The sequence below is a fragment of the Trachypithecus francoisi genome, unplaced genomic scaffold, assembly GCF_009764315.1.
Source record: "Trachypithecus francoisi isolate TF-2019V2 unplaced genomic scaffold, Tfra_2.0 Lachesis_group0, whole genome shotgun sequence".
NCBI lineage: Eukaryota > Metazoa > Chordata > Mammalia > Primates > Cercopithecidae > Trachypithecus > Trachypithecus francoisi.
The window spans coordinates 87,479,616-87,542,433 of NW_022681453.1; the positions used below are offsets into that span (position 1 = coordinate 87,479,616).

Consider the following 62,818-nt stretch of genomic DNA (forward strand, 5'->3'; position numbering starts at 1 on the left):
GTAGACATGAGTTCATACTGATATCTCCAACTGCAATCCAGCACCACAGGGTTCATTCCTGCATTTCTCCTTTGCATATTTGTAATTTCTTTTTCTAACAGTGAGATACCTGGCCATCATTATCTATATTTACTTATTTGTTCAAGCCTAGTATAGATGCAGTTACAGAATAGACAACCTGTACCCCTGTAAGAAACATTTACCAACCAGAGTACAGTGTTCCTATATAGTTCTTTTTGTCTCTAGCTCAGTGAGGTTATGTCATAAATCTGTAATACAGTTGGTGTCATTTGTCATAGTCCACATTCCATTCTGAGATCCCCTTGACATCCTCGGTAGAGATTTATTTTTTGGAAAAACTTGAAAAAAGTTCAGACTTTGTAACGTATTGTTCTATGGATTTTTGACAAGTCTGTAGACATACGTATCCATCATCACAGTACCATACAAAAAAGTTTCACCCTAAAAATTCCCACATGCAAGCCCTTTATAGTCAATCTCTTCCTCAATCTCTAACAACCACTTATCTATTTTCTCTCCCTATAGTGTTGCTTTTTCCAGAATTTCATATAAATAGGATCATACAATATGTACTCCCCAGATTATGACTACCAGAAAGTTTGGGAACCAATACTCTTGCTAATTCAGATACTATCTGATGAAGTACCAACATCCACTTCATCACTAAACTGGGAATCAGCTTCAATTGTTTGAGGGGCAAAGAGGTTTTTTTTCCTTCAAAGATAGATGAAACAATACAAGAAAAGCTTTGCTGTCCTACTCCCTCTCCAGAATATGGACTTCCACTTCCACCAATTTGAGTTGTATTTGTTTGTAAACCAGTTTATTCCAGTTATAATGTGATTATAATCATATAATCTAAGTACTTATTATGTGAACCTTTGAAATCTAGTGTAAAAAGAAAAAATATTCAAGGAAAACAAAGTTGAGTGTTTCGGAAAGACTCAAAAGTGAATTGCTTTAAAAGGTAAAAAAACTGCAATTGAGTTAGGTACGGGCAAGAAATGTGTCAAAAATCAGATGGAGAAATTATAAAAACCTAGAAATATTCTGCATTCCGATGGCTTTATACATGTTTTTAAATTCTTACTCTATTTTAAAGAAACTAAAAATGGAAATTGTGCATTATAGGTAAAAGTTAGACACAGAACTACAGAGCATCTATACTCAAAGAAAACAACAGTAGAAAAAAAAAAGGACTCAAACACTACCTGATTTCAAGACTTAGTATAAAGCTATAGTAATGAAGACAATGTAGTATTGAAATATAAACAAATAAATCACTGGAACAGAAGACAATCCAGGAATGGATTCATACATATATGACCAGTTGATTTTTTGCAAAGGTGACAAGGCAGTTAAATGGGGGAAAGGACAATCTTTTTCAACAAATGGTGCTGGATACCTGGATAATAATATGTAAAAAATAAAGAAACCATAAACTTTATCTCGTGCTGTATAAAAATTTAACATGAAACAGATCATAGGTTTCAATGTAAGAGCTAGAACTACAAAACCTCTAGAAAAAAACTTAGAATATATTTTTGGCCTTGGGTATGGCAAAGATTTCTCTTTTTTTCTTTTTTTTTTTTTTCTTTTTTGAGGCGGAGTCTCGCTCTGTCGCCCAGACTGGAGTGCAGTGGCCGGATCTCAGCTCACTGCAAGCTCCGCCTCCCGGGTTTACGCCATTCCCCTGCCCCAGCCTCCCAAGTAGCTGGGACTACAGGCGCCCGCCACTGCGCCCGGCTAGTTTTTTGTATTTTTTAGTAGAGACGGGGTTTCACCATGTTAGCCAGGATGGTCTCGATCTCCTGACCTCGTGATCCGCCCGTCTCGGCTTTCCAAAGTGCTGGGATTACAGGCTTGAGCCATCGCGCCCGGCCCAAAGATTTCTTAAACACAACACCAAAAGCACAAACTATCTTTAAAAATCAACATATTAGACTTCATCAAAATCTTCACCCTTTCCTCTTCAAAAACCATGACCATGAACATGAAAAGGCAACCCACAGACTGAGACAAAATGTTTTATATTTGTTCAAGGACTTGTGCCTAGACTATATAAAAATTTTTTTTTCATGAGACCAAGTCTCACTCTGTCCTCTGTCGCCCAGGCTGGAATGCAATGGCGTGATCTTGGCTCATTGCAACCTCCACCTTCTGGGTTCAAGCAATTCTCCTGCCTCAGCCTCCCAAGTAGCTGGGACTACAGGCACATGACACCACACCCAGCTCATTTTTTTGTATTTTTAGTAGAGACGGAGTTTCACAGTGTTAAGCAAGGATGGTCTCGATCTCCTGACCTCGTGATCTGCCCACCTTGGCCTCCCAAAGTGCTGGGATTATAAGCATGAGCCACCGTGCCCGGCCTAAATAATTCTTACAACTCAAAATAAGGAGACAGACAACCCAATTTATCTTTTTTTATATTTTTTTTATTTTTATTTATTTTTTATTTATTTATTTTTTTTAGATGGAGTCTCACTCTGTTGCCCAGGCTGGAGTACAGTGCTGTGATCTCGGCTCCTTGTAACCTCCACCTCGCAGGTTCAGATGATTCTCCTGTCTCTGCCTCTAGAGTAGCTGGGATTACAGGTGTGCACCACCACACCCAGCTAATTTTTGTATTTTTAGGAAAGACGGGGTTTCACCATGTTGGCCAAGGTAATCTCAAACTCCTGACCTCAAGTGATCCGCCTGCCTCAGCCTCCCAAAGTGCTGGGATTACAGGTGTGACCCACTGCGCCTGGCCCCCATTTTTTAAAAATGGGTGAATTTTTTGAATACTTCAAATTTAGGGACACTTAACCAAAGATATACACACAGCAAATAAATTAAAAGATGCTGCACATCATTAGTCATTACGGAAATGTAAATTAAGCCACACTGAAATACTACATGTGTCCACTAGAATGGACAAAATTAAAAAGAGTGACCATACCAAATGTTAGTGAGGATGTAGAAAAACTGGAACCATCCTATACTGCTAGTGGGAATGCAAAATGCTACAACCACTTTGGAAAACAAAACTGGTTTGGCAGTTTCTTCAAAAGTTAAGACATATACCTACTGTAAGATCCAATCATTCCACTCTTAGGTATTTACCCAAGATAAATGAAAACACATGTTCATACAACGACTTAGTCACAAATGCTCATACCAGCTTCAGTTCGAATAACCAAAATGTACAAATAACCCAAATGTCCATCAGCAGATTAATGGATAAACAAATTTTGGCAAATACATACAATGAAATACTACTCAGAAAGCAATCAGATGAATCTCAAATAATCATGCTGAGTAAAAGAAACCGGGTAAAATAGGACATGTCATGAAGGGGATGAGGAATCTCTTGGAGATAATAGATATGTTTGTCATATTGATCGTTGTGATGGTATTATGGGCACAATGTGTCAAAATTTATCAAACTGTCCACTTTATTTTTTTTTTTTTTGAGATGGAGTCTCTTTCTGTCACCCAGGCTGGAGTGCAGTGGTGCAATCTTGGTTCACTGCAACCTCTGCCTCCTGGGTTCAAGCGATTCTCCCACCTCAGCCTCCCAAGTAGCTGGGATTACAGGCACCCACCACCAATGCCTGGCTGATTTTTCTGTATTTTTAGTGAAGATGGGGTTTCACCATGTTGGCAAGGCTGGTCTTGAACTCTTGACCTCAAGTAATCCACCCGCTTCAGCTTCCCAAAGTGCTGGGATTACAGGCATGAGCCACCAAGCCCAGCCAAATTGTCTACTTTAAATATGCAACTTTAAATATGCCTTAAGAATTTGAAAAAGGAAATAAAAATTAAAAATCATTATGTCTTTAAATGTCCACTTTAAATATGCCAATTATATTTCAATAAAAATATTTTAAAGTTTATGGTGTATAGATACATACATATCATATAATCTTTTATGATTCCCTGCTGTAATTTTTTTATTCACCAACCAACTACAGGTTCCAATAGTGTCAAATGAGAGGGCTTCTACTCAACTTAGCCCCCAACACTCACTATCTTCACTAGCCCCGGAAAATGTCATCTATGCTCGTTGAAGGATGTCTGCTCTTCTCTGTCTAGAGAATTCTAGTGAGTATCTAGAGGTAATGAAATCTATACTGAATAAAACTAAATTAGCATTCCTTCCACTTCATATCCATTTTCATAAGGCAAGAGCTGTTTTATTGTAAATTCACTTGTATAATGAGAATCCTCTGGACATTGCTTAGTTGGGTTCTATTTGCAATTTATTCTGAACTTTATCCATTAATTACAAGCACAATGCATAACAATCATTACTACTAATCATCAAAATAAACAGATGAAGCACTCAAATGTATAAACGTTTTATTTAAAATTAGAGACTCAAATACAAATTAAGTACAATATAAAATAGTAAGTCTTCATAAAACAGATCATAACCACTTTAAATCATTTACTATTTCTACAACAAAATTAAAGAGAAATCTAAATACAGTCCAAAATCAAATTATTTTTAAACTCTTATTGTCAACATTAAAATTATTACAAAACATTCAAAGAGATTTAATTAGAAGATGAACAAGGCCAGGTGCAGTGGCTCACGCCTGTAATCCCAGCACTTTGGGAGGCCAAGGTGGGTGGATCACGAGGTCAAGAGATTGAGACCATCTTGGCCAACATGCTGAAACCCCAACTCTACTAAAATTATAAAAATTAGCTGGGCATGGTGGTGTGTGCCTGCAGTCTTAGCTACTCGGGAGGATGAGGCAGGAGAATCACTTGAACCAGGAGGTGGAGGTTGCAGTGAGCCGAGATCACGCCACTGCACTCCAGCCTGGCGCTAGAGTAAGACTCTGTCTCAAAAAAAAAAAAAAAGAAAAGAAAAAGAAAAAGAATAAAACTACAACAGAGTGATTCCTGCTATCCACTAAAATAAATAAGAATTAAAATTCAATGTGATTTCCATTCATCCACAGATAAAAACACCTCATTTTAAGAAGACAATTATCTATTTCTTTCCAAGGTTGTGAGGACTGCTTTGTTTATTTGACTTTTAATTTTAATATGGCACAACAAGCTTGATCAGTAAAAGCAATATCATTAACAATGTTTAGAATGTTCCTTACAGACCCTTTCTGCTTCACTTCATGAATGAGGGTATCATATATGTAACATTTCAAACATTATGACACAATAAATACCTTTTAAAGGTATGTGGCAAAATAAAAATATACTCTGGTTCAAACTGGTGTTTGGAAAAAATAAAAATATACATCAAAAAAATGAAGCCTTGGCCAGGCACAGTGGCTCACACCTGTCATCTCAGCACTTTGGGAGGCCGAAGCAGGCGGATCATTTGACATCAGGAGTTCAACACCAGCTTGGCCAACATGGTGAAACCCCATCTCTACTAAAAATACCAAAAAGTTAGCCGAGCCTTGTGGTTGCACACCTGTAATCCCAGCTATGCAGGAAGCTCAGGCAGGAGAATCGCTTGTACCCAGGAAGTGGAGGTTGCAGTAAGCTGAGACCAGCCTGGGTGACAAGAGTGAAACTGCCTCAAAAACAAACAAACAAACAACAACAACAACAAAAAACCAATGAAGTCTCTTCTTTCCTTTATGATGGGGAAATGATCTTATTCATTCTATTTTTTCTTTTACTGTCTTAATTCTTGAGAAAAAATGTTTTATATTTTTATTATCAATGTTATAAATCCAATTCTAAGACTTTGCACACACAAAAAAATACCAAGGGAGATAGTACAATATCTTAAGCTTGTATTTTCCTGAAATTATTGGTAAAAAGCAGAACTAGACTTAAGTAGATCACAGGAAAATACAGTATTATGGTGTTTGTATACAAAAAATAATCCAAATAAAAACACATGCTCAAGATGGCACCCACATTATTCCAGAATAAAGTTATTTACATATATACAATTATATGACTAAATAAATGAACATTTTCCTAAAACATGCATATTGTGAAGCCTTTTATAATTAAACTTTTAAAATCAAACTAAATTTCATATTATCAACTATCATGATTAGAGCTTTCTGCACACCAGGAGAGTCGAAATTTTAACATCTGTTCTACAAAACTGAAGATAAAATGTCATCAAACTCAGCATTTCTCTAGAAAATTTTATATACCTCAGCAACCTGTCATACTGCCTGTCATCAAATAAATGGACTCTAAAATGTAGTTATTCTTTTCAGAAATTTTTTTTTTTTGTAGAGAGGTGGGTCTTGCTATGTTGTCCAGGCTGGTCTTGAACTCCTGGTCTCAAGTGATCCTTCGGCCTCGGCCTCCCAAAGCGCTGGGATTACAGTCGTCAACCACCACACCTGGTCTCTTTTCTAAAACTTTAATTTCCACTATTGCTCTTTTGAAACCATTTTAATCAAGTCACATTTCTTGGAGAAAATTCACTCAAGGTTCTGAAGGAATTAGTTATTTTCTACAAGCAACTCTGTCATGAGTGATAGAGTTGTAGCTCTCTTAGAAGTTTTTTTCCCTCTTTCAAAGAGAACGAGAAATATGCAGAGATTTCCGTACTGACTCACTAAATGTAAAGATTAAGAGGCTGTGCTTTAGTTTCATCTTTGAAACAAAGAGATTCGAACAGAAATTCTTAAGCTTCCTTCCAACTCTTACATAGTATGATTCTGTGCTTCTGCAGGAATTCTTAATTGATAAACTGAGTCTTCCATAAATCAAGAGAACTGATGTGTACTAAAATAGCACAGCTGAACTAAACCTCTCCTTGTTAGGAAAAAAACACAAAGACCATGTTCAAAGCTCAACTTTCCAAACCTTACTAGACCCAGTCCCTCTTCAGCCAGACCAAAGAATAGCCCATAGGGTTAAAACCAAATATCTTAATTATATAAATTACTTTTAAAGTATAACGTAAACCCATTAAAATATATTAAGTCTATGCCAGTTTTCCTACATTCTAATTTACAATATTTTCATTTTATCTACATTCAAGATAATATCTACAGTGAAGGAAGGGGGGCTATTTAATATTCTTGCACTTCTAAACACTAGTAAAAGTTAAATAAAACACGGATGAAGAATAGAATATTAATAATGATCATATTCTGCCAAATTGTTAATGAAAGTACGCTGAGTACTATGTATGGGCTAGAGAAACAACGCAGAGGTAAAACCGGAAATCCTGCTAACAAGTGCTGATGATCAAACGAATTTAGTTATGTTACGCCATTACTTAAAAAAGGAGGGAGAGGATTTTAGCAGAAACCTATTTAGGAATACTGAATCATGACATTCCAGCAGCTTTTATGAAAAACTAATGTATAAAGTAGTATTTTGGTACTAGTGCAGTGCAGATTGGTTTTTCTTTGTCTAACTATGGACAGCAAGTGAGGCACTTAACTGTAAAATAGAAAAATAGAGTATATTTTAAAAGACATTCAAAATCATTCAGAAAAGATAATTAGCACTGTTGAAAAAAAGTTAGAAATTCCATTTTTATTTAACATGCATTCAATGTTACACGTTTCACTAAGGAAAATCCTTCTGAAAGTAAGATTATTGTTTTATTTATAAGAAACAGAAAATATTTCCTTTTCAAGGGATTCTGGATTTCTAAGAATAAAATCCAAGTCGTCTCAACCTGAGTGCTACATATTTATAAACTGAGAAAAATACATCTTACCACACAGGAAAAATGTTATGACTATCAACAAATACCATGAGCTGGGAGCAGCGGCTCCTGCTTATAATCCCAGATACTCAGGAGGCTGAAGTGGGAGGATCACTTGAGCCAGGAGTTCGAGGTTATAGTGAACTATGATCACGGCACTGCACCAACAGAGCCAGACTCCATCTCTTTAAAAAACAACAACAAATGCCACGTACCATGTGATCCTCAACTTTATCCTTGAAGGATCAGATGCTTTTATTTTATATAACTTCAAAGAAGGGCACCTAACGACTACAACAGAATAATTAATAGATATTTAGCACCTAAATTTAGAGAACACTTAAGTATTGCCATAGTTTTAAATAGCTGTATATCTGTACGTTGAGGGAAACCAAATACATATTGTTCAATGATATTATCCTTAATTACAAATGCATCTACCTACAATATTCAAACACAATCTTATTGCTCCCTTAAGTTGCAGACATATATATCCCTTTTAACAAGTAAAGGGAGGTTTATTATTTCTTCACCATCATTAAATTGTCTTCCAAATGTGGCACTTTTTCAGGTTAGACAAAAAGCAGTTCCTAAAAAGTCATTCATATTCGACCATTAGTATTACTTTAAATGTTCTTCTCTATGGGACAGAAGTCAAAATTGAAGGGAATGGCTGTAGACCTTCTGTTGAAATACATAATATAAGCAGGAACAGAGGAGATGAACATACATTAATTTCTGACAACATACTGGCACATAAATGCTTATCTATAGGGTGAAAAAGCACTTAACGAAAGGATAAAGATTTGCCATGACAGTATTTCAAGTGAATGGAGACTAGTGTTTCCTTTCTTCATATCTAAGTGAAATATTCTTGTGTTGCGTAAGTAAACTTGACTTTAATTCTGGATAGAACACTTTACTTCATATGTTAAAACTGATGCATGACATTAACTGAAGTTTTCCACCAGGCAATTTAATCATTCCCATTGAGAAATCTTATAATCCTACCTTTTCTTAATTTACTTATAGAAAGGCTTTCCTTGACTCTGAAAGGAGGGAAAAGGGCTTTAAAAAAACATTTTACACCAGGGAGACTGGCAAATTTCAATAGTTCACAATCCTCATATTTCTCATTTATATTTGCTTTATCAAATTTCATTCCTTACTATATAATTAATTTTCTCAGACACAGAAGAGCCAAAATTCTCTTATTTATATATTTAAGGTATTTTTTTTATTTTCTTTAATATATGCTAGCTTATTTATGAAAGTAAATGAGTACATGAAAGGAACAGGAACATTGTTGATGCAATTCAGTTAAGAAATAAAGTGCATATAGCTGTCAATATAAATAGTTTGGTACCTTACAGCTAAGTAAAAAGCTAACAAAATCAAAATGAAAACTCAGCTCAATATCTAGAATCTGAAAAATATGAGACATGAATACAAATTCTATATAAATAGTAACAAAATTAGGGGTACGGAGTACTCCCCTCCAAAAAAAAAAAAGGCAACTGAAAGTATTTTTAAGAAAAGTGGGTATCTGCTTCCCAAAAGACCAGAACATGCTACACAGTAACACCAACATGCAATAGCTGAAACGCAGAATCACATTCTGGCTGCTGCCCTTGAACTTCTGCATTTAATTTAGAATTCTCTTGTGTCTGGCTAATTTCACCTTGCAAAGGAGGAGATATGCCATGACTCTCATCTACAGAAGCACCGTCAGACAAGGTATCTAACTGTACTGGGAAACAAGCAATGTGAACTTTACTATCTCTTGTCTCTCTATCAAAACTGGTCCTCTCATCAGCATCTTCCAGCTGTTGAACTGAAGTTAAATACTGTTCAAGCAGACTATTGTCCTGCTCATTATTTGAGCTTTCCTTATTCCACTCACCATGTTCCTCACTAACATCCCCTAAATCTGATTCTTTGCCATATCTCACTGTGTCAATGGAATTCCCCATTATGGAGCTTTCACTGCCTTCTGTGGAACTTTTCTCAAAATCCAACGAATCCCGCAAAGAATGAACTTGTTCTGTTAGAGAGGAATGAAAACCAGAGTCTGGAAATTCTGGTAATGATTTATCTTGAGGAGCTACATCAGAAGCAATGAACCAATCAGCATTTTGATCAGAAGAGGACTCCTGGCTTTGGGTAAATAATGGAGGTTTCGATGGCACAAGAGTACTTGATATAGGAAGAACATCAGTATGCCAGGAACTTAGACGCTGGTCCACTGTCTGTTGCCAAACCTGTAGAGACCTTACCTATAAACCAGAGAATACAGTTGTATTATAACATAAAAAGTGTCTTTTTTGTTTGTTTTTGAGACAGAGTCTCGCTCTGTCACCCAGGCTGGAGTGCAGTGGCACAATCACAGCTCACTGCAGCATCAACCTCCTGGGCTCAAGTGATCCTCCCACCCCACCTCTGCCTCCTAAGCAGCTAGGACTCCAGGTGTCCACCACCATGTCTGGCTCTTTTTTTTCCTTTCTTTTTTGAGATGGAGTTTCGCTCTTGTCACCCAGGCTGGAGTGCAATGGCGCAATATCGGCTCACTGCAACCTCCGCCTCTCAGGTTCGAGCAATTCTCCTGCCTCAGCTTCCCAAGTAGCTGGGATGACAGGCGCCCACCACCACACGTGGCTAATTTTCTATTTTTAGTAGAGACAGGGTTTCCCCATGTTGGTCAGGCTGGTCTCAAACTCCTGACCTCAGGTGGTCCGCCCACCTTGGCCTCCCAAAGTGCTGGGATTACAGGCAGGAGCCACTGTGTCCATTCATCTGGCTAATTTTAAAAAATTTTTTGTAGAGATGGGGTCTCACTTTGTTGCCCAGGATAGTCTTGAACTCCTGGGCTCAAGCAATCCTCCTGCCTTGGCCTCCCAAGTGCTGGGATTACGGGCACAAGCCACTGCACCCCACCTGTCTATTTTACAATTTTCCTTTGAGCTCTTTTCTCCAGCAGTCATGAAGCTGGCAAATGGTAGAATTGGAGCTAGAAACTGCTGACTCCCTTTATCTTTTCCACAGCATCCCAAGCCTAAAACCAGACTGGCACAAATGGTACATGTCCCTGGTAACAAAAGGCCTTCACCAGGAGTGGGGATGGGCCAAAGCAATTCCCTTGCTTCTATTAGAAAAACAGCCAGAAGCACAACAGTATATGTCTAGCTGACTAAGGGGTCAATAATGTATTCAAGATATAATGAGATCTAGTCAATAAGACAGGTTAGAGCCCTTGATATAAGAAGATCCCTATAAAATAAGCCTCATTTTAGATACCCAGGTAGAGATTGGAATTTTTAAGTATTATCTAACAATACAGTATATGCAACTTTCTAAAATACCTAAAAATATACCAAATTCTTGATAATATGACCTCTACATTTCTAAAGTATAACAAAAATTCCAAAATTTTACTGCAAATACTGCAAACAAGAACGCAATATGTACAGTTTTTAGTTTTCCTTTGATCCCCCTCCAAGGTAATTACTGACAGCAACTTGATGCATATCCTTCCATACTTTTTTCTAGGTAGTATTTTCAAATACACAGGGAAGCTGAGCACACTGGTCTGTGCCTGTAGTCCCAGCTGCTTGGGAGGCTGCAGCAGAAGGATCACTTGGGGAGTTCAAGGCTGTAATGCGCTAATGCTGTTTTTTTTACTAAACAGTATTATTTTGGAGATCTTTCCATGTCGGTCAATACTATTACCTTATTCTTTTTAACTGTTCCATGGTATTCCACAGTATTATTGCTCTATAATTTAACCATTCCTCTATTGTTGGTAACTACAAAACCTTACAAATCAATAATTATTTTTTCATTTTATAGGTCAAATCTTATTATAACAAATTTGGCCAGGTGATGTGGCTCACTTTAGGAGGCTGAGGAGGAACATTGCTTGAGCCCAGAAGTCTGAGACCAGCCTGGGCAATATAGCAAGACCCGATTTCTATAAAAGAGAAGAAATGAAAATTGTATTAAAATATTTTCAAGAAATTACCATCAAGAAGTATTTGATGTGATACAATGCTAGTAAAACCAACTGCCTAAATTATCCCTAAAATATGCTATTACAGGATTCAAATACTCTCCTATACAGTTATGAATACTTTTTAGGATGTGCATATTGTAGCCATATACTATCTTAATCACCATTCATTCAAATATTCCCAAAAGACAGATCAACAGCTACATGAAACTTCAAATTGGGGATGTTGTATCTATTGGAAAGCTCTAACAACCTTCAATTAAGCCACTTTCCTCCTGCTTTATACTATTTTGTTTTTCTTGTCAAAATTGTCAGAGTATTTTTCTTCAGATTAAATAAAATGCAATAAAGTTCACTGTCTTAGTTCAGAGTTAGTGGCAAAGAACACAAGCCATACCCTTAACCTTGAACAAGAGTGCTTTAATACACCTGAGTACTCTACGATTATCTCAATGAATATACAAGTTTTATTTGATCACATACGAGGTAAGTCAGAAGGAGGGAGTTTACCTGGTTCCAAAGGAATCTGAAAGCTTCTTCTTGTACAAATTTTTTAATACGTTCTTCATCTCTTTCTTTTCGTAATCTACAATAATTCAAAACACATTATTGACATAAGGAAGGGTGCTTCGACTCATACTTCCTGTTACAACTAATAAACACACGCATTGCAAAGAGATTAATAATCTAATAGTTGTCTTTCCCACTTTCAGAATATCTAAATTAAAAACTTTATTTTATTTTTATTTATTTAAACTCAGAATCAAAATGGAACAGTTTTATAAGTGACATCATAAACCTTAATTTTGAACTGTGACTCAAAGTAGAAGCCAAATGAGATAGACTGAAATACAGGTATTAGTTCTACAAACTATTTCCAATAATAAAATGTTAAATGGCTCTTTGTCTGGCTTCAGTTTCTCAGCCAAACAAACCGAAGCAACAGAAAGTGCAAAAAAGGAGTGGCTATCCAAAGCCTCCAAAACAATTAAGGGTCACACTTAAGTATTCATGATCGCAGCTTGAAACACCCTCTCCTAAAGACTAATCCCATCAAACTTCACTATTCTGTTTGCCCAGGTCTCTGACCTACTCCCTGCTAATAAGAGACCTCCCATCCATTATTACTCATTCATTAAAGTCTTAGCTCTGGGCTCACTGCTGTTGTCTCCATACTTAGGCCTATCACAAACCTAAGGCTCCTCTTTAGTGATCCATTATCACCCAAACTGTCAACACCATTTTGTTCCACACCTGACCCAATTCTCTGCTTTCTCTAGCCCCCCAAGCCTTTCTCCTGTGCCATCTAGAACTTCTGAATTATAATCAGCAAAATCCCTTATATACTCCATGTCTCTCTGAACTTTTCCTTGTCCAAAGCAGACCCACTTCTGAGAGCACGATAGCCCTCTGAAGTAGAAGCTATTTTTCCCTCTCACACATCAGGGTTGAAAGATTGCTTCTCACTGTTGTTTTCAAATGATTCTTCATCTCCCTCCTTTAACTCCTGCCATCCTGCTAAATTTCCCTCTTTGTCAAGTACTGACCTTCTACCATCTGCTCCTGTTCACTGAAGTCTCAGCACCAGGCTTTCTCTTTGCCCCATACCTGTCATAATTTTTGGAGAACTCAACATTCACATGGATGCTCTAACAATAATCCACCCCATGTCAGTCACCCATTCTCATAGGTGACCCTAGACCAAATCATTTTGACTACACCACTTTCAGAAATGGTTCTAAGCACCCAACACCAACCACTACTTCCTATCCTCCCAGTTCACTTGCTATTGTACCCTACTGCAACAATCCAGACCTCCAGTCCAATGATCCTTCCCTCCTGCCTTCAGTTCCCTTTGACTTCATTTAAAATTCCAGCCAGGTTGGGCACAGTGGATCATGCCTGTAATCCCAGCACTTTGGGAGGCCAAGGCACACAGATCACCTGAGGTCAGGAATTTGAGACCAGGCTGGCCTACATAGTGAAACCCTGTCTGCACTAAAAATGAAAAAAAACAAATTAGCTGGGCATGTGGCGGGTTCCTGTAATCCCAGCTACTCGGGAGGCTGAGGCAGGAGGATTACTTGAACCTGGGAGGCAGAGGTTGCAATGAGCCGATATCGCGCCACTGCACTCCAGCCTAGGTGACAAGAGCAAGACTCCATCTAAAAAAAAATTTTTTTAATAAAAATAAAATTCCAGCCAGCAAGGTGACTCACACCTGTAATCCCAGAACTTTAGGAGGCTGAGGCAGGAGGATTGCTTGAGGCCGGGAGTTCAAGACCAGCCTGGGCAACACAGACTTCATTTCTTTAAAAAAATATATATTTTTAATTAGCTGGGCATGGTGGTGCACGCCTATAGTCCCAGCTACTTGGGAGCCTGAAGTGGGAGAATCCCTTGAACCCAGGAGTTCAAGGTTATAGTGAGCTATGATCATGCCTCTACACTCCAGCCTCAGCGACAGGGCAAGACCCTGTCTCAAAAAAATATAAAATCTAAGATCTACCATTTTTACTCCCTCTCAAATATCTTCAGCTCTCTTGCCCTTCCCCCGCTCTCTCTACAATATCACCTAGGAAAAAAATCATTCCTGGCTGAACAAAATTAACCACGCCTGAATCAGAACAGAATAGCTAAGAATTGCCGATGAAAATCATACAACCTGACCTATTATTTTACACTTTTAAGTATTTTCTCACATCGTCCAGCAACCCTCCTCCATTTTCCTCATAAGGTCATCCTTAAGATGACTACGTCACACCTCATACTTCTTTCCTTACACTTCCTTCACCCCCTCCTCATTTTCAGGCGCTGACCACATCTTATACATTAATGAAAAAGCAGCAGCATCAGACAAGACTTTTTCCCATCTCCCACCATCAAACCTACCACCTTACCTGCTCCTGCTCCCATCTGAGGCCACTTCCTCTACTTCAACACTGCATTTCTTCCTCTCTTACCTTCTTAAGAACTGCAATCCTGGCCGGGTGCAATGGCTCATGCCTGTAATCCCAGCAGTTTGGGAGGCTGAGGTTGGCGGATCACAAGGTCAGGAGATCAAAACCACCCTGGCTAACACGGTGAAACCCCGTCTCTACTAAAAATACAAAAAATTAGCTGGGCGTGGTAGCAGGCGCCTGTAGTCCCAGCTACTCTGAAGGCTGAGGCAGGAGAATGGCCTGAACCTGGGAGGTGGCGCTTGCAGTGAGCCGAAATGGCGCCACTGCACTCCAGCCTGGGCAACAGGGCAGACTCCCTTTCAAAAAAAAAAAAAAAGAACTACAATCCTGCTCTTACTTTTTTTTTTTTCTGCACCATCAGTTTTTCCCTCCTTATTTATTCATTCCATCAACACATGAACACACTCTGTATCTCTCATCTCCAAAAGAGAATGTTCCTTTAGTCTAGATTTCTCCTCCAGAGATACCACTTAACTCTCTTTTTTCATGTTTTCCTTAACTCTTTCTGAGAATTGGCTACACTCATCCTTCAAACTTTTTACCTCTTATTCACTATTCAACCCATTCCAAAATGGCCTTCATCCCCCTACACCACTGAAGCTGCTCTTGGGAAGGTCATTGTGCAGTAAAGAGTTAACTCAGCAGGACTCGGATGTTCAAACACTGTACATTGCAAAGATAAGATGACTGGTCCTTGACTGACTCCAGGGAGATAATCTCCAAGCCCTTGGAATATCCTGACTGAAATAGAATATCTTTATACACCTGGGGTCTTGGTCCACATTAGGTAGTTTAGGCAATCAATGATTTCTAGTCAACATCTGTTGTGTTCACCTGGGGTCCTGAGCCATGGAGTATCAGTGTGACCTCTATGTGGCCTGAGGTCTAAATAGTTAAGATCAGTTACATGGGTACTCAATACCTATGTGACTGGCCCACAATAAAAACCCTGGACACCAAAGATGAGGTAACTTTTGCCAGTTGGCAATACTTTATATGTGTTATCATACATCATTGCTGAGAGAATTAAGCCCTGCCTGTACAACACTGGGAGAGAACAACTGGAAGCTTGCACCTCATCTCTCCTGGACTCTGCCCTAGGCACCTTTTTTCTTTACTGATTCTAATCTGTATCCTTTTGCTGTAATGAACCATAATGACAAACAGAATAATATTTTCCCAAGTTCTGTGAGTCCTTTTAGCAAATCACCCAACCTGAGGATAGTCTGGAGAATCACCAACACAGTCACCAATAGTCTCCAACTGCCAAGTCTAATGCCTGTGTCCTCTCTATGGCACCTCCAATCTCCTGAAAGTTTCTCCTGTTGAAGGTGGAACTCTCCTAGTTTTCCTACCACTCTGGCTGCCCTTTCTCAGTATCCTTTGCTGCCTCTTCCTCTTCTACCTGATAATACCAATAAATATTACTAGTCACAATATTAATGAAATCCTAACTTTCCTGGGTTAGCAGTCAGTAAAACATATGAGCCATGGGATTAAGGAATAATCCTATTGTAATCCTATAGAATTTTAGCCCCTTCTGAATCCCTGCTATTAATTCTTATGTCATGTACCGAATTCCATGTAGACTTCATCATCTTCTCATTTTTATACTTAGCTTTTCAATGTTTTCTATATCTTTCTATGTTTAGAATTACAGATCCCTATAAAGCTCACGTTCATTGAACATTTATCACTATACTGCATCTATGTATCAAGTCCTTTGCTGGGGATGGAGATGCAGCAGACAGAACAGATGGTCTCTGCTCTCCAGATGCTTTCAGTACACTGTAGGAGACAACCAAACCAACAGTGGCTACATGGTATGAAAAGTGTTATAATCACAGATGCACAGTGTTCTGAATCAACTGTAAGACTCTAACACCCTCAAACCAACAAAACAGTGCATCAAAAGGACTTCTGACCCACCTCCTTATTTCATCAGTTAAGCAGACAATGTGCTCTTGCATTCTGCGTAGCCGGATTTCGTAACGCACATCTTTGGCTTGAGGGTTGTAGTTCCTGGCATAAAATCCCCGCCAACAGGCCTGAAGCTTGGTGGCTGCATCATTTAATTTCTGAAGGGCAACTTTGTCTTGTCCCAAAACAACAGATCTCTGGGTTAAAATCATGGGAAGTTTCTCTGAAGTTGCTTGAGATATGGTTTCTTTATTTTCTGGTTGTGTATTTTCTGGTTTCTTTATCTCTGGTTGTTTCTGTCCAGCTGACTCAGGAAAAAATGTAAGACTGTGGTTATCATCCTTCAAGATAGCGCTGATTATTGTTGGCTCAGGACAAGGTAATAGTCCAGCGTTCTCATTTACCTCTGTATTGATTTCACTTCTCATCATTTGAACAGAATTCTCATTTGCAGCCCATAAAGGCTTTTCCTCTTCCTTATCCAACACCTGGCTTTCCAGCCCTTTCACAGATTCATCTGCAACACCATCATCTTCTAGGCCCAAGTTAATGCCCTGCAGTCTCAGCTCAACTGTAGGTGATAGTGGCGATAGTCCTGATGCAACTGGCATAAAAGTAGACTCTGAAGAGAGAAGACTACAGTTTAACTTGTCCTCATCTGTCTGTATGTCTTCCAGGTGCAGATCATTTCGAGAATATCTTGTAGTATGTACAGAGGCTGGAAAATTATTCTTAACCGCAAATAACTGATCATCATTACTGCTTATCCCAACCCAAGAATTGACTTGAATGACGGGTTCTAGAAGAATCAACAGAGTATCATTTAAACCACTAAATATTTACATTTTAGTTATGTTCCTTTAATGAAATCTATTCCTTGAAATAGAGTAAAATGCGAAAAAATCCCCTCAGTGATTTCTTGCAACATGCCTAAAACATCAAACCAAACATTTTTAAGAAAATGAATTCTTGTGATAATTAAAATATTCATCAAAGCATCAGGTCTATACAAAAGGTAGCAGTCCTTGAAATGTTTCTTAAAATTAGAAATATAGGAGTTATAATATACATACATATATAGGTATGTATATACATAGATATGTATAAGATCTAAATGATTACTGAAGTTAGCAAACTAACAAAAAATTATGAAAATATGCACCTTTTTCTGCTTTATGATGCCAGGAAAATTAAACAACTTGGAGAAAAAGGATCAGAGATAAATTAATTTCTTACCACTTTCCTGGGATATCTGGCAATCTTGAACAGGGCTTGAATGCTCAGGAATAAGGGATGCTCTTGTTTCAACAGGAACAAGAGGAGACAATTCTTCATTTTGGCTTTGGTTCATCAACTGCCTCTGGTGAAACCTAAAAATCAATAACATCTGGTCTGATTTAACACAAACCAAAAAAAGAAAGATTTTCTGCTTCCTAGGTAACAATGTCAAAAAGGTAGAAGTTTACAAGTTCTCAAAGTAGGTACTTTTAATTACTGCCAAATTATAAATCCTCATTTGAAAGCACTGCATAGAGAAGGTTAACAAACTTATTTTGTAATTGCAAAGACAGACACCCTCCTATGCACACATATACACATACAAAAACATTTAAAGGCAGGATCTCTGATAAAGAAAGTAAATATTAAATGCTTCTGGCAATACTTTTTCTCTTTTTTTCACTGTACGCTTTGAAGGCAGATACACCTCTTAAGTATCCAAAAACCTACAAGAAACACCTACATTAAGGAACAAATAGGTCGGGCATGGTGGTGTGCACCTGTAATCCCAGCACTTTGGGAGGCCCAGGCAGGTGAATCACTGGAGCTCAGGAGTTCAAGATCAGCCTGGCCAACATGATGAAACCCCATCTCTACAAAAAATATAAAAAATGAGCCAGGGCATGGTGGTTCATGCCTGTAGTCCCAGCTACTTGGGGGTCTGAAGAGGGAGGCTCATTTGAGCCCAGGAGACTGAAGATGCAGGGAGCTGAGACTGAGGTTGCAGGAAGCTGAGACCACCACTGCACTCCAACCTGGGTGACAAAGTGAGCCCCTGCCTCAAAAAAAAAAAAGCGGGGGGGCAGGGGCGGGCCGAGGGCAGACATAGTAGCTCATGACTGTAATCCCAGCACTTTGGGAGGCCAAGGCGGGCAGATCACCTGAGACTAGGAGTTCAAGACCAGCCTGGCTAACATGGCAAAAACCCATCTCTACTAAAAATAAAAAATTAGCTAGATGTGGTGGCACATGCCTGTAATCCCAGCTATTCAGAAGGCTGAGACACAAGAATCGTTTGAACGGGGAGGTGGAGGTTGCAGTGAGCCAAGATCACACCACAGCACTCCAGCCTGGGCAACAGAGCGACACTATGTCTTAAGAAAAAAAAAAAGGCCAGGCGCGGTGGCTCAAGCCTGTAATCCCAGCACTTTGGGAGGCCAAGACGGGCGGATCACGAGGTCAGGAGTTCGAGACCATCCTGGCTAACATGGTGAAACCCCGTCTCTACTAAAAATACAAAAAATTAGCCGGGCGAGGTGGCGGGCGCCTGTGGTCCCAGCTACTGGGGAGGCTGAGGCAGGAGAATGGCGTGAACCCGGGAGGCGGAGCTTGCAGTGAGCTGAGATCCGGCCACTGCACTCCAGCCCGGGCGACAGAGCGAGACTCCGTCTCAAAAAAAAATATATATATATATATATATATATATTTTTTTTTTTTTTTGAAAAATTCCATCCTGTTTCCTGGTATAGTAGCTCATACCTGTAATCCTAGCACTTTAGGAAGCTGAAGCAGGAGAACTGCTTGAAGCCAAGAGTTTAAAATCAGCCTGAGGAACAAAGTGAGACCTCATCTCTACAAAAAATTAGCCAAGCACAGTTGCATGTATGTGTAGTTGCAGCTGCAGTGACCTATCATTGCGCTGCTTTACTCACAGACCAAGAGACCAAGACCCTGTCTTTAAAACAAAAAACAAACATAAAAACCCTATATTCCTCCATGCCAAATTGTTTGGCTGTTTGCAGTGCACGATTCAGCTTCCCTGAAGAAATCGCTGCAGTGACAAGGGGACTGAGTGTCCAGAAATGTGGGCCACAGCACTTGCCTCAGGCTTACTATCACCATAGCAAAGACTCAGAGGTATTTTAACTTGTGAATTCATCAGTTGTTAGAAATAAACGTGTTCACCTCTGTTTGCTCAGAATCTTCTCTAGTTTGGCATCCTCTGCAGTTTGAAGACCTAGTGTAGAAGTGAGGGGGCAGACTGTAGCCAGATATTGGACAAGCTGGATGTGCTGGCCAGGCCGATATGCTCTCCCTTTGCCTTGACTATAGAGCCATTCAGCTTTCAAGCTGGAATTGAGGAACATAAAGAAGAGGAGATGGCATGACAATTGTCAATACACATTGTCAGGCAACAATGATCTTCCTTCTTAACTTACCTTTATAACACCAGTGGATGTTTTTCATAAATAAAATTCACTCGATTTTTTTTAAATCTACCATTCTGACTCATATTCCTCATTCTAGCAATGTTTTAAACCCTTTTTCTTGCTTAGGGGCACTTCCATTGAGCTTGGACTAATGATGTCAAATATTTTTAAATCATTTTCAAGGAAGCAATGAGTATTCTCTCCATTCACTCTGTCACACTGAAATGCCTAAATAGATGAACTGCATTTAAATCCATTAGTTCATAATGAGAGTTAAAAGAAAAAAACAACTAGCCGGGCATGGTGGCATGTATAATCTCAGCTACTCAGGAGGTTGGGGTGGGAGGATCACCTAAGGTCAGGTGTCTGAGGCTATAGTGCTCTATAATCATACCTGTCAACAGTCACTGCACTCTAGCCTGGGCAACATAGCAAGACCCTCATCTCTAAAAAAAAACAAAAAGACAGAAAACAAACAAAAGTGAACTGGTCACAGTTAGAGGATACTAGTGAACCACCAACTCCTTATTAATTCTATCTTTCCTATACAAACTATGCCAATGCATAACCAGATAGTTACTTCATAGTATTCCAACTAATAAAAAAAAGAATGATAGAATTTCACCATTTTGCAACCCTTAATGAATTAGCAGATTTAGGCATTGATCATTAATAGCTACTAATAACACAAGAGAAAACTAGACCCTGTATGCCTCCCAACAGAACCCATTAAGTAAAAACTCCAATTACTTTTGCACCAACCTTATAGTCCTCCCCTCAAAAAAAAAAAAAAAAAAAAATCAAACCTGAATCTGAGCAAACATCCATATCCAATTTACAGAAAATACAGAAGAGAGAGGAACATGTCAACGGACACAGGGATATAGCTGGTAAAATGAGTAGATAATGGGAAACTTTATAGGACAAATACTCCGACTTCTTCAACTACAACCAAAAGAAAAAAAGAAAAGGAAGAGCGAGAGAAAAGAAAGCAGGGAAAATAAAAGAGAAGAGAGACAGATAGATTGAGAGATTCAAGAGAGTCATCTTGGACATCTAGCCAAGTTAAGCCTTCAGATGACTCTAGCCCCATCTGTGATCTGAGTGCAAGCCCAGGAGGCCCCAAGTAAGAACCACTCAGTCAGCACAGCCAACCTACAGAGCATGCCATAATAATATACTGCTGCTTTAAGATGCTAAACAGAGTAAGAAAGAAACTTAAGAAATATATCAACCAATTGCGACATAAGGGTCTTATTTGAATTGTTTCTAAACTACAAAATTCATTTATAAGGACTGAAAATGTAAGCACTGAATATCTGATATTAGGGCACTTTGTTAAATTTTTTTTGATGTGATAATAGCATTGTGGTTGTTTCCTTAAGAGTTCTTCTCTTTTAGAGACATGTACTGAAATACTAACAGGTGAAATGATATCTAATCTGAGATTGGCTTCAAAATAGTATAGAAGGGAGAGTGAGTGAAGGTATAAGATGAAGCAAGGGCCGGGTGTGGTGGCTTAGCTTGTAATCCCAGCACTTTGTAGGGCCGGTGGAGGACTGCTTGAGCCCAGGAGTTTAAAGGCAGCCTGGACAACAAAGCAAGACTCTGTTTCTGAAAGGAAAAGGAAAAGGGAAGGGGAGGGGAGGGGAGTTTATTTAATAAAAATAATTATAAGTATTCCTTCCATGGGCCGGGCGCGGTGGCTCACACCTATAATCCCAGCACTTCGGGAGGCCGAGGTGGATGGATCACAAGGTCAAGAGATTGAGACCATCCTAACTAACACGGTGAAACCCGTCTCTACTAAAAATACAAAAAAAATTAGCTGGGCGTGGTTGCAGGCACCTGTAGTCCCAGTTACTCGGGAGGCTGAGGCAGGAGAATGGCGTGAACCCGGGAGGCGGAGCTTGCAGTGAGCCGAGATCGCGCCACTGCACTCCAGCCTGGGTGACAGAGCAAGACTCCATCTCAAAAAAAAAAAAAAAAAAAGAAGCATTCCTTTCATGGAAACATCCCTGTGGACTAAATCAAAATCATTTAGAATCTTCGTGAAATCCGCTCTAAGTTTCCATACATTCTCCTGCCAAACAAATGGCTTGTTGAAAGGTTGTACAAAAATAGGTCCAGAGTAGAAGACAATCACCAACTTTTAGTATTTCCCAGCAAGCAATATTTCTAAATTATAGATGATCTGTACCGTGGGAAGACAGAAAAGCGAAACTAAGAGGCTAGAGGAAAGGGCTCAAGCTTGAATATTCCAGTTTAAGTTTTTGTGGAAAAAAAAAACACAAACTGTAGATCGTCAACTGCTATAAGATGTTTTTCCACTTTGCTTCACATGAATTCATCAATAAAGATATCCCTACACAAATTATATTAAATCCTAGGGAAAAAAACAAAATTAAAAAAAAAACCTCCCTGTCAATTAAAATACCATTTTCAATTAAAAAACAAAAAACAAAATTAAGACTCATTCAGCTCTAATATATTAATCTTTTTTTTTTTTAATACTCAAGAAGTATTTTAACTTGTGAATTCATCAGTTGTTAGAAATAAACGTGTTCACCTCTGTTTGCTCAGAATCTTCTCTAGTTTGGCATCCTCTGCAGTTTGAAGACCTAGTGTAGAAGTGAGGGGGCAGACTGTAGCCAGATATTGGACAAGCTGGATGTGCTGGCCAGACCTTGAGACAAGGTCTCTCTGCCACCCAGGCTGGAATGCAATGGCACTATCATGGCCCACTGCAGCCTCAAACTGTTGGGCTCACTCAATCCTCCCACCTCAGCCTCCCAAGTAGCTGAAACTACAGGTATGCACCACCATACCCAGCTAATTTTCTCATGTTTTATTTTTAGAGATGGGACCTCACTATGTTGCCCAGTCTGGTCTTGAACTGCTGACTTCAAGTGATCCTCCGGCATTGACCTTCCCAGGCACTAAGATTACAGGCATAAGCCACCATGCCTGGTCTCTAATATATTAATTTCAAGTCATTGGATTATGATTCCACTCTTGAAAGTGAAGGAACTGTTTACTTAAAATAAGAAGTAACAACTATTAAGGGAACTTAAAACAACCTGCTCTGCCTCTTTTAAAAAAAAATGTAATCCTAGCTACTAGGGAGGCAGAGGCAGGAAAATTGCTTGAAGCAAGGAGGCAGAGGTTGAGTGAGCCGAGACAGCACCACTGCACTGCAGCCTGGGCAACAAGAGCAAAACTCTGCCTCCAAAAAAAAAAGGAGTACTGAATAAAAGGATATCTGATATTTGCTTTAAAAATACTCCAACAAAAAACGTGGAATGAAACAAGACCGGTAAAATATTGACAATTGTTGAAGCTGCACGGTGGGTACACTGATGTTCATTATGTTATTCTAACTTCCTATGTATTTGAAATATCCCTTTTAAAAAAGGATATTGGCTAGGTGTAGTGGTTTGTATCTGTAATCCCTGCACTTTGGGAGGCTGAGGCGGGAGGATCCAATGAGCCCAGGAGTTCCAGACCTGACTGGGCAACATAGCAAGAACCCACCTCTACAAAAAAGTTTAAAAAATTAGGCTAATGTTTTTTTGATGGCAGCATCTGTATTCCCAGCTACTTGGGAGGCTGAAGCAGAAGAATCGTTTGAGCCTGGGAGGTTGAGGCTGCAGTAAGCTGTGATCTTGTCGCTGCATTCCAGCCTAGACAACAATGCAAGACCCCATCTCTAAAAATTACGAAGAAAAATACCTAGCACTAGGAATTTCAACTTAAATAATTTTAAAAAGGAATATTAGCTTTCTCCAAGGTTTTGCTCCCATAAGATCTCCAACTAAGCAATAGAGTTATAGCTTTGTGCAAGGTCCTGTCAATAGTAAAACAGATCTAAACACATTCGGAAAGAACTCCAAACACTGAGGTGCCACACGAAGATGCTCGTCTCTCCACAGGTGTGCTTAACTCTGAGAAACGGCTCAGCCAAAGCACCACAAGGTTTGGTTACTGCTCAAATTACTCTTTTGGGTGACACATACACTCAAATCAAGATCCAGCTACAGGACGTTATCAAAGAATCTAGGATACATTTCAAAACAGAGAACTTTAACCTGGGGGTTCTTAGCAAATAACATCCAAGATGGGCAGACTTTAAGAACTGAAAACTCCGGCCGGGCATGGTGGCTCATGCCTATAATCCCAGCACTTTTGAGGTCGAGGCGGGTGGATCACCTGAGGTTGGGAGTTCCAGACCAGCCTGACCAACATGGAGAAACCACGTCTCTACTAAAAATACAAAATTAGCCAGGCATGGTGGCACATGCCTGTAATCCCAGCTACTAGGGAGGCTGAGGCAGGAGAATCGCTTGAACCTGGGAGGCAGAGGTTGCGATGAGCCAAGATCGTGCCACTGCACTCCAGCCCGGGCAACAAGAGCAAAACTCCGTCTCAAAAAAAAAAAAAAAAAAACCTGAAAATTCCTTCCTATCCTTCAGGGCAATTCTCAATGTTGACCAGGAAAATATTTTGAACAATGCTCAGGCCAAACACTGATTTTTAAGGCAATAGCCCTCCCTTGGAATAATGTCTCCTTCCCGAACACAGTACTTCCAGAGTTGTTTCAAAACATGGGAGCACTGTTGACAGACTACAACTGCAACAGCATTTTGTCTCTAGTACGGCATCAACCATCTAGCTTCCTGGTTTGAGAGTAACTCTGTCCTTTTTTTTTTTTTTTTTTTTGAGACAGAGTTTTGCTCTTGTTGCCAGGCTGGAGTGCAATGGTGCAATCTCAGCTCACTGCAACCTCCGCCTCCTGGGTTCAAGTGATTCTCCTACCTCAGCCTCCCAAGTAAGCTGGAATTACAGGCATGCACTACCACACCTAGCCAATTTTGTATTTTTAGTAGAGATGGGGTTTCACCATGTTAGTCAGCCTGGTTTTTAGCTCCTGACCTCAGGTGATCCACCCACCTTGGCCTCCCAAAGTGCTAGGATTACAGGCATGAACCAATGTGCCTGGCCCTTTTTTTTTTTTTTCCTTTTTTTGAGAACTCTATCCATTCCTGTATAGTCTGGAGTGCTATTATGAATAGGGCTGCTGTGAACGTGCATGTACATGTCTTTTGGTAGACCTAAATAACTATTTCTATACAGTATACACGTGAAGTAAAATTGCTGGGTAACAGAGTATGTATGTACATTTAGCTTCAGTAGATACTTCTAGTTTTTCAAAGTAGTTGTACCATTTATAGTTCCCTAGAGTGGTTTATGAGCATTCCAAATGCACCAAATCCTTAGTATTATCAGTCTTTTTTTTTTTTTTTTTGAGATGGAGTTTCACTCGTTGCCCAGGCTAGAGTGCAATGGCGTGATCTCAGCTCACTGCAACCTCTGCCTCCCAGGTTCAAGCGATTCTCCTGCCTCAGCCTCCCGGGTTCAAGTGATTCTCCTGTCTCAGCCTCCCAAGTACCTGGGATTACAGGCATGTGCCACCACACCCAGCTAAATCTTTTTGTATTTTTAATAGAGATGGGGTTTCTCTGTGTTGGTCAGGCTGGTCTCGAACTCCTGAGCTCAAGTGATTCGCCCATCTCGGCCTCCCAAAGTGCTAGGATTACAGGCATGAGCCACTGCACCTGGCCATCAGTCATTTTAATTCTGGTTATTCTAGCTGGGTGCAGTGGCTCAAATGTATAATCCCAGCATTTTGGGAGGCTGAGGTGGGAGGACTGCTCAAGCCCAGGAATTCAAGACCAGCTGGGGCAACATAGCAAAATCTTATCTGAACTAAACATTTAAAAATGAGCTGGGCACAGTGGTGTGTGCCTATAGTTCCAGCTACTTGGAAGGCTGAGACAGGATGGTCCCTTCAGCATAGGAGGCGGAGGTTGCAATGAGCTATGATCTTGCCACTGCACTCTAGCCTGGGAAACAGAGGGACACTCTGTCTTCAAAAAAAAAAAAAATTATTCTAGTGGAAGCTGGTTGAAGATGCCATAATAACCAGGAAAAAAAAAATTATTCTGAATTATTAAAAAGTTACCATAATAGTTAATTCTAGGTAGAAGAGGAGTTACGACCAGAGGGGAACAAAGGGGATCTCTGGATGTTGGTTGTATTTTTTTTTTCCACTTTGTTGCCTAGGCTGGAATGCAGTGGTATAATTTCTTCTCACTGCAACATCCACCTCCCTGGCTCTAGCAATCCTCCCACCTCAGCCTTCTGAGTAGCTGGGACTACAGGCACACAGCACCACGCCCAACAAATTTTTTGTATTTTTTTGTAGAAACAGAGTTTCACCATATTGCCCAGACTGGTCTCAAACTCCTGGGCTCAAGCAATCCACCTACCTTGGCCTCCCAAGTAATGGGACTACAAGTGTGAGCCACCACGTGCGGCCATGCTCTATTCCTATTCTCTGAAGTGATTATAAGGATATTTTTAAATATTATTTTAAATCTATATCTTAATTATATCATATTTTTACAATTCTTAAAAATGTGTCTGAAAAAAAAGTTGCTATTGAGTTACCCTCCCATCTGTTCCTTCTCTTCCGTCTTCCTACACTTTTTTTTTTTTTTTTTAATACTTTAAGTTCTGGGATACATGTGCAGAATATGCAGGTTTGTTACATAGGTATACACATGCCATGGTGGTTTGCTGCACCCATCAACTCATCATCTACATTAGGTATTTCTCCTAATGCTATCACTCCCCTAGCCCCACACCCAACAGGCCCCAGTGTGTGATGTTCCCCTCCCTGTGTCTATGTGTTCTCACTGTCCAACTCCCACTTACGAGTGAGAATGTGCAGTGTTTGGTTTTCTGTTCCTGTGTTAGTTTGCTGAGAATGATGGTTTCCAGCTTCATCCATGTTCCTGCAAAGGACATGAACTGATCCATTTTTATGGCTCCATAGTGTTCCATGGTGTATATGTGCCACATTTTCTTTATCCAGTCTATCATTGATGGGCATTTGGGTTGGTTCCAAGTCTTTGCTATTGTGAAAAGTGCTGTAATAAACATACGTGTACATGTGTCTTTATAGTAGAATGATTTATAATCCTTTGGGTATATACTCAGTAATGAGATTGCTGGGTCAAATGATATTTCTGGTTCTAGATCCTTGAGGAATTGCCACACTGTCTTCCACAATAACTGAACTAATTCACATGCCCACCAACAGTGTAAAAGTGTTCCTATTTCTTAACATCTTCTGTAGAATCTGCTGTTGCCTTTTTTTTTTTTTTTGAGACAGAGTCTTGCTCTGTCACCCAGGCTGGAGTGCAATAGGACAATCTTGGCTCACTGCAATCTCCACCTCCCGGGCTCAAGCGACTCTCCTGCCTCAACGCCCTGAGTAGCTGGGATTACAGGTGTGTGCCACCACGCCCCGCTAATTTTTTTGTACTTTTAAAGAGACGGGGTTTCACCATGTTGGTCAACCTGGTCTCGAACTTCTGACCTCATGATCCGCCTGCCTTGGACTCCCAAAGAGCTGGGATTACAGGTGTGAGCCACCACGCCCAGCCTGTTTCCTGATTTTTTAATGATCACCATTCTAACTGGTGTGAGATGGTATCTCATTGTGGTTTTGATTTGCATTTCTCTAATAACCAGTGATGATGAGCTTTTTTTATATGAGTGTTGGCCGCATAAATGTCTTCTTTTGAGAAATATCTGTTCATATCCTTTGCTCACTTTTTGATGGGGTTGTTTTTTTCCTATAAATCTGTTTAAGTTCTTTGTAGATTCTGGATACTGGCCCTTTGACAGACAGATAGATTGCAAACATTTTCTCCCATTCTGTAGGGTGCCTGTTCACTTTGATGATAGTTTCTTTTGCTGTGCAGAACCTCTTTAGTTTAATTAGATCCCATTTGTCAATTTTGGCTTTTGTTGCCATTGCTTTTGATGTTTTAGTCATGAAGTCTTTGCCCATGCCTATGTCCTGAATGGATTTGTCTTGGTTTTCTTTTAGGGTTTTTAGAGTTTTAGGTCTTACATTTAAGTCTTTAATCCATCTTGAGTTAATTTTTGTATAAGGTATAAGGAAGGGATCCAATTTCAGTTTTATGCATATGGCTAGCCAGTTTTCCCAATATCATTTATTAAAAAATGAATCCTTTCCTCATTGCTTATTTTTGTCAGGTTTGTCAAAGATCAGAGGGTTGTAGATGTGTGGTGTTATTTCTGAGGCCTCTGAATATAGTTATATAGACCTCTGTTCCATTGGTCTATATAACTGTTTTGGTACCAGTATCAAGCTATTTTGGTTACTGTAGCCTTGTAATGTAGTTTGAAGTCAGGTGGCGTGATACCTCCAGCTTCGTTCTTCATTGTCTTGGCTATACAGTCTCTTTCTCGGTTCCATATGCAATTTCAAGTAGTTTTTCCTAATTCTGTGAAGAAAGTCAATGGGACCAGGTGGGGTGGCTCACGCCTGTAATCCTGAGGTAGGGAGTTCGAGACCAGCCTGACCAACATGGAGAAACCCCATCTCTACTAAAAACACAAAATTAGCCAGGCGTGGTGGTGCATGCCTGTAATCCTAGCTACTAGGGAGGCTGAGGCAGGAGAATCGCTTGAACCCAGGAGGTGGAGGTTGTAGTGAGCCAAGATTGTGCTGTTGCACTCCAGCCTGGGCAATAAGAGTGAAACTCCATCTCAAAAAAATAAAGTCAATGGTAGCTTCATGGGGATAGCACTGAATCTATATATTACTTTGGGCAGTATGGCCATTTTCACAATATTGATTCTTCCTATCCATGAGCATGGAATGTTTTTCCATTTGTTTGTGCCCGCTCTTATTTCCTTGAGTGCTGGTTTGTAGTTCTCCTTGAAGAAGTCCTTCACATTCCTTGTAAGTTGTATTCCTAGGTATTTTAGTCTCTTTGTAGCAATTGTGAATGGAAGTTCACTCATGATTTGGCTCTTTGTCTATTATTGGTGTATAGGAATGCTTGTGATATTTGCACACTGATTTTGTATCCTGAGACTTTGCTGAAGTTGCTTATCAGCTCAAGGAGATTTTGGGCTGGAACGACGGGGTTTTCCAAATATACAATCATGTCATCTGCAAACACAGACCATTTGACTTCCTCTCTTCCTATCTGAATACCCTTTATTTGTTTCTCTTGCCTGATTGCCTCGGCCAAAACTTCCAATACTATGTTGAATAGGAGTGGTAAGAGGGCATCCTTGTCTTGTGACAGTTTTATTTATTTCTGCCTTAATTTCATTATGTACCCAGTAGTTATTCAGGAGCAGGTTGTTCAGTTTCCATGTAGTTGTGTGGTTTCGAGTGAGTTTCTTAATCTTGAGTTCTAATTTGATTGCACTGTGGTCTGAGAGACTGTTAACGATTTCTGTTCTTTTGCATCTGCTGAGGAGTGTTTTATTTCCAATTATGCAGTCAATTTTAGAGTAAGTGTGACGTGGTGTTGAGAAGAATGTATATTCTGTTGATTTGGTGTGGAGAGTTCTGTAGATATCTATTAGGTCTGCTTGGTCTAGAGCTGAGTTCAAGTCCTAAATATCTTTGTTAATTTTCTGTCTTATTGCTCTAATTTTGGCAGTGGGGTGTTAAAGTCTCCCACTATTATTGTGTGGGAGTCTAAGTCTCTTTGTAGGTATCCAAGAACTTGCTTTATGAATCTGGGTGCTCCTGTATTGGGTGCAGACAAATTTAGGATAGTTAACTCTTCTTGTTCCATTGATCCCTTTACCATTATATAATGCCGTTGTCTTTTTGATACTTGTTGGTTTAAAGTTGGTTTTATCAGAGACTAGGATTGTAACCCGTTTTTTTTTTTTTTTTTTTTTTTTGCTTTCCATTTGTTTGGTAAATATTTCTCCATCTCGTTGAATCTATGTGTGTCTTTACACGTGAGATGCGTCTCCTGAGTGCAGCACACCAATGATTCTTGACTCTTTATCCAATTTGCCAGTTTGTGTCTTTTAATTGGGGCTAACAGCCCATTTACATTTAAGATTAATATTGTTGTGTGTGAATTTGATTCTGTCATTATGATATTCGCTGGTTATTTTGCCCGTTCGTTGATGCAGTTTCTTCGTAGTGTTCATGGTCTTTACAATTTGGTATGTTTTTGCAGTGGCTGGTACCGGTTTTCCCTTTCCATGTTTAGTGCTTCCTTCAGGGGCTCTTGTAAGGCAGGCCTGGTGGTAACAAAATCTCTCAGTATTTGCTTGCTATAAAGGATTTTATTTCTCCTTCACTTATGAAGCTTAGTTTGGCTGGATATGAAATTCTGGGTTGAAAATTCTTCTAAGAATGTTGAATATTGGCCCCCACTCTCTTCTGGCTTGTGGGGTTTCTGCAGAGAGATATGCTGTTAAGTCTGATGGGCTTCCCTTTATAACCCGACTTTACTCACTGGTTGCTCTTAACATTTTTTCCTTCATTTCAACCTTGGCAAATCTGACGATTATGTGTCTTGGTGTTGCTCTTCTCAAGGAGTATCTTTGTGGTGTTCTCTGTATTTCCTGAATGTGAATGTTGACCTGTCTTGCTAGGTTGGGGACGTTCTCCTGGATAATATCCTGAAGAGTGTTTTCTAACTTGGCTCCATTCTCCCTGTCACTTTCAGATACACCAATCAAATATAAGTTTGGTCTTTTCATATAATCCCATATTTCTTGGAGGCTTTGTTCATTCCTTTTCATTGTTTTTTCTCTCATCTTGTCTTCACGCTTTATTTCATTAAGTTGATCTTCAATCTCTGATATCCTTTCTTCCTCTTGACCAATTCGACTAATGATACTTGTATATGCTTCACAAAGTTCTCGTGCTGTGTTTTGCAGCTCCATCAGGTCATTTATGTTCTTCTCTAAACTGGTTATTCTAGTTAGCAATTGCTCTAACCTTTTTTCAAGGTTCTTAGCTTCCTTGCATTGGGTTAGAACATGCTCCTTTAGCTTGGCGGAGTTTGTTATTACCCACCTTCTGAAGCCTACTTCTGTCAATTCGTGAAACTCATTCTCCATCCAGCTTTGTTCTTTTGCTGGCAAGGAGTTGTGATCCTTTGGGGGAGAAGCACCATTCTGGTTTTTGGAATTTTCAGCCTTTTTGCGCTGGTTTTTCCTCATCTTCGTGGATTTATCTACCACTGGTCTTTGATGTTGGTGACCTTCGGATGGGGTTTTTGTGGGGACTTCCTTTTTGTTGATGCTGATGCTATTCCTTTCTGTTTGTTAGTTTTCCTTCTAATAGTCACGCCCCTCTGCTGCAGGTCTACTGGAGTTTGCTGGACATCCACTACAGACCCTGTTTTCCTGGCTCTCACCAGTGGAGCCTGCAGAACAGCAAAGACTGCTGCCTGTTCCTTCCTCTGGAAGCTTCATCCTAGAGGGGCACCCACCAAATGCCAGCCAGAGCTCTCCTATATGAGGTGTCTGTCAACCCTTGCTGGGAGATGTCTCCCAGTCAGGAGGCACGGGGATCAGGGACCCACTTGAGGAGGCAGTCTGTCCCTTAGCAGAGCTGAAGTGCTGTGCTGGGAGATCCACTGCTCTCTTCGGAGCCAGGAGGCAGGAACGTTTAAGCCTGCTGAAGCTGCGCCCACAGCTGCCCCTTCCCCCAGGTGCTCTGTCCCTGGGAGATGGGGAGTTTTCTCTCTAAGCCCCTGACTGGGCCTACTGCCTTTCTTTCAGAGATGTTCTGCTCAGAGAGGAGGAATCTAAAGAGGCAGTCCAGCTACAGCAGCTTTGCTGAGCTGTGGTGGGCTCTGCCCAGTTTGAACTTGCAGGAGGTTTTGTTTACACTGTGAGGGGAAAACCACCTATTCAAGCCTCAGTAAAGACAGATGCCCCTTGCCCGGCAAGATCGAGCATCCCAGGCCGACTTCAGACTGCTATACTGGCAGCAAGAATTTCATCCCTGTGTATCTTAGCTTGCTGGGCTCTGTGGGGGTGGGATCCGCTGCACTAGACCACTTGGCTCCCTAGCTTCAGCCCCCTTTCCAGAGGAGTGAATGGTTCTTTCTCACTGGTGTTCCAGGCGCCACTGGGGTATGAAAAAAAAACTCGTACAGCTAGCTCGGTCTCTGCCCAACAGCCGCCCACTTTTGTGCTTGAAACCCAGGGCCCCAGCGGCACAGGCACCTGGTGTGCGGGGTTGCAAAGACCATGGGAAAAGTGTAGTATCTGGGCCAGAGTACACTGTTCCTCCCAGCACAGTCCCTCACAGATTCCCCTGGCTAGGGGCAGGAGTTCCCTGACCCCTTGTGCTTCCCAGGTGAGGAAACGCCACACCCTGCTTCTGCTCACCCTCCGTGGGCTGCACCGTCTAGCCAGTCCCAATGAGATGAGCCGGTACCTCAGTTGGAAATGTATAAATCACCTGCCTTCTGCGCTGATCTTGCTGGGAGTTGCAGACTGGAGCTGTTGCTATTCAGCCATCTTGCCAGCCAGCCCCTAACACTTCTTTAGTGCTGGACGACCACCAGAGAGAGAGGCTACCCCAGGTGGGAGCCCACTCTTCCCTATCTCCTGAAGTCTCTGAAATTAAATGTTTGCAAAGCATTATGGAGAAAGCTCAAAAAATATTCAAATTCACTTTATTTTATTTTTTTTTTTCAGACGGAGTCTCACTCTGTCACCCAGGTTGGAGTGCAGTGGCGGGAACTCAGCTCACTGCAAGCTCCGCCTCCCGGGTTTAAGCCATTCTCCAGCCTCCCGAGTAGCTGGGACTACAGGTGTCCGCCACCTCACCTGGCTAGTTTTTTTGTATTTTTTAGTAGAGATGGGGTTTCACTGTGTTAGCCAGGATGGTCTCGATCTCCTGACCTCATGATCCGCCCGTCTTGGCCTCCCAAAGTGCTGGGATTACAGGCTTGAGCCACTGCGCCCGGCCGATTCAAATTCACTTTAAAGTCACTTGGAATAAAACCATTTCCACAGTATAGAAACACAGACTTTTTTTATCATTATTTATCCAATCAATAAATATTTTCTGCCTCCTTTAACACTCTCTTTAGTTTCAACAAACTCTTCAACCTTTAGTCTCTATCCTTATAAAATACTACCATTTATTAAGCACCTACTGTATGACCAGTCCTATGTTCTATACATCATCCTTAATCCTAACATCCATGAAAGCTAGGTAGTACTGCTGTTCACATTCTACAGATGAGGAAACTTAGGCTCAGAAAAGCCCTAAGGAACTTGACAAGGCCACACAGCTAATAGATAGCAGAGAAAAAAGTGAAGCTTTCCCCTGTCTCTCGCAACCAGGTCTCACCTCTTTGTGGGTCTCTCTTTACACCAAACCTTTATCTCTGCCCACATCACCATGCTGCCTCTCAGACATGAAAGTGTTGCCAGTATTACTCCCATAGAAAAGGTCAACAACTGTAGAGAGGATTATCCAAGTAAACCCATACTCCAGATCTAGAACTAGTCACAGTTTGAAACAAAATAAGGTTTATTCTCAGAGCAACATTAACAGCAGGAAAAAAAAAAAGCCACCCTTTCCAGTAGGCAAACTAGACCTGACATATGTCCCTCACCCTACACCAGCACCACCACTATCTAGCTCTTGGCTGCCATTCCTCACGGCCCCCTGCTTTACTCAGAAACTATGCAAAACAGCAGACAGACAGAGAAGGGAGACACACTCTGTAATCTACCACCCATCCTCCCATCAGGAAACTCCTGAAATAACTACTGTCTGTAGTAGAGAAGAACAAAAAAAGGTGATGGAGAATGTATGTGTTGAGTCCATAATGCATGTGTATATGTACTGAGAGGAAAAAGTGAAATGAAGCATAGTAGAGAGAATAAAGTCATCTCAACTCTCACTGTCCCAATTCCACTCCTTCCTTCCCATATCCTAGTTCCTTACCTCCCCTAAAGCTCTCATTCCACCGATCATGTACCAGGGTCCAGAAGACTCCATTCTGCAGGGATCCCAGCTCCAAGCCACAGAAACTATTAATGATCTACAGATGGGGGAAATCTTGCTTCTGCTGCCTCACAGCTATAAGAAGGGGAGGACCTGGCCAGGCGCGGTGGCTCACACCTGTAATCCCAACACTTCAGGAGGCTGAGGTGGGTGGATCACCTGAGGTCAGGAGTTCGAGACCAGCTTAAACAACATGGAGAAACCCTGTCTCTACTAAAAATACAAAAGTAGCTGGGCGTGGTGACACATGCCTGTAATTCCAGCTTCTTAGGAGGCTGAGGCAGAAGAATCGCTTGAACCCAGGAGGTGGAGGTTGCAATGAGCGGAGATCGTGCCATTGCACTCCAGCCTGGGCAACAAGAGTGAAACTCTGTCTCAAAAAAGAGAAAAAAGGAGAAGAGGACCAATCACCATGTCTGCTACTAGTTCCAAATTAAAACTCTGCATTTTCCCAGAGTTATCATTATAATGGGTATTTGGAGAATTCTACGATGTTACTAATACTGCCCTTACATGACATTTGGGGCTGGAAGATAAATAGAAAATAAAATGAAAAAAAAATACGGCCCCTATATATGTGAAAGATTCATATATTACAAGCTTTTGCGAGACGGATCTGAGACCCTACACAGGATCTATAACATGATGGTTTTAAGCAAAAGTGCTCCAAGCTCCAAACAACTGATTAACAAAAGAATTTTTAGAAATCAAATTGTTGTATGTAGGGCACTAAGACTACTAGCTCCAACCTCTGGGGCCGAGATTTCTTTTTTTTTTTTCAGAGACAGGGTCTCACTCTGTCACCCAAGGTAGAGTGCAATGATACAACCATAGCTAACCGTTAACATTAAATTCCTGGGCTCAAGCAACCCTCCCACCTCAGCTTCCTAAGCAGCTAGGACTATAGGTGTGGACCACCATGCCCAGCTAATTTTTTTTTTTTTTAGAGCTGTGTTCTCCCTATGTTGCCCAGGCTGGTCTCAAACTCCTGGGCTCAAGCGATCCTCCTGCCTTGGCTTTCCAAAGTGTAAGGATTACTGGCATTAGCCACTGCACCAGGCCAATATTTATCTCTTACCCTTTTTTGGAAATGACAAAAAATCCTAAATGACCAGCAGATAGTCTGTTATATGACTGCACTAATACTCCTGATTTCTAAATGCACATTTTAAGAAATACTCTATTAATCTGTAGTAAACTAGAAATGATCTTTCAGTAACATTTGTGATGTTAAAGAGGGCATGTTCACCTTTCCTTCTGAGAAATCACATATCCATCTAGGACTCTGAGGTTTAAGCACCAGCTGACGATGTACGGCCGATAGTCAAATCCTGGGATGGATGGTGTTGCCATCACACAAGGATTGTTCATAATCGACAACTGTTCCAATTCAGTTAAGGATGCCAAAAAAGAGATCTGGAACAAAAAATATTTTTGTTGAACAAAAGGACTATTCAGTGTCAAGCACAAGGTTTCCACTGATTACACATCTTTGGCAGCATTTGAGAATGTGATAATTTCCCTCTTGTTCTGAAAAGTGACAAGTGTCCATTGACTTCCAAAGTTTCAACAATATAGCCATCTGTCCCTGCTGCACAAAATCCCTTGGCAAGTATCAGCACTGTTTCCTAGCAGAAATAACCGTATTTTAAAAACATCACAGCAGCCAGGAAATGCGGACAGGGAGTCTTATAAACCCTTATAACGTAGATGTCCCTCTACCATCAGTTGCCTCCCAGTGGAATGATAATTACAGCTTTACAAAGGAAATTAGACCTTAATGACCCACTGACACTAAGGAAAAGTGGAAAGAAAAATAACGATCATCTAGAGTCAAGCATTTCATCTGAATGGCAGTTTCTTCCAAGATGCTCACAGTCTAAAAGTAAGCTCACAACTCTTTCCTATGTCTTTCCTAGGCTTTCCAACTTCATGAATCTCACAAAATACCCTCAAATTTTACCTCATTTAAGTCTCGGATTTCATTTTCTGCCAAAGAAAGTATAGCAAGACTTCTGGGTAGGTAAGCAGGTGCCATTCTAAGAGAGGTGATGATGTTTCCATGTAAAAGCAGGGTCTTGAAAGTAAAAACAGTATGAATTACAAATGAAAAGACTACAAATAAATTGGCCTATTGTGACAACACCAAAGTGGTACATATAAGAATAAAGGAATCTACTTTATTTTATTTCTCATCACACACAAATCAAAGACTGTTAATGCTACAAGGGTCCTTGATGATCTTCTGGTCCAACTCTGCTTTCATATCAACATCCTAATGATATTTTAAAGACTTGTCTAAAAACACATGCTTGGCATAGCAACTAGGCATGCTGTGAGATTTAAGTTATGAGCAATTTCTAACACATTTGTTCATTTTCTTTTAAAATATCAAAATAGAGGCCACAAGTGGTGGCTTATGCCACCACTTGCATTGTAATCCCAGCATTTTGCGAGACCAAGGAAGGAGGACTGCTTGAGCCCAGGAGTTTGAGACTGGTCTGGACAACATAGTGAGACCTGGTCTCTACTAAAAATCAAAAAATTAGCCAGGCATGATGGGGTACACCTGTAGTTCCAGCTACTGGGGGTGCTGAGGTAGGAGGATCACTTGAGCCCGAGAGGTCGAGGCTACAGTAAGCCATGACTGCACCATTGCACTTCAGCCTGGGTGACAGCAAGACTCTGGTGTCTCAAATTAAAAAAAAAAAAGTCATTAAAACCACATATAAAGCAAATTTTCCAAAAAAGAGAGTGATAACCTACAACCATAATTGCAACTGTATTCTCTAGGTAACTAAAAACGAGGGGAAGGTAGAATGTGTTACTTGCAGACAAAGCTGACTCATATTAAGTCAGCAACAACCGGCCGGGCACGGTGGCTCAAGCCTGTAATCCCAGCACTTTGGAAGGCCAAGACGGGCGGATCACGAGGTCAGGAGATCGAGACCATCCTGGCTAACACGGTGAAACCCCGTCTCTACTAAAAATACAAAAACTAGCCGGGTGAGGTGGCGGGTGCCTGTAGTCCCAGCTACTCGGGAGACTGAGGCAGGAGAATGGTGTAAACCCGGGAGGCGGAGCTTGCAGTGAGCTGAGATCCGGCCACTGCACTCCAGTCCGGGCGACAGAGTGAGACTCCGCCTCAAAAAAAAAAAAAAAAAAAAAGTCAGCAACAACCAAGAATAAACCCAAAACTGAACACCCAGGATTCTGATCAGATAAACAGGCTTCTATTGCAGCAAAAAAAAAAAAAAAATTCAATCATCTTTGGTTCATTTGAATTCCCTTAGCATCTTTCAGAACAGTATCTGGCTACATCAAACTGTTTAGAATAATTATTGCTAAAAATGATTTCTGCTAAAGTCTGGGAAAAACTGAACTAAGATACTGCTTCTAGGGCTTAATGAATATATCTGATGCTATCTGATGCTAATAATATACAGTGAGGCAACTATATTTAAAACGTCCTGGCCGGGCGCGGTGGCTCAAGCCTGTAATCCCAGCACTTTGGGAGGCCGAGACGGGTGGATCGCGAGGTCAGGAGATCGAGACCAACCTAGCTAACACGGCGAAACCCCGTCTCTACTAAAAAATACAAAAAACTAGCCGGGCGAGGTGGCGGGCGCCTGTAGTCCCAGCTACTTGGGAGGCTGAGGCAGGAGAATGGTGTAAACCCGGGAGGCGGAGCTTGCAGTGAGCTGAGATCCGGCCACTACACTCCAGCCTGGGCGACAGAGCGAGACTCCGTCTCAAAAAAAAAAAAAAAAAAAGTCCTACATATGTTTTTCAAGACTGTGATTTCAACTATTACTTATTTGACTTCATGATACATTCCCCTCCATAAAAAGTGCTATATGCTACATGTTTTTTTTTAAGTGAAATTAATTTTGACAATTAACTAACACCTATTACTTTAAAAACAGCAATCCTGAATGCAAAAAAAAAAAAAAACAGACTTGGGACCAAGCACCGTGGCTCAAGCCTGTAATCCCAACATCTTAGGAGGCCAAGGCAGGTGGATAACAAGGTCAGGAGTTCAAGACCACCCTAGCCAACATGGTGAAATGCCATCTCTACTAAAAATACAAAAATTAGCTGGGCGTGGTGATGTGCACCTGTAGCCCCAGCTACTCAGGAAGCTGAGGCAGGAGAATCGCTTGAACCTGAGAGGCAGAGGTTGCAGTGAGCCGAGATTGCACCACTGCACTCCAGTCTGGGTGACAGAGCAAGACTCCGTCTCAAAAACAAAAAAAACAAAAAAACAGACTTGGTCAGCTCAGTGGCTCACGCCTGTAATCCTAGCACTTTGAGAGGCTGGTGCAGAAGGACTGCTTGATTCCACATGTTTGAGACCAGTCTAGACAACATAGTAAGATCTCATCTCTGGCCAGGTGCAGTGGCTCAGGCTTCTAATCAAAACACTTTGGGAGGCCAAGGCAGGAGGATCATGTGAGGTCAGGAGTTCAAGATCAGCCTGGTCAATGTGGTGAACCCTGCCTCTACTAAAAATACAAAAAAATTAGCCAGTTGTGGTGGTTGGCGCCTATAATCCCAGCTACTCGGGAGGCTGAGGCAGAAGTATCACTTGAACACAGGAGGCAGAGGCTGCAGCGAGCCAAGATTGTACCACTGCACTCCAGCTCGGGTGACAGAGCAGAACTCCATCTAAAAAAAAAAAAAAGATCTCATCTCTACAAACACTCAAAAAATTAGCTGGGTGTGGTGATGTGCACATGCCTATGGTCCTAGCTACTTGGGAGGCTGAGGTGAAAGGATCACTTGAGCCTGGGAGGTCGAGTGAGATTCTACTACTACACTCCAGCCTGGGTGACACAGCAAGACTGTTTGTTTCAAAAAAAGTAAAGACAGACTCAAATTCAGGAATGATTAATCTCAACCTCACCAAACATTATGTATATATAGTAACTAAAGCTACTAGCATTGGTTGGTTGGGCATAGAGGGAATTCCACCATTCATTGTTCAGAGAATGGTAAATAAAATTAACCTTAACTACAATGACCAGTTTCACATAAAACAAATCAGTTATAGAACTAACAACAAAAAGTTTCATACTTAATTTCTGGTATTCTAACATAATTCCTTTTTTTTTTTTTTTTCTGAGACTGAGTCTCACTCTGTTGCCCAGGCTGGAGTGCTATGACCCAATCTCGGGTCACCACAATCTCCACCTCCTGGGCTCATCCAATCCCACTTCAGCTGAGTAGCTGGGACTACAGGCTAACACCACTATGCCCCACTAATTTTTTGTATTTTTAGTAGAGATGGGGCTTTGCCATCTTGCCCAGGCTGGTCTTGAACTTCTGAGCTCAAGCCATCCACTCACCTCAGCCTCCCAAAGTGCTGGGATTACAGGCATGACCCACCGTGCCCAGCCCATAATTCTTAGCATAAATAAAGAAAGCAATCTGCTCATACACGGCAGGCTAATTTTAGGTCAATGAGATTACTTTCTCTTGGTATTTTGCTATAAAACTTCACAAATGACATAGAAAACATACTTACTTTCAGGGATACCAATTTAGATAGATCACCTATCTGGGATATGTTATTGTCTGATAAATCGAGATGCTGTAGAGCTGTGCAGCTATTGATCTGTTCCATGGCCTATCACAAGAAAAGCATCGCATTATTTAATGAAAACAAAATCAAAAAATAAAATTATTCCCTAGTTCTTTGCAACTGAAAGAGTGTCTTACCTCCTCTTATTACTAGAAGCAGAGTAGAACAACTTAGCAGGAGAAAAGGGGCAGTACTAACAGAATTTAGTAGATTGTCAGGTTATAAACTTATACTTTCATTATCTCTCTATGAGTAGAGGGCTACCAAGTAGTTCATATCATCTAAGATCTTTACAGCTTGAAGAAACCAAAGTAATGGCCAGGCGCTATGGCTCATGCCTGTAATCCCAGCACTTTGGGAGGCCGAGGTGGGTGGATAGCCTGAGGTCAAGAGTTCGAGACCAGCCTGGCCAACATGGTGAAACTCTGTCTCTACTAAAAAAATACAAAAAATTAGCCAGGCGTGGTGGGCGGGTGCCTGTAATCCCAGCTACTCAGGAGGCTGAGGCAGGAGAATCGCTTAAACCCAGGAGGCGGAGGTTGCAGTGAACTGAGATCGTGCCACTGCACTCCAGCCTGGGCAATAAGAGCAAAACTCCGTCTCAAAAAAAAAAAAAAAGAAAGAAAGAAACCACAGTAATAATATATGACAGTTGGTGGTATAGAACAGAGTTTACAAGTTTAGATTAAAAGCAAACAGCCTGGATTTACATTCTGGCCCTGAGACTTCCTAGCTATGTGACCTTGAGCAAGTTACTTAACTCCTCTGTGCTTCAGTTTCTTCACCTTTATAATATGCATAATGTCTATATCTACTTCATAGGCTGTCACGAGATTGAATAAGTTAATACAGATAAATGCTTAGAACAGTAGCTCATATACATTAATGGTTTAATAAAAGGCAGCTATTGGTATCATTTAATCTAGTCCTCTCAGCTAGCATGCCAAAAAATAAGACACAGAAATATGTATTGATTTACCCAAAATTACAGTTACTAAGCAGTGGAAGTAGGTCTAGAATTCAGATCTTCTGACTTTTAAAACTGTATATTCGGCCGGGCGCGGTGGCTCAAGCCTGTAATCCCAGCACTTTGGGAGGCCGAGACGGGTGGATCACGAGGTCAGGAGATCGAGACCATCCTGGCTAACACGGTGAAACCCCGTCTCTACTAAAAAATACAAAAATCTAGCCGGGCGAAGTGGCGGGCGCCTGTAGTCCCAGCTACTCGGGAGGCTGAGGCAGGAGAATGGCGTGAACCTGGGAGGCGGAGCTTGCAGTGAGCTGAGATCCGGCCACTGCACTCCAGCCCGGGAGACAGAGCGAGACTCCGTCTCAAAAAAAAAAAAAAAAAAAAAAAAAAAAAACTGTATATTCTCCCTTATAGCATTAAACATTTACTTAAAGCTTAATTCAGCATGATATATTCTCCCTCCTGAACACTCTGGTTTGATCTACTTTTTTCTAAGTACAATATCGATTCTTTGTTCACATTTAAAAGAATATTATGCCATATTATATGTTTCAAAATGAGATTTATTTTTAGTTTATTTTAACAGAGATTAAAGCTGGAGAGTAGGAATGGGTACTTTCACTTTTTAATTTGACTTATTTCTACACTGCTTGAATTTTGTTTTATGCTGAACAGTTTTGTAAACAAAAAAGAAACCATTCACCTTAAGATTATTTCCTGCCAAATTCAGCCATTCCAGATGAACTAGTTCCTTTAGCCCTTCCACACAGCCAATGCTATTATGAGGCAAATTTAATACGCGAAGCAACGTCAGCTTGGCCACACCCATCATCCGAACCAGCCGATTATTAGCCACTGATAACTGTAAAAAGGAAACATATTGTTATTTTTAGTAATCACATACATAAAATATTTCACATTAAAGTGATTTAAAAGGTTTTAGACGGCCAAACACTCTCAAACTCCTTTTGTACATTTCACACATATTGTCTAAATATTCTACAGTATGACTATCAGTTTTTTGTTATTCTTCCTGGGCAATAGAAAATACAGATAAAGCTGAGCAATCAGACCTCCTCCAACTAAGACATTTTTAACACCGCAACAACTTGAGAATGTAAGTTCCATGAGAATAGTGTTCTTAAACTCTCAGTCAAAACTTAACACAGTGCCAGACATATAAGAGGGACTCAGTAGTCATTTCTTGAATGAAGGAATGAATGAACTCTTTACCCCCATCAGGAGGTAAAAGGTTACCTTAGTAACACAGTATTTTGCCAAAGTAAAATGCTTCGTTTTCTTAACAATGCTTCTTTTTCTAATTTACTCTCAATGTAGTACATGTATGTTCATCTTCAGAAGAAACTGTCATGTAAAAATTTAAGGCAACAATCACTGCTTTCTAGGCCTGCACAGTTACTTTTTCTCAGGTTATTTTATTGTTTTGTTTAATAATAAATTGATCCTATGTCACCATTTCCCAGATTGCAATACCTACCTGTATTAATCGTTTGCATTTCTCCAGATTTTCCAATTTAATAATCTGATTTTTATCCAGAATCAAAGTGTGAATATCAGCTTCACAGGGTAAATTTGGACCTAATTTCTGTAGTCCCTGCCCTGACCAATTGACCACTGATCCTTGAAAAGAAACGGAAATGTTAGAAAACACAAACAAAATAAAACATGTACAACAGCTGAGCATAGGGGTGGAATTATAAAATATCTATGCCATTTCAAGTTAAAAAAAACAGTAGAGCATAATATCAACATTGTAAAATTAAAGCAATCTTGAGTTCTAAATGACCAGATTGAATTACTCATTTTTCTTCAGAAATATCAAATTAAAACTACATTTGTGATATTCTCCTCAAGTTTCTATACTTTGGAAATCATATACATTTAAATATGAACGATTACTTCCATTTGTTGTGCCTAATGATACTATTGTTTAAATGTTACTAAGCTTTTGACTGCGATCCACCAGCTTACAGCCTAACTACCAACATACTCTACAGTGCCCAAACTGTGATTTTGAAAATCGAAGTATAGTTCAACTAATTCTCCCATAAAATAGGATAATACACCCATTTTGCTAGCTTGATCCATGAGAATTAAAAGAGAAACCATATGAATAGTACTTAGCCCTGTTCCTGCCACAGGGCACTCAATAAAGCACTTTAGGATAACATAGACGTTCAAACCCTGGTTCCACCAGTTAACCATTGTGGTATATTCGGCAAATTATTGATTTATTTTGGGCTCACTTTTCTACTCTGTAAAGTGGGGATAATACCTGCCTTATAAATGTAGTTCTACAGAGAAAATGAGATAATGTAAAATAAAATAAAATAAAAAAAGCACTGAGAACATCGTCTGGGTCATATAATGTGCTCTGTAAATGTTAACTGTTACTAATAGTTAAGTAGACCTGGTGGGCCGATCTCCAAAGAAGGCGGGACCAGAGAAACGGCCAATTTCAAATTTACACCCCGATCAGGACTACTGCAGGAAATAATTATGCTTGATTGCTCTCGTGGAGGATTTCAACGTTTTCCCATTGTCTAATGGCTCTTAGCATGTGAGGAGTTGTGAGCCCCTCTGAAAATCTGATGAAAGCGGTGTGCTGTCTCAGAAGGGTGCACAGCCTTTGTACACAATTCCAAGGGGTCGACAGAGAGGTCTGAGAACCATCCACCAACTCTTCCCCCAAGAATTTACGGCTCCCAGAAGATGCACTCCTGGTCTAAGCCATGAAAACGCGCCTCGACCCCTGGGCCCGTTTTTAGGTCCCGGATTTAGGACTGACCGCTGCCAAGCCTCGGAGTTGTAACCAAAACAAAAGGAGCTCGCGTCCGGCGCCCCAAAGAGGCAGGTATCTTCAGGCCACAGAAGCACCCACACACTCCTGTGCTCCACTGGGCAGCGACCAAACTCAATCCTAGGACCCGTGTGTACAACAAGGAGTACAGAACTGTGGGCTCTGGATCATCCCCTAGATTTTATCACAGCCACTGGCCACCTGCGAGAAAGGGTTCAAAGCCAGTCTAGTCAGTGGTCTCTGAGGGAAGGTTTTCCTGAACGTTTCAGGAACCAAGAAGAGAGGGGAATGTGTGAAGCGAAAGAGGGAGATCCCAAACATTTCGCTTAGGCACCCAGGACTCAAAGTAAATGGCCAAGAAAGGTCATCGCAGCCCGAAATCCACCGCCTCCTCAGCATCGGGAGAGCGGGAGCCAAGGCGCCGGGCCGCGCGAAGGCTTCTGGGGGCTGTAGTCCCCCGCTCGGCCCTCACCACGACACCGGAGAGCTGGGCACTGCAGGCGAACTACAACTCCCAGAGGGTAGCGCGCCTCCGCGACGACCACAGATCCGCATCAAAAGAACTGGTCCAGAACTGCACCTCTAAACCTAGGCTTTCTCCTCTCCACCGTTTAATTCAGTTCCATGGAGTAAACCTTAGGACTCGGGTAGTGATCGCCTTACCTTCTCCGGGAGGCAAAGCCGCGTCCACGCGCGCCACCGCCATACTTGCTGCTTGCTAATAATGCCAGGCAACCGTCCTCCCGCGGCTCTGTGGAGCTTGTAGTCTGAAGGAGAGAGCCGGAAACTATAACTCCCAGGATGCACGGCTCCCAGATGGCCCAATTGGCTGCTTACGCCTAATGATGTGAAGCTGGGGTTAGAATCTGAGGGTAGTGAGCTAGGGGTTAGAATCTGAGGGTAGTGAGCTCAGGGACGCTGGCCCACTCGCTGATTTGACAGATGAGTTAACTGCGTTATTAGATGATCATTTCACTTCCTTGTCCAGGTGTTTGCGAAATTTGACACTTTTACCGTCGGGATGATTGTAAGGAAGCTACTTAATGCAGACTGAATTTGACAACTCATTGCTGGAAGTCTCTGTGGAAGCTGCTCCATTCTTTTGATAATTGTGAATAAGTTGAAAGTTTTCAACTCTGCTATAGGAATGACCGATCTTGTTGAGATCATAAAAGTGGATACATTTTATTTGAAAAATTAGTTAAGTAAAAGTAAAGTATGCCGAAATAGAAACTTTTATACAGTATTTTTAAGTGATCGTTCTTGAATATTTGACAAATCTTTTGACTTAGGGATAAATACGAACCAAGAACTTTTCCAGGGAGTATTCAAAATAACTTTAAAATATAATCTCCAGGCCGAGCGCGGTGGCTCACGCCTGTAATCCTAGCACTTTGGGAGGTCGAGGCACGCTGATCACCTGAGGTTGGGAGTTCGAGACCAGCCTGGCCAACATGGAGAAACCCCGTCTATAGTAAAAATACAAAAAAATTAGCCTGGCGTGGTGGCGCATGCCTGTAATCCCAGGCGCTCGGGAGGCTGAGGCAGGAGAATCGCTTGAACCCGGCAGGCAGAGGTTGCGGTGAACCGATATCGTGCCATTGCACTCCAGCCTGGGCAACAAGAGTGAAACTATGTCTCCAAATATATATACATATAATTATATATTATATAATATAAATATATATTATTTATATAAATATATTTTTATATAGTCTCCAAATTCAAGAATTACATTGCCTAGTTGGAAGGAAGCAGGCTCACACTTTTTTTTTTTTAATAGAGACAATTTTTTTTTTTTTTTTTTTTTTTGCCCAGGCTGGCCTTTAACTCCTGAGCTCAAGTAATCCTTCTGCCTCAGACCTGCAAAATGCTGGGATTACAGACGTGAGCGACTGCGCCGAGCCTTCTTTTGATACAACTGTTATATGCTAAATGGTGTGATTGTGACTGAACTTGGTAAGATTTCAAGGAATGGAGAAAGAAATGGAATCTGAAATCTTCCGTGAAGACTTGATGGAAGAAGTGAAATGTACCCATCTTTTGATGGGTAGACTCTGAACAGTTCAAAAGTAAAAGGTGAAAAGATTAGCACAGGCTGCAGGTGGTAACAAAGTTGTGCTCACAGGAAGTGAGAAACTAAACAGAGTACACAAAAAGCTTCTGCTTTCTACTACCAGCTCTCCGAGTTCCTCTTGCAACCTTTATTCTGAACTCCTCTGTTTCTGAAACAGCAGTCTCCGAAGTCTGATCATTTTCGCTTGGGAAAATCTAGTAACTCATGCTTCTAGATTTCCAGGCACTGCATTCTCTGAGCATTCCCTCTTTCCTGGGTTCTCCTATCTCTCTACACTTGTTTAACTCCTTTCGATTCTTGTTTCCTGCTGTTTTGGTCTAAAGACAAATTTCCTAGTTCTGAAGGGGTAATTAAGACTAGGATTGTTTTCCTTTTAACCAAGAAACTCCTTACCTAGAAAACGCAGTCTTACTATATATGTAAGAACAAAGCAAGGACTGATTTGTCCACTGTTGTATCCTTGCAAGTTGGCACAGGTTGGCAGGTAAAAATGACCTACTTTCTGTAGAAGTAGAAGCCTATTCTTCACATATAAGCTGTGATTACTATTTTATCACATCTTTTTTTATTTTTATTATTTTTTTCTTTTTTTGAGACAGAGTCTTGCTCTGTCACCCGGTCTGGAGTGCAGTGGCCGGATCTCAGCTCATTGCAAGCTCCGCCTCCCGGGTTCACGCCATTCTCCTGCCTCAGCCTCCTGAGTAGCTGGGACTACAGGTGCCCACCACCACACCCGGCTAATTTTTTGTATTTTCAGTAGAGACGGGGTTTCACAGTGTTAGCCAGCATGGTCTCGATCTCCTGACCTCGTGATCTGCCTGCCTCGGCCTCCCAAAGTGCTGGGATTACAGGCGTGAGCACCGCGCCTGGCAGCCCTTTTTTTTTTTTTTTTTAATGATGAGGTATGATGGTAAATTTATGGGTGAACTTGGCTGGGCCACGGTGCCCATCTATGAGGTCAAACGTTATTCTGAATGTCTCTGTGAAGGTGGTCTTGCCATAATGTGGGTGTGCCTCTTCCAATCAGTTGAACTGAGTAGAAGACTGACCTCTCCTGAGCCAAAAGGAATTCTGCAACAGACAGCCTTTCAAATTTGAATCACAGCATTGGCTGTTATCTGAGTCTCTAGCCCGCTGGTTCACCCTGAAGTTTTTGAATTTGCCAGCCTCCATAATAATGTGAGCCAATTCTAGCCAGGTGCAGTGGCTCACGCCTGTAATCTCAACACTTTGGGAGGCCGAGGTGGGCAGATCACGAGGTCAGCAGTTCGAGACCAGCCTGGCCAACATTGTGAAACCCCGTCTCTACTAAAAATACAAAAATTAGCCAGGCATGGTGGCGGGCGCCTGTAATCTGGGCTAGTCTGGAGGCTGAGGCAGGAGAATCGCTTGAACCCAGCAGATGGACGTTGTAGTGAGCCGAGACCACGCCATTATACTCCAGCCTGGGCGACAGAGTGAGACTCCATCTCAAACAAACAATAATAATAACAATATGAGCCAATTTCTTAAAACAAACCATACACAGACCAGGCACGGTGGCTCACTATAATTCCAGAACATTGGGAGGCCCAGGCAGGGGGATCATCTAAGGTCAGGAGTTTGAGACCAGCCTGGCCAACATGGTGAAATCCTGTCTCTACTAAAAAATACAAAAAATTGGGCCAGGCGCGGTGGCTCAAGCCTGTAATCCCAGCACTCTGGGAGGCCGAGACGGGCGGATCATGAGGTCAGGAGATCGAGACCATCTCTGGCTAATACAGTGAAACCCCGTCTCTACTAAAAAATACAAAAAACTAGCCGGGCGTGGTGGCGGGCGCCTGTAGTCCCAGCTACTCAGGAGGCTGAGGCAGGAGAATGGCGTGAACCCGGGAGGCAGAGCTTGCAGTGAGCTGAGATTCGGCCACTGCACTCCAGCCTGGGTGACAGAGCAAGACTCCGTCTCAAAAAAAAAAAAAAAAAATACAAAAAATTGGCCAGGCGTGGTGCCTCACGCCTGTAATCCCAGCACTTTGGGAGGCCGAAGTGGGTGGATCACAAAGTCAGGAGTTCAAGACCAGCCTGGCCAATATGGTGAAACCCCATCTATACGCATACACACACACACACTAGCCCAGCGTGGTGGCTCACGCCTGAAGCTGAGGCAGGAGAATCGCTTGAACCCAGGAGGCGGACGTTGCAGAGAGCCAAGATCGCACCACTGCACTCCAGTCTGAGCGACGAACGAGACTCTGTCTCAAAGAGAAAAAAAAAAAAAAAAAAAGCCAGGCGTGGTGGTGGGTGCCTGTAATCCCAACTGCTTGGGGGGCTGAGGCAGGAGAATTGCTTGAACCAGGGAGGCGGAGGTTGCAGTGAGCCGAGATCATGCCACTGCACTCCAGCCTGGGCGACAGAGCCAGACTCTGTCTGAAAAAATAAATAAATAAATCATACGCACACATACCTATCCCATTGGTTGTTTCTCTGGAGAACCCTGACTAATACAAGGTGGTATACAACGGGGTAATCAACTTCCAAACAGCGTTTAAATACTGAAGTCTTTCCTTCAGTAATTATATGTAATCGCCCACCTCATTTGGGGTTCCACTGCCTGACATCAGTTAGAGCTAAGAAAAATTTGGTCAATTAATGAAGATAATTTCTCTGAAGAGAAAGAAAATTCATAGTATAGGTGAATTATGTGCCTCTCATAACAAAAGAGCCGATCCACTGTGGCGTATACTGGTCTAGGTAATCTAAGCATTCTAACCACAATGATTATCAGAACAGCTTTCTTACAAATCTAGTTGTGCGTAGAATGTTACACAAGTTTTAAAACCTAATTTAATCTGAAGGAAAATCTCCAAAGGAGTTGAAATATAATTTTAGACTTTATTTTCCTCCTTCAAGATATACATTATTTTAAAACATAACATAGCATAGGGCGGATGCGGTGGCTCATGCCTGTAATCCCAGCACTCTGGGAGGCTGAGGCAGACGGATCACCTGAGGTCAGGAGTTTGAGACTGGCCTGGCCAACATGGCGAAACCCCATCTCTGCGAAAAAATACAAAAATTAACTGGGTGTGATGGCATGCACCTGTAATCCCACCTACTTGGGAGGCTGAGGCTGGAGAATCCCTTGAACCTGGGAGGCAGAGGTTGCAGTGAGCCGAGTTCGCGCCACTGCACTCCAACCTGAGCGACAGAACAAGGTTCGCTCTCAAAAAAATAAATAAAATAGCATGTCCAGGCATGGTGATGCAGGAGAATACGGTCTGGAGGCAGGGAACCTAAGGCCGTTTCACGAACTAAATTGAAAGGAAAACCCTAACTTTCCATGCCTAAGTAACAAAGCGACCCTTTGCAAACCCCCACCTTTTATGTGCGGCCGATGGAAAATTGAAAGCACCTCTGATTGGCTGCAAAAAGCATGCTAGTGTAACTATGTAACTTCACTTCAGCCTCTGATTGTGGGCCACGTCTTCATTTGCATAGAAGTGTGACCTTTGTAACTTCGGCCTCTGATTGGCTGCATTCCATAACCAATCAGACTGATCACCGGCCACCACTTCATTTACATGAGGCGAGCACCAAGTGGCCAATGGGAAGCCTCTAGTGGGTTACTGGACCAGGGAAGATTCTGAATTGGGGCTCTTGAGCCGCTGCTCCAGCCAGCTCCTGCACTGTGGAGTGTACTATCATTTCAGTCAATTTCTGCTTCCCTTCTTTCGTTGCTTCATTCTTTCCTTGCTTTAGTGTGCACTTTGTCCAATTCTTTGTTCACAACGCCAAGAACCTGGACAACTTGTAGTCAAGACCCTCTTTTTTTTTTTTTTTTTAAACAGACACAGTGTCTCACTATGTTGCCCAAGCTATTCTCCTGGGATCAAGCAATCCTTCTGCCATAGACTCTCAAAGTGCTGGGATTACAAGCATGAGCCGCTGTGCCCAACCTATTTTCAAGTAATATGTCTAAAACATTTTTCTGTGACCTATTTTTGGTCATGCTATATAGCCTTTAAAAAAGGATGCCAGATATGGTGGCTCACACCTGTAATCCCAGCACTTCGGGAGGTCGAGGCAGATGGATCACCTGAGGTCAGGAGTTCAAGACCAGCCTGGACAACATGGTGAAACCCCAGCTCTACTAAAAAATACAAAATTAGCCGGGCATGGTGGTGCATGCCTGTAATCCCAGTTACTTTGGAGGCTGAGGCAGGGAATCACTTGAATCTGGGAGGCAGAAGTTGCAGTGAGCCAAGATTGCACCATTGCACTCTAGCCTGGGCAACAAGAGCGAAACTCCATCACAAAAAAAAAAAAATTTTACCCTTCAGGCTAGGTGCAGTGGCTCACACCTGTAATCCCAGTACTTTGGGAGGCCGAGGTGGGTGGATCACCTGAGGTCAGGAGTTCGAGACCAGCCTGGCCAACGTGGTGGAACACCCTCTCTTACTAAAAATATAAAAATCAGCCGGGTGTGGTGGCACACACCTGTAATCCCAGCTACTCGTGAGACTGAAACAGGAGAATCACTTGAATCTGGGAGGCGGAGGTTGCAGTGAGCCGAGATTGTGCCACTGCACTCCAGCCTGGGTAACAGAGCGAGACTCTGCCTCAAAACAAAACAAAACAAATTTTACCTTCCAGTGAAGAGAAGATAATATCAAACACAGAAATGTGTAATGTATATTGATGTGCTGAGTATGCTGAGAAAGGCAAATGTGTTTTTCTGTTTAGAAATTGGACTTTTAAAACTTTGAGTTTTGTATTTAACTACAATACAAAATCTACAGCACAGAAGTAATATGAATATATGAATAATCTCTTTTAAAATACTAATTCCTTTTCTTTCTTTTAATTTGAGATGGAGTGTCGCTCTTGTTGCCCAGACTGGAGTGCAATGCATGATCTCGGCTCACCGCAACCTCTGCCGCCCAGGTTCAAGCGATTCTCCGGCCTTGGCCTCCCCAGTAGCTGGGACTACAGACATGCGCCACCACACCCGGCTAAATTTTTTTTTTTTTTTTTTGCATTTTTAGTAGAGACAGGGTTTCTCCATTTTGGTCAGGCTGGTCTCGAACTCCTGACCTCAGGTGATCCACCCGCCTTGGCCTCCCAAAGTGCTGGGATTACAGGAGTGAGCCACTGCGCCCGGCCAATACTAATTCTTTTTCATGACCTCAAATGAACAAAAATACTCAAAAAGCTGCTGTGTATAGATGTTCTCCGGGGGTTGGCCAACTATGGCCTGACAGCCATGTCCAACCTGCTTCCTGCTTTTGTACAGTCCACAGCTAATTATGCTTTGTACATTTTTAATGGGTAGAAAAAAATTTTAATATTTTGTGACACAAAAAAGCATATGAAATTCATATTTCAGTGTCCATGAGTAAAACTTTATTGGAGGCCAGGCACGGTGGCTCACACCTGTAATCCTAGCACTTTGGGAGGCCGAGGCAGGAGGATCACGAGGTCAGGAGATCGAGATCATCCTGGCTAACACGGTGAAAACCCGTCTCTACTAAAAATACAAAACATGGCCGGGCGCGGTGGCTCAAGCCTGTAATCCCAGCACTTTGGGAGGCCGAGATGGGCGGATCACGAGGTCAGGAGATCGAGACCATCCTGGCTAACACGGTGAAACCCCGTCTCTACTAAAAAAATACAAAAACTAGCCGGGCGAGATGGCGGGCGCCTGTAGTCCCAGCTACTGGGGAGGCTGAGGCAGGAGAATGGCGTAAACCCGGGAGGCGGAGCTTGCAGTGAGCTGAGATCCGGCCACTGCACTCCAGCCTGGGCGACAGAGTGAGACTCCGCCTCAAAAAAAAAAAAAAAAAAAAAAAAATACAAAACATGAGCTGGGCATGGCAGTGGGTGCCTGTAGTCCCAGCTACTTGGGAGGCTGAGGCAGGAGAATGGCGTGAACCCGGGAGGCAGAGTTTGCAGTGAGCCGAGATCGTGCCACTGCACTCCAGCCTGGGCAACAGAGCGAGACTCCGTCTCTCTTTTTTTTTTTTTTTTTTTTGAGACGGAGTCTCGCTCTGTTGCCCGGACTGGAGTGCAGTGGCCGGATCTCAGCTCACTGCAAGCTCCACCTCCCGGGTTTAAGCCATTCTCCTGCCTCAGCCTCCCGAGTAACTGGGACTACAGGCGCCTGCCACATCGCCCGGCTAGTTTTTTTGTATTTTTTCAGTAGAGACGGGGTTTCACCGTGTTAGCCAGGATGGTCTCGATCTCCTGACCTCATGATCCACCTGTCTCGGCCTCCCAAAGTGCTGGGATTACAGGCTTGAGCCACCACGCCCGGCCGAGACTCCGTCTCAAAAAAAAAAAAAACTTTATTGGAATACTGCCATACTTATTCATTTATCTACTGTCTGTGGCTGCTTTTACACTATAACAGAGTAGTCAATGACAAGAGACCATTCTCATCACTTGCCACTGCTGCTATCCGTTACAAATCATAGCTACACTTTGTAACTTGGCAGCATTTTGAGTAGCATGCATATTGCCATACCCTGAAATTTTATTTATTTTTATTACTACCATATATCCATCATGTAAAAAAAAAAAAGATAGGTGTGGTGGCACACACTGTAGTCCCAGTTACTCAGAGGGTAAGGTGGCAGGATCAATTGAGGCCAGGAGTTCAAGGCTGCAGGGAACTATGGTCACACCACTGTACTCCAGCATGGGTAACGGTAGGCCTTGTCTCTAAAAACAAAAAAATGAGAGAGAGAGAGAGAATTGGACTTAAAATATCCCATCTCTAAGGTGCAGTGAAGCATGGATTATTTTTATCAAATTCGATGGCAAAGCATGGTGCTTATTATGCAAATGAAACTATATATGTGCTAAAAGAATGCCATATGTTAATATTATTAGAATAAGCAGTCATCATAATATTCCCAAATTACAGAAAATCAGTCAGAAAAGGTAAAACGAAATTAAAGAGTATGTCAACACAGAATTTCCTCACAAAAAAATGAAAGTGAGGCTGCAACTAAAGTAAGTTTCCAAGTGCCTCATTTGTTAGTCTCTCAAGAAAAGTCATTTATTACAGCATGTTAATTAAATGTTTGATTGAAGTGGCTGAAGAACTGTATACTTGTCCAGGTGTAGTGACTCACGCTGTAATCCCAGCACTTTCGGAGGCCAAGGCAGGAGGATCACTTGAGACCAGGAGTTCAAGACCAGCCTGGACAACATAGCAAGACCCTGTCTATTAAAAAGAATTAATAAATTTTTAATTAAAAAATTAAAATTTAAAAAATTTTTAAAATTAAAAAAGAAAAACTTGCTTAAAAGCATTAGCCTTTAGGTGAGAACAGCTGCTTAAAGTGTTCAGGACACAGAAAACAACATCAATAGTAAAATAAGGCAAGTTAGTCACATGAGGTAGCCTATGCCTGTAGTCCTAGCTACTAAAGGAACTGAGTTAGCCCAGGAGTTCAAATCCTGGCAACACAGGAGATCCCAACGCTGAAAAAAAAAAAAATTTTTTTTTAATTAGGAAAAAAAAAAGCAAGGCAAGTGACTTTGAATGGTTTTTCTTAGCTTGTACTGAATTGACAGGTATTATTGATGTTGCTCATTTGTTCCATATATTCAAGGAGTCAATGATCGAATTGACTGAAGAATTAGCTCCAGAAACAGGTGAGAACATTTTTAAAGAAGGTGAAAAAACACTAAGTATACCTGAAGTAGAATATCTGACTATTGCAATTGATGATATAAAAAGAGAAAGGCTTAGCTTGACAAATTTACAATGCTTATGAAAATATAAAGTGTTTAAATCCTGCGGTTATAACATCATTGGATTATTTAAAAACAGATAGTTTGTGGAAAACATTTGAACTTACCATGTACAGGTATTATTGAATCTGCAGTATCAATGATAAAATTCATTCATTCTCATGGACTTCACTGTTGTTAGTCCATGAATTTTTGGTCAAAATAGCAGAATATCCTACCTTGCCCTGCCATATAGCATTTGATGACTTAGCAGTGATAACATTTTACTGTGATTTTTTTAAAGCCAAGATTGAAATTTTTCTAAATGAAAAGAATTTCTTTTAACCACTGTTACCTTTACAAATCACAAGACCTATAAATCTAGAAAGAAGACTTTATGTCTTATAAAGGCTTACAGTCAGCCGGGCGTGGTGGCTCACGCCTGTAATCCTAGCACTTTGGGAGGCTGAGGCAGGTGGATCACCTGAGGTTGGAGTTCGAGACCAGCCTGGTCAACATGGTGAAACCCCGTCTCTACTAAAAAAAAAAAAAAAAAGTTAGCTGGGCATGGTGGCAGGTGCCTGTAATCCCAGCTACTCAGGAGGTTGAGGCAGGATAATCACTTGAAACTGGGAAGAGGAGGTTGCAGTGAACTGAGATTGTGCCATTGCACTGCAGCCTGGGTGACAAGAACAAAACTCCATCTCAAAACAAAACAAAAGAAAGGCTTACAGCCTGCAAGGTGTCCATCCCATAGGCTGAGAAGAATAGCCTCCAGAGAGACTGGAGACGGGCACTTCAAAGGAGGAGTGGTTAGGGTAGGAGCTTTATGCTGAACAGTTTCGTTAAACACACACATTCAACACGTTACTGGAGAAACTCTGAATATTTATAAAGGTGATCCTGACACATAGGTATTGAACAAACATGCATGTAACATATGACCGATGTTCACTTTGGAGTGGAGATTTAATACTTAAATGTACTATAATTAGGTCCTATACGTCAAAAGCTCTTTTGAATACATGAAGTCATGCAAGTGTGCAGCCTCTGCAAGCCTGCTAGAATCAGTCCATGGTTGGTGGTCTTCTTATCAGGAGAAAGTTACTGAAATCAGTCTCTTATCCAATCAAAGCTGGTGGAACAAGGATCAGTTACTCAGTGTCTGATGGTGAGCTACGGTTGTTTTAATATTGCTTATCTCTAGGCCAGTGATGGTTTAGCTGTTAGAGAAAAGGAAAAACCCTGGGGCAGTTAGAACACAGTTTATTCTTTAAGTGTGGGGATATATGACTTAACTCTTAACTGGCATGGCCTTGGGTCTTGTTTTTGATATCTTATTGCCACAAAAAGTCCATTCTGTCAGTCTTAGGATCTTCTCTTCTTTAACATCAATACTGATCGGTTGTCGTGTCTAAAATCCAAAAGGGAGGGAGTGTAATGAGGCATGTATAACCTCCTGTCCTGTTACGATTAGGAACTCCATTTTAAAGGTTTTTCTGGGGTCCCCTTGGCCATGAGGGTAAGTTCATGCAGTTGGCAGAGGGCTCAGGATTTTATTTTTAGTTTACACCACTGACTGAATGACTTTGAAATTCATTTTTGCTAGTTTGCTAATTTTGATCATTTGATGATACTTCCTAATAAAGTCAACATAAATTACAAAGCAAAACAGTACTGACACGCAAAACTTATTGTGATGAAGTCATTTTGACAACCAACATTATTTGAGTCACAAGTTAAAACAAAAAGCAAGCTCTCTATCCTCACATAAGTTTACAGTGGTTATATTTTTCAAGTTCAAACTACAGTTTTAGTGGTGTTTTACGAATCTCTGCAAACACAAAGGAAATTTCCATATTTCAAAATCCATTTAACTGTGCAATTGAGGAGCTTCCACCAGTTAGAAATGATTCATCTGACATGCTAAAAGGCAGATATGAAGAGAATAATGTGCTTCTGTAATTGTTTTCCAAGAGAATAATATACTTAATTTAAATCATATGCCCTTGGATTGACATCATATTGGGCAGTGCCTATATGTATGAAAATACATTTTTCAAAGATAAAATCTGTAAAATTTCATTACAGATCATGATTGACAGATGAACATTTGCAATAGATTTTGATAGGGAATAAGAACTTTGAAACCTAATTAAGAAAAATGTTATTCTCCATCTCCCCACAAAAAGAATTTCATTCTTCTGGTTAGCATACCTGATTTACAAAAACTTGTACTCAGTATTATTATATTTTGAATTTCATCAGTGAAAATGTTGTGGAAATTAGTTTTCTGTTTTTCTACAAGTATCTACATAATATCTTCAATTTTGCCCCTTAGCCCAAAAAGCCTAAAATATTTACCCTTTTGCCCTTTACAGAAAAAGTTTACTGATTCTTATTCTACGGAAAGTAAAATCTAAGTAAGAAGTTAGACAGCGGAAGAGAAGAAAGATTTTCAGCTTGGGCACAGGAGAAAGAACCAATGGGGTATGTAAAAACTAAGCAATCATTCCATACCAAATCATATTTTTAAACCATATTTTTGCCAGGCACAGTGGCTCACATCTGTAATCCCAACTGGGAGGCTGAGGTGGGAGGATTGCTTGAAGCCAGGAGTTGGAAACCAGCCTGAGCAACAAAGCTAAACCCTTACCTCTACAAAAAATAAAAGTAGGCCAGGAGCGGTGGTTCACGCCTGTAATCCCAGCACTTTGGGAGGCCGAGGCAGGTGGATCACGAGGTCAGGAGATCGAGACCATCCTGGCAAACACGGTGAAACCCCGTCTCTTACTAAAAATACAAAAAAAAAAAATTAGCCGGGCGTGGTGGCGGGTGCCTGTAGTCCCAGCTTCTCGGGAGGCTGAGGCAGGAGAATGGCGTGAACCCAGGAGGCGGCAGAGTGTGCAGTGAGCGGGGATCGCGCCACTGCACTCCAGCCTGGGCGACAGAGCAAGACGCCGTCTCAAAGAATAAATGAATGAATGAATAAATGAATGAATAAATAAATAAAAATAAAAATAATTAGCCAGGCACATGCTACTTGAGGCTGAGGTGGGAGGATCGCTTGAGCCCAAGAATTTGAGGCTGCAGTGAGCGGGGATCGCGCCACTGCACTCCAGCCTGGGCGACAGAGGGAGACACTGTCTCAAAACAACAATAAAAACAAACCAAAAAAACCCACCATGTTTTCTTGCACTTGCCTTTCTGAGCCAATCAGTAATACCAATTTCTTCCAGAAGATGTCTCCCTTAATTTTCCCTAATAGGAAAAATTTCAAACATACATAAAAATTCGAACAATTGTGCAATGAACATTCATTTACTTCACGTTCCTCAGGCTGGTTTCCAACTCCTGGACTCAAGCCATCCAACCACCTCAGCCTCCCAAAGTGCCGCACTGGGCCCACTATGTTTTTTAGTGGACAAGTACATCTCTCCCTAAATACTTCAGCATGTATTTCATTAACTAGTGTTCAATATTTATTTAGTTTCCTTTCTGCTGAAGTAAAATTTACATACACTGAAATTTTCAAATCTTAAATGAGCATCCCCTGAGTTTGACAAACTGTATTATTAAACTAAAACTCATCAAGATATAGAAAACTGGCTGGGTGCAGTGTCTCACACCTGTAATCCCAGCACTTTGAGAGGCTGAGTCTGGTGGATCACGTGAGGCTAGGAGTTCGAGACCAGGCTGGCCAACATGGTGAAACCCAGTCTCTACTAAAAATACAAAAATTAACTGGGCGTGGTGGCGGGTGCCTGTTATCCCAGCAACTTGGGAGGCTGAGGCAGGAGAATCGCTTGAACCTGGGAGGCAAAGGTTGCAGTGAGTCGAGACTACGCCATTGCACTCCAGCTTGGGCAACAGGAGCGAAACTCCTTCTCAAAAAAAAAAAGATATAGAAAATTATTATTCACATGGGAAGTTCCCTCCTACCCCTTTCCAGTTAGTCCTTCCCTTCCAGATAAAGGTAACCAGTGTTCTGATTTTTTCCCCCACCTTAGGTTATTTTGCATGATGTAGAATTTGATATGTATGGAATCATATGGTATGTACTTTTAATGTAAGTCTTTCAATTAATATAATGTCTAAGACTCATCCATGGCGTGTAAATCAACAGTTCATTCTAATTTATTGTTAAGTAGTAGTACATTGATATGTATTATAGTTTGCTTATATAGTCACCTATTGATGGGCACCTAAGCTGTTCCCCGTATTTGTCTATTATGAATACAGCTGCTATAAGTATGGGCATTTTTTCCCGTATTTTTTTAATTACAAAGTAATACAAGTGGTGCTTACTTTATTTTTCAGGACTGAATTGTGGGACATAAATTAATCTCAAGACACATTAATAACTGTTTGAAACTTTTTATCATGGAAAAGTAGCGTAAAAGTATATAATAATATAGAGACTATTTTAATGAACCCTGGTACCTAATATCCAGCTTCAACCATTACCCACTTCTGGCCACCATCCTTCTTTTCTTTTTTTTCTTTTCTTTTCTTTTCCCTGCCCTTCCCTTCCCTTCCCCTCCCTTCCCCTCCCTTCCCCTCCCTTCCCCTCCCTTCCCCTCCCTTCCCCTCCCCTTCTCCTTCCCCTTCCCCTTCCCTTCCCCTCCCCTCCCCTCCCCTCCCCTCCCCTCCCCTCCCCTCCCCTGTCCTGTCTTTTCTTTTCTTTTCTTTTCTTTTCTCTTCTCTTCTCTTCTCTTCTCTTCTCTTCTCTTTTTTCTTTTCTTTTCTTTTCTTTTGAGACAGAGTTTCACTCTTGTTGCCCAGGCTGGAGTGCAATGGTGCAATCTCAGCTCACTGCAACCTCTGCCTACCGGTTCAAGCAATTCTCCTGCCTCAGCCTCCCAAGTAGCTGGGATTACAGGTGTGTGCCACCATGACCAGCTAATTTTTGTATTTTGAGGAGCGATGGGGTTTCACCCTGTTGGCCAGGCTGGTCTCAAACTCCTGACCTCAAGTGATCCGCCCGCCTTGGCCTCCCAAAGTGCTAGGATTACAGGCATGAGCCACCATGCCTAGCCCTTTCTTTCTTTTTTCTTTCCTTTCTTTCTTTCTTTCCTTTCTTTCTTTTTCTTTGTTTCTTTCTTTCTTTTCTCTCTCTTTCTTTCTTTTTCCTTTCTTTCTTTTTCTTTGTTTCTTTCTTTCTTTTCTCTCTCTTTCTTTCTTTCCTTTCTTTCTTTTTCTTTGTTTCTTTCTTTCTTTCTTTTCCCTTCCTTCCCTTCCCTTCCCCCCCTCCCCCCTCTCTCTCTTTCCTTCTTTCCTTCCTTCTGGTCTCATTCTGTTGTCTAGGCTAAAGTGTATGATCTTAGCTCCAGTGCAGTGCAGCCTGCAGTTCTTCAGCTCAAGCAATCATCCCACCTCAGTCTCCCAAGTGCCTAGGACTACAGGCGTGTACCACCATGCCCAGCTAATTTTTAAAATTTTTTGTAGAGATGAGTCTCACCATGTTGCCCAGGCTCATCTTGAACTCCTGGCTTAAAGCAGTTCTTCCACCTCAGCCTCCCAAAGCACTGGGATTACAGGAATGAGCTATCCTACCCATGAATCATTTTTCATAAATGACTTACACACAGTATTAGTCAGGGTTCTCCAGAACCAATAGGAGATATCTATATCTACATATCTATATATACAGAGAGATACACAGATATAGATACATGGGGATTTTATTAGGGGGAATTGGCTTACACAATCACAAAGGTGAAGAAGTCCCACTAACAGGGTGTCCAAAAACTGGAGAACCAGAAAAGCTGGTGGCTTCATTCCAGTCCAAAAGCCTTAGAACTAGGAAAGACAAAAGTGTAGTCCCCAATCTGTGGCTGAAGGCCTAACAGTCCCTGAGACACTGCTGGTGCAAGTTTCAGAGTCCAAAACCCAAAGAACCTGGAGTACGATGTGCAAGGGCAGAAGAAAGATGGCATCCCACTCGAGAAGGGAGCAAGAGAAAGAAAGCAGTATGTGCTGAGTATCCCCCTTCTTCTGCCTGTTTTCTCCTAGTTGGGCCAGTGATTGGATGATGCCTGCCCGCCTTGAGGGTGAGTCTTTCCCTCTCAGTCCACTGACTCACAAGTCAATCTCCTCTGGCAACACCCTCACAGACACACCTAGAAACAATGACTCAGCATCTAAGCATCTGTCAATCCAATCAATTTGATATCAAATATTAATTATCACACCCACTAACTCCACCTTCAGATTATTTTACAGCAAATCTCAGATATACTACTTCTTTTTTTTTTTGAGATGGAGTTTCGCTTGTTGCCCAAGCTGGAGTACAATGGCTGTGATCATGGCTCACTGCAACTTCCACCTCCCGGGTTCAAGCAATTCTTCTGCTCCAGCCTCCCAAGTAACTAGGATTACAGGTATGCACCATCACACCTGGCTAATTTTGTATTTTTTTAGTAGAGATGGGGTTTCACCATGTTGGTCAGGCTGGTCTCAAACTCCTGACCTGAAGTGATCCAGCCACCTCAGCCTCCCAAAGTGCTGACATTACAAGCGTGAGCCATCATGCCCAGCTCAGTCATGTTATTTCATCTGTAAATATATTTAGTATGTACCTTGAAAAAATAACTCAAAAATAGCCACAGTACAATCATAAAACCCAAAAAAATTTAACAGTAAATCTTAATAACAAAAATCCCGTAAGTACTCTCATTACTCCAGGTCTGTCCAGCTTATTTAAGCAGAGCTTAAATGAAATCCATACATTGTAACTGGTTAATAACAAAGTCACTAAATTTTTTTTTTTTTTTTTTTCTGAGACAGGATCTTGCTCTGTCACCTAGGCTGGAGTGCAGTGGTACAATCACCTCACTGCAGCCTCAAACTCCTGAGTTCAAGCGATCCTCCCACCTCAGCCTCCCAAGTAGCTGGGATTACAGGCATGCACCACCATGCCCAGCTAAATTTTTTTTTAGATTTTGTAGTAACAGGGTCTCTCTAGGTTGACCAGTCTGGTCTCAAATTCCTGGCCTCAAGCTATCCTCTGGCCTTGTCCTCCCAAAGTGCTGGGATTACAGGCATGAACCACCACACCCTGCCCAAATTTCTTGTAATCTAAAGGCAGAGCCAGCTTCAAGTTGTGTGACCAGTGCAGTTGCATAGGGCACTGTGCTAAGGAGGGTCCCATATTTGAGGTTTAATTTTCTGCAGTTGCTGTCTTGAAAGTCTAATTCTATCTTTAATTTTGTGTTTTATCAGTGAAGTAGTACAAGAGAATAATAGAGCATGTGCCTAGGGCTTGGTGTCTCAGCTAACGTGCCATCCCACTTTCTGCTGCTTTCCCAGCTGCCTCCACAGGCTGTCTGCAGTTCCCTGATAATGGCCTATCTTTCCCCTCCCCTCCAATACTATGGCTGCCCTCCTCCTTCCCCCAAGCTGGCAGCACCATCATCCATTCTGCAAGTGACTTGATGTCCACCCCAGATCCAAGTATGAAACACATCCAAGGGGGGTTACCTGTCCTCTGTGGGTTTGGCCAGGAGGATAGTGGAATGAAATGGTTGGTTAGACTTTCCTGCTCCCAGCCAGGGCACTGCATGTTGGTCCAGTGGCTGGCTGGAGGGGGAACTCAACAGCTGGTGGGCCATGTGGGTGCATCAAATCACCTATGGCCCCTGGATACCAGTGAGTCTTGCACTGGCTGAGTAAATGTCCTCACCTGACAAAACATGATGTTAAATAACAAATGAAAAAACACTATGAAAAGTGGAGAGATAGATTGCAGAATAAAGGAAAATGCCTTATATTTTGGCATCTTTAATAGCACCTTTTTCTAGGTCTTTTGTTTGTTTGTTTTGTTTTGAAACAGAGTCTCGCTCTGTCACCAGGCTGGAGTGCAGTGGTGCGATCTCAGCTCACTGCAACCTCTGTTTCCTGGGTTCAAGTAATTCTTCTGCCTCAGCCTTCTGAGTAGCTGAGACTACAGGTGCCCACCACCACACCCAGCTAATTTTTGTATTTTTAGTAGAGATGGGGTTTCACCATATTGGTCAGGCTGGTGGCGAACTCCTGACCTCATGACCTGCCCGCCTCAGCCTCCCAAAGTGCTGGGATTACAGGCATGAGCCACCGCGCCCGGCCTTCTAGGTCTTTGAAAAAGGGACCTCACACTTTCCTTTTACATTAAGCCCTGCAAATTATTTATGTAGCTAGTCCTGTCTATAGGTGGGGTTTTTTGTTGTTTTTTTGAGACAGAGTTTTACTCTGTCCCCCAGGCTGGATGGAGTGCAGTCGTGCAATCTCGGCTCACTGCAACTCTCCCTCCCAGGTTCAAGTGATTCTCCTGCCTCAGCCTCCCAAGTAGCTGGCACTACAGGCCCCTGCTACCACGCCTGGGTAATTTTGTATTTTTAGTAGAGATGGGTTTTCACCATGTTGGCCAGGCTGCTCTCAAACTTCTGACCTCATGTGATCCCCTCACCAGGCCTCCCAAAGTGCTGGGATTACAGGCGTGAGCCACTGTGCCCACCCCTTGTCTATACATTTTTAATATCTATCTCTCCTTTCAATTCACATGTTGTTGGAAAAATTTATTTATTCTGTTTCTCAAACACTAGATTTTGCCAACTGCATCCCTCTGGGGTCATTTCACATGTTCCTCTGTCACCTGTATTTCCTACAGGGAAAGTTACTGTAGTAGTTAGATATAAAGGCTTGATTAGATTTAGAGTTTTTATTTATTTATTTTTTGAGATGGAGTCATACTCTTGTCACCCAGGTTGGAGTGCAGTGACTGATCTCAGCTCCCTGCAACCTCCACCTCCTGGGTTCAAGTGATTCTCCTGCCTCAGCCTCCCAAGTAGCTGAGATTACAGGCACCTGCCACCATGCCTGACTAATTTTTTTGAATTTTTAGTAGAGATGGGGTTTCACCATATTGGCCAGGCTTATCTTGAACTCCTGACCTCAGGTGATCCACCCACCTCGGCCTCCCAAGGTGCTGGGATATCAGGCATGAGCCACTGCGCCCAGCCTCCCTTTTAAAGCACTTTCTGAAGTCAAGCCTGATTCAGGATTGCAAGCCTTCAGAGAACTACGGTGGTAAAGTCTAAAAAGAAAGAATCCTTTCCACACCTGAGAAGGCAGTATTTTTAGAAGGAAACACCAGACTCACACTTAAGTCATTGCAAAGGCATTCATGTTTATATATTTCTGAAATTGTCTTACTTGAACTTTATGTGACTTTTAGCACTGTCAAGATGCTTCCATAAATTTCTATGAGGTTACTGTTATGGATCTCTATCTTCTTTGACCTCATCTGCTCAGCCTCCTTCAATTTATTATTTTCCTCCATTCACCTATCCTTTAAATACTAGTATTTCCTGATTCTTCTTCTTTTTTTTTTTTTTTTTTTGAGATGGAGTCTCTGTCACCCAGTCTGCAGTGCAGTCATGTGATCTCACCTCAGTGCAAACTCCAATTCCCTGGTTTAAGTGATTCTCCTACCACAGTCTCCTGAGTAGCTGGGATTATAGGTGCCTGTCACTACGCCCAGCTATCCTGATTCTTTTTTTGATGACTTACTCTAGGCACCATCTCTAGGGGTGGTAGACACAGAAACATACTATCCAGATCCCCCTTCAAGCAAGGGCTTGCAGCCTCACAGAGGGCAGCATGGGCAGCAGCATCCTCCAGCTATCAGTAGGGCCTGGCTCAGTTGCTGAGTACCCCCTCACTTGAGGTCGTGACCTCCCGGGGGCAGCCCCCATGTGGTGACTGAGTAAGGT

At 41.6% G+C, this 62,818-nt stretch overlaps 1 protein-coding gene across 2 annotated transcripts; it reads right to left on the minus strand.

The window, feature by feature from the left end:
- Positions 1-7,481: 7,481 nt before the first annotated feature.
- On the minus strand, positions 7,482-44,208 carry CEP97 (centrosomal protein 97). Of its 2 annotated transcripts, none has more exons than XM_033211417.1 (11): positions 43,934-44,208; positions 41,948-42,090; positions 41,153-41,311; positions 39,423-39,524; positions 35,859-35,972; positions 35,145-35,311; positions 19,748-19,912; positions 17,801-17,934; positions 16,574-17,363; positions 12,192-12,267; positions 7,482-9,951 (listed from the first exon to the last, which is right to left on the minus strand). In XM_033211417.1, exons 1-11 carry the CDS (start codon positions 43,974-43,976, stop codon positions 9,247-9,249), a joined length of 2,598 nt encoding a protein of 865 aa, XP_033067308.1. In that variant the 5' UTR covers positions 43,977-44,208; the 3' UTR covers positions 7,482-9,246. The 2 variants fall into 2 exon arrangements, with proteins under 2 accessions (XP_033067308.1, XP_033067309.1); XM_033211418.1 differs by having other exon boundaries at positions 7,486-9,951; positions 16,574-17,186.
- Positions 44,209-62,818: the final 18,610 nt, after the last annotated feature.

What these genes read in the sequence shown, in the direction of transcription:
- CEP97 (XM_033211417.1), bottom strand. Translation starts at nt 43,976, where the DNA reads ATGGCGGTGGCGCGCGTGGACGCGGCTTTGCCTCCCGGAGAAG. An exon ending in GGCTTTGCCTCCCGGAGAAG is followed by an intron (nt 42,091 to 43,933) that starts GTAAGGCGATCA and finishes TTTCTTTTCAAG; the next exon opens with GATCAGTGGTCAATTGGTCA. An exon ending in CCAGATATCCCAGGAAAGTG is followed by an intron (nt 17,364 to 17,800) that starts GTAAGAAATTAA and finishes TGATTCTTCTAG; the next exon opens with AACCCGTCATTCAAGTCAAT.